Source organism: Melanotaenia boesemani, chromosome 17 (genome assembly GCF_017639745.1).
Source record: "Melanotaenia boesemani isolate fMelBoe1 chromosome 17, fMelBoe1.pri, whole genome shotgun sequence".
Lineage (NCBI taxonomy): Eukaryota > Metazoa > Chordata > Actinopteri > Atheriniformes > Melanotaeniidae > Melanotaenia > Melanotaenia boesemani.
Genome location: NC_055698.1, coordinates 16,303,901 through 16,375,989, shown reverse-complemented (window position 1 = coordinate 16,375,989; position 72,089 = coordinate 16,303,901). Strand labels below are relative to the sequence as shown.

The following is a 72,089-nucleotide window of genomic DNA, read 5'->3' as shown; positions in this document are numbered from 1 at the left end:
TATACAGGATTATTTAATATGTTGCAAAAGAAACAGCAAAAGCAGTCAAAATATGAGGAAGTATATTTTTTTTATTATAAGAACAATAAAATATACAAAAATATGAGGAAGTATATTTTTTTTATTATAAGAACAATAAAATATACAAAAACCTTTACTAAATCTGATGGCAGATCCTACTCCTTAAAATCCAAAACATGGTCAGCCAGACCCACATCACCTGGAAAAGTTTCTGTTGGAGTCTTCTGTTCTCTGGGATGTGTTTATCCAACGTATTCACTGCACCAGGACAGAAATGGAGGATTAAAATTCACTGATTAATTTCCTTTTTGTGTGTTGATCACGAAACGTCTGCTGCAGCCAAGTACGCAACTTGGTTTAAGAAAATGGTAGGATGAAATACTCGTCAGAATATCACAGGGATTAAAGAGGAGAGTTGCTGCTAAACTGATGTAAATAGATGGCAGATACACCCAAAGTGGCAAATTTGTGTGTTGATGACGTTGGTTTACATTCTTTATATTAAACCAGGGGTGCCCAAAGTTGGTCCTCAAATGCCGCTGTCCTGCAGATTTTCCAATATTTCCTGCTTCAACACACCTGACTCAAATGAAATAGATCCAAAAGTCTATTGAGTTTTACATAATGACTCATCAATTTGAGTCAGATGGTTTTGGAGCAGGGACACATCAAAAACCTGCAGGATTGTGGTCCTTGAAGACCGGAGCTGGGCACCCCCGTATTAAACATTGTGAGCAAAAGTGTCCCTTTAAAGCAAAGTTGTCATTTTTAAGATATTTCTGCATTTATTTACTCATTGTACCAGTTAAAATATTTGAAAAATGTAAACATGTGCTGATTACTATTTTATATTGTATAGGGATGTCCATCTACTGTATAGTTTACAGCAGATTGCTTTGCACGTACAGTAACTGCTGATATGGTCTTAAGTATTATTTCTTTCTCTAGGCAGAGCTAATAAACATATACTTTACATCATACTTACTGTGGAAATTCTCTGTTGTGTCTCTGGTGTAGCAGTTGATTTTCTTGTGTTAGGTTGGATTGAAGTGATGTTGCCTTTACCTACAGTATCTTTGTCTCCTCTTCCATTTTCCCACTTTCCTTTTTACTTCTTTCCAATACTGTCCTTTATTTTCTGTCCCCTCTAGTTAGGTCGAACAAGATTACTTAAATCCCATAATTCCAAAATAATAAGATAAAACAGTATATTTAAATAAATAAAGAAGTAAAAAATTTGATTATCAAGAGGAGCCTCATACCCATAAAGCTGGTCTTGGCAAAGAAAATTTGTTTGTCACAACACAGCAGCCAGACCATCATTCTGTCTGCTACAATGCTGGACAGGACAGGTAAAAAAAATAAAAACATTATATACTTTAATTTATTTTGATTAAAACAAAGTATTACATCAAAAACTGAACTCAGCTGTAGGAATGGAGGTGGGTTTGTTTAACTTAGTTAACTAAAACAACTAACTTAGTAGAGTTAGCAATGATCCAACCAGAGCAATAATCCTCTGCCACAATGGTTCAAAAAATAAAGAAAAACTAATCAAACACAAAGTAAAAAGTCAGTGGAAAGTCAAAAACGCACTTTCATTTTCCAGGACAAATGAGTAATGTTAGGTAGTTAATTACTTTCTTAGCAGACAAGGAATTTAATCAGTTAAATTTCAGTGTATACACGTGTTGCCAATACCAAAAAACTTGAAGTGAATGGATTGTGTGGAAACGAGACAACTTTGCCATTATAAACAGTGTACAAGATCTTGCTAACACACAACTAATTAGCACAAACATGGCTGGAAAGAAACAGGAGGATCATCAAGCCACTACTGAATAAGAAAAACCTTAACTCGTCACTTGTGAGCCAATATCAAACTTCCCCTTTCTTAGTAAGATTATATTTCAACAGCTACACAATTTCCTGACGCTAAATAATAGTTTTAATGTCTACCAATTTGATTTTTGGCCACACCACAGCACTGAGACTGCTCTAGTTAAGGTTAGTTAGTTTAATGACATCCACTTGAGCACAGATAACAGAAACATTTCTGTCCTGGTACTACTAGATCTCAGTGCTGCATTTGAAACAGTCGACCAGAACATCCTACTAGACCGGCTGAAAAACTGGGTAGGACTTCATGACACTGCAATTAATTGGTTTGAGTCTTATTTAAAAGACAGGGACTACTTTGTGTCTATAGATAACTATACATCTGAGTGAACCAAAATAACCCGTGGGGTTCCCCAAGGCTCCATCCTGGGGCCACTGCTGTTCAACATCTACATGCTGCCACTCACTCAAATTATGAAATAAAAAAAAACTAAATATGTTAACACAGTTATGCTGATGACACACAAATCTACAAAACCATCTCACCAGGAGACTACAGTCCGATCCAAACTCAATCATATTAAAGATTGAATGTGCCAGAACTTCCCTCAGGTAAATGAAGACACAACTGAAATAATTTTGGAGGCAAGGAGAAAAGATTAAAAGTCAGCACTCAGCTTCAAATATCTAAGTTCAAAACCAACTACCAAACCAGAAATCTGGGAGTTGTCATGGACTCAGACATGAATTTTAGTAGTTTTATTAAGACAGTTGTGAAGTCAGCCTATTATCATATGAGGACTCAGCAGGATTAAGAAAAACCTGTCCATGCAGTTATATTTAGTAGACTGGACTACTGTAAAGCTGTCCTCACAGGTCTCCCTAAAACGTCCATCAGACAAGTGCAGTTAGTCCAGAACGCTGCTGCTCGAATCCTCACTACCAAGAAAGTAGATCATATAAGTCCAGTCCTCAGATCTTTACATTGGCTTCCTGTCTGTCAAAGAATTAACTTCAAAATCCTGCTGTTAGTTTAAAAAGCACTGAATGGTTTAGGATCAAAATACATTCAGGATCTTCTGGTTCATCATGAACCAACCAGATCCCTCAGGTCATCAGGGTGAAGTCTACTTTCTGTTCCCAGAGTCAGAACTAAATATGGAGAGGCGGCGTTCAGCTTTTATGCTCCTAACATGCAGAACAAACTCCCAGAAAACTGCAGGTCTGCTGAAAGTCTCAGCAGTTTTAAATCAGGGTTAAAAACTTTTCTGTTTGCTGCCTTTCATTAAAACAACTGTTAATTCCTCACACTGGAACCTTATTTCTTGCATTTTATCTATTTTATTTTAGCCTTTTTTCTTTCTGTTTTTATTTAATTTATTTCTTTTTAATTTCTTTTAATGTGCTTGTTATTGCTTCCTTCCACCCTGCTGTAATACTTTTAATGATATATATAAAGCACTTTAAAATTTCTTGTACATAAAATGTAATATACAAATAAATTTGCCTTGCCTTGTTTTATTAATTCTACAGTAGCCATGTATTTACAGTTTTTTTTCAGAGACATAGCACATTTAATATCCCAGTTGTATGTTAACTATCTACCTTGTTAATATGCCCACGCTAGAAGATCTGCTGCCAAGGTCTCACTGACTGAGCGCATTTATAAAAAACATTGACCTATCTAGGCAAATTAATTCACTCCATCATCCTGTGTGCAAAAGCAGGCCTCAGCTTTCAGAAAGTTGTGTTCCCTTAAAAAATAGGCTTTCTGTCATTCCACTAGATGAAGAAAGAAAGAGAACATTTCTTGCATCTTGCATCTCTTCTTTTTATCTGCCAACTCCTCTTTTTTCCCCTCTACAACCAGAGGGAGCACGAAGTGATGAGCAGGAGAGATGATAGATGTACAGACAGCAATGGTGGTACACTGGCAGGAAAACGGGCATGAAATCTGTTCATGAGTTCAGATCAAACGTATGTCTAAAACTACTACACCAAAGGATTATGGGAAATCCTCCAGGCCCCAGCAAGAGTGCAATGATAAACATATGCATTTGCCATTATAGGATTTGATGTGCACCGAGACAAAACTGAGAATCTTCCTATTTTTCTACATACTTAGTAGAAATACCACTACATCATACTAAAGCACTATGTATTGCCTAAGATGTCAACCTATACATTTGCATGTTATACTTAGAGTTTGAGTTGTACTATGACACAGTAGCGTATCATTATCTGCTGTGTGTTACTGTCTTCCAGGTTTGCATGCTGTCAGGATATTTGGACAGGAATCTGTGGATGTAGGAAAAGCTCATTTTCATTCTCGTGAAATAAGGTGAGGTTGTCAGTTTTCGCCCACTTGCTTCTCCTTTGCTATGAGCCAGAAGGTGGGCTGAATTCTGTAATACCCCAGTGAGTGAATGTGATCCTTTCAGACACTGTACCTGTCTAAGATGCTGCACTGCAGCTGTTATACTTGTATTGTGCATCTCAGTCTGTTTTTTTTCCCTCTCACCCACACTTCCTTTCTGAGGGTTAGAAATTTGGTTTAAATTGCTAGATTTAATATAGAATTTTCCCTTTTTTGAAAAAAGAACAACATTTGGCATCTCTTTTCTAAATATTTAATTACTTAGTGAATAGAAATTGAATGGCATTTTATCCAGTATTGTATGTGTGTGTGTGCAGGTTAAACAAAATATCCCAAAAAATAATTCATCCCCAATTCATTCATGTGAGCGATTAACCCTGCCAGGGCATTCACCAAAAGTCAGGGTGTTTGCCTTGACAGACTGGCCCTCCCTAACTCCATAAATGCTGGTTTTCTTTCTTTTGTATCACAGATTCATCAAATATTCATTCCCTGTCTGAATCAATTGAGGACACCCACAAAAGTTGATGGACCTTGCTCTTCAGAACTGCATTCAGATGAAGGTCTTCTATTATTATTTCTTCTTCTGTACAGACTCTTATGTTTCATTCATAGCAACAACCCAATAACAGAGAGTCTATTGACACTTCAGCTCACTCTTGCAGTTGATGCTTAAACTTACAATACTCAATTTTTGCTGTATCTACTGTCAACACAGCAGCTACCCTTTCACTATTTTTTTTCTTTTTTTTTATTAGGTTTATATTAAACTTTTGAACATTTATAGATCATGTACCAACAAGTACCAACGAGTATAGAGCATGTTAGCCTACCTCTGTGTGTGCTGAAATCCCAGCCTCTTTGTTCAGTGGTGTGCACACATCTCATATGTGAATCTGGCATGTCAGATTTATGATGGACATTGTGGTTGCTGTTTAATTGTTTAAGTTGTAAGCATCAACAACATATGAGAGTTTTGATTCAGTGTCATTAAATAAAAACTGAAAATATTAGATGTTAAATTTGAAACATGATTGATCATTTTTGGATTGCTGTTAATTATCCCTTCGATTGTTTAGGTTTTTAATGTATGATGATAACTTAAGTGTTAAAGTACTGATTTGGGTGATGCTATTATGACAGTCATAGCTTTGAACATTTAAAAGAATCGGGTCAACATCAGCCTTTTTTAAATTTGGCATTTTAGTTTAAGCCAGCTTTGTTTTTTTAAAGTAGGTGGTGACCAGTGATTTGCTGGTCTGACAGCCTGATGGCACAATGTTTTTCTGTGTGACTGGAACATTTTAAAATAAACTAGTTCAGTTTATAGTTCATAATTCAACATTTTAAACTAAGTTCACAGTTCTAAAAATGAACTAGTTCATAGTTTTTTTTTTCTAATATGTTGCTGTGAGTTATTACCCTCAGAATACTGGCATTTTCCTATTGTTGCCATCCATTCAATCCATGCCCGTAGCCAGCTGCAGCTTCCACCCCTACAGTATAAAAACATGAGGAAAAACTTGCTTGAATGTTTTTTTTTTGTTTGTTTGTTTTTTGTTTTTTTTTATGAGGAATTATTAAACTATCAAAGGTAGGAACCAGGCTGAGGTAGGAAAAAAGGATGTACCACAATGTGCAAAACATTTAAACATTATTCATCTTTTCATTAAGTCACTTTTCAGTCTTTTGTGAATATATTTTTTTCTGACTTGTTTGTCCAAAGAAAAGTTCTAGGACTTAGGTCATAAAAGTGCAATATTCAGCCTAAATGCATAAGTAAAGAACAAATAAAAAAAAGACATGCAAGACCATGTCTTGCATTTATCAAGTTCATGAAAGCTGCTCTTTCCTCAAAGGCTGCAGGTCTCCGACAATATACTGCAAAAGGTTTTCCAGCTGTGGCTGGAGATGAAGACAACAGAGCTGCTGCTACTGTACACTGTTATTTAGTTTTGGGTGGTGGAGGATCTGCTTTAGCACGCCGTTGCCAAGTCTTTAGATTGATTTTAGTGACATTTAGTTCACATACCTTGGAAGGCTAGTCAGGTGCTTTATTTCAATCTGCCGTTTCAGGTTTGCTGTTGATGTTGTTGGTGTCAGAAGTTGCTTCTTGACACTCGGAGGACAAAGTTTACACAAAAGGCAAGATTCCTCCCTCCTGGATCATCACTGACCTTTTAAAAAAATATTTTAAGTGATCATATGAAGATGCTGTAGTGATCACTAAGCCAGAGGAGGTGCTGCTGCCTTCATTGGATTTTGCCTCCATGTTTTACAATTTGATGACATATACGCGGTGCGACTCTGTGGTGGCTGGTGTTGCCAGATTTCGTGTTTTTGACCTATATATTAAGGCCTGTTTACAATATGTTTTAGCTGGAGTTTTCCCTGGAAGGCTCCATGGAAATCTGGCACTCTACTGAACAAAGTATAACTGTGAGAGAACAATGTTCACAAACGCAGAATGAGCGTGCTCACAAATATGAACGAGTTCATGAACAGGCACAACACTGCTAATAACTTTAACAAAAGAAGACAAATGCATGTATTGTGATCTTTAAGCTTTCAAATGTTTTATTTATTAGGGCAAAAAAACAACAAGAGGGAAGCATTCAAACAGAATCTTTTCATGATCATGGTAAACACCATTTTTAAATTTTTCTTTAACATTTTGCTTTGTTCAGTTTTTAACTTAAATCCCCGCATACACAGGAAGAACACACAAACTCCACACAGAAAGGCCCCTGTTCAGTCCCCTCCCCAGTCAAGGCTTGAACCAGTGACCTTTTGTGAGGCTGCGGTGCTAACCACCACACCACAGTATAATGCTCAGTATTATGAGATAAAACATAAAAGATCTGAAAAAACATATCCCCTAAAAATCTAAACTGACATCACAAAAAATAATAGTCTCAGAGCCCAGTATTACCAATCTTTTTTTATTGATTGTGCAATTCTGGCTTTATTTAGTCAACGAGAGACCATCATACACATCATCAGTCATGACTATAGGCTCAGTTTTTTGTTGTGTGCGATTAAATATTTAAATTGTTTTTTAATAATTGTACTGAATTACTTTAATTAGACAGTCAAGTATTGATTACATGCAGATGCTGAAACACATACTAGGCTACTTAAATATATTTCACACGAAGTATTTAGACATTTTGATCATTCAAACTTTTGCTTCGAGAAATTTTCTCTTACTGGACCTCCTTAAATTTTAGGTAAATACTCCTGATTTAAGATCATTAAACTGATGTGAAGAACCAATGCCTGCAAGAGACCCCTGCTGAGTCTCCTTGTATCTATAGTTTGTAAAAAAAAAAAAAAAAAAAAAAAAAAAACAGGATGACCAGGATGCATAATCTACAGAAGGGGTAGAAGAACCAACTTGTCAAGGTTATTATTTGGTCTTTAGTTTTTCACTCATTTTGAAAGTGTTGCCTGTTTAGGAGAAATGAAGATGACACGTGAAAAGAGTTTGTGTATGACATCTGAAATTAGCCTTTAGCTTTCTGTTGTCACTGCACTGTCCTGCGCTCAGTTCTCTATGTAAAACAAGCAGAAAGCCGTCTAAGCTCTCTCGCTGATGAACAAGATGCTGGCTCTAAAAACTAAAACACAGAGGCCGACGGAAAACCAACACTGCGATGAAACAAACAGACATTAACTGAAATTCCAGACGTGTCCAACGGTCAGTTGTAGGCTTGGTGTATAAATAGCTTGAGGGCGAAGGATGAGCTTGTGGGTAGAATCAAACCTAGCCTAGATGCGCAATCATTTCCCTTACTTTCACATCCTTTACAGATGTAGAAAACTACACAGGGGTTACGACGCAGGGTTTACCCAACACAAAACAGCTACCTACAAAAACAAGAATTTTTAGGGCTGGATTATAAAATTACTACATATTGCATTTTCTCGAGACTGGGCTCATGTTACTCCTACAAAGCCTAATGTAGTATAGTATAGTGCAGAATGATACAGAGTAGTATGGTACAGCATCACTGCATACAGTGTTTTACAAAGATGACAAAAAATGACATGTTTCTTAATTTAGAAAGTAATTATTCCGATTTAAATAATTTGGAATTAAAATATTCTCCTTTATGTTTAGATGGAAATATAAATTCCAAATTGAGGTTACATGGAAAACATGTTCAATCTCCTTTATTCAATTTCACTTTAGATCGGGGGCTTGGGAAAGGTTCTGATTGGACTGGGGGTGGATATATTTACGTCTACCGAAAAAACAAACTCCAGTACCTGCTTCTTTTCTTTCAGCTACAGCAGGGAAGACCACATAATAAGAACTACTTCACTCCCATCAGCTCAGGAGGAGAAGGGAGGTAGAGGACCATCATCTTGACAAGACAAGGGAACAAGCATGTGCAATATGATCGGAATTAATTTAAAACGAAAAAATGTAAACGTGATCAGGGAATTATTCAGTTCGGATTTAAAATCAGAATAAACCAGCCACTTTCTTCGAATTTCAGTTTTTCATTTGGAATTAGGTGTTTACAAGGTAATTTTTAATCTTTTTAAAAAGGATTTAATTTTTATTCTTAAGTTAAAGGGGAATTAAAACTCTCATGTAAACAATGAGTTTGGATTTTCCTCTTTCTTGTTAGTCACCAGTCATTTCAGTAATATCACCCCAGAGCAGAGTTCCCTCTCTTGGAGTCATGATCTTGACATGAGCATCAGTTGTTATCAGTAAAACTACACAAACACTGGCTTCTTGAAGACAACTGTAACTACTAATGTATAAACATATAACTATATATCTACATCCCCTCCTTTATTTATCATTTTGACTTGACAAATGGTCATGTTCATGTGTTCATTAAGGTTTTTTACTCATACTGTCTTCACGAAACAAAAACTTTCCGGGCCTTTGCAAATGAGTCATCATTTACTCTAAATGGTCAGCTTCTTGATGTACACAGAATTGTTTTTACTTGAAAAGCATCAAATGGCCGTTTAACATCCCTTGCTCACCCGTGACCTTTTTAATGTCAATATTCCTCGTAGATCAGAAATACAACACTATGTAAGCTACTTTAAATGTTTCTCTTCCTCTTAACCTCTTGCTTTTGTCAGCATTAGTGATGATGTTGATGGTATGGTGCTTGGCCTCAAGCAATGTTGGTCAAATGACAAATAATTACAGGGATTTGAAAGCCATTTGTTTACTGTCAACTCTCAACTTGTATTTGCTTCTTTCTGTGTCTTTGTCCTGCTGCTTATCGTGTGTGTATGTGTTCGTGAGACTGTGTGTTACAGGTGGACGCCCAGTAGGTGGGAAAATGCAGGAAGTCTGCTTGTCTGTGTCCACATGTATCAGACACAGCATGTTTTTCCCTTTTAGAGGCGAGGTATCCTGTATGTGTGTGTGTATGTATGTATGCATGTCGCTGATCACACTGGCCGGCTGACTTCCAGGAACCCCTGCAGCAAAAACAGGCACTGTGTGTTTCCTCCTCTCACACACCATTATCACAGGACACACACATACACACACGCACACATACACGGATCATTGCCCTGTTCTCTTTTCCCTTGCAGGTTTCCTCAACGCCTATCCTTGCACCTCCGGCTGTCAAGATGTTTTGCTGTGATTGTCATGAGAGAAGTTGTTCTGCGGGAGCAGAGTAGAGGACACAAACAGGCGAGGAGTGACGGCATCCTCGCTGCTCTGCTGCTTTTCAGACCACAGGGTTGCTCGCTTTGAGTGGGCACATTACTTCTGCACCTTTTCCAACCTCTCGCGTTATACTCAGAGGCCATTTTTCCCCACATATGCTCATTTCATCATGTGTCAAGTCTAATTTTCTTTTCTACTCAGCTTATTGTTACATTTTCCATCCCCCTTCTGTTCTTAACCTGCTCTCAGTATATCTATTCACACATCCCACCACTCATCTTGTAGCCCATTGCCTTTGTCAGAGACTGACAAAAGGAGCCAGACAAGAAAATGTAAGTAGAGTCCAAGTGTCAGAGACTATGTCTAACCATATTGCCTTGGAGAAAACAATGTAACCTACTGCTTGAAGCACTCTAGATGATAAGGGAGAGATGAAGGAGAAAGAAAGATAAGAAAGAAAGAAACACACAATGGCACTGTTGCAAACAATTGCCATTAATGGCATCATCTATTCCCCACAGAGACTGCACTGAGGGAACAATGAGCCCCACGTTGATAGTACGCTAAAAGTTACTGAATGTTTTTTACATAAAGCACACAGCAGGAAAAAGTATTGCTTTAGCTGTGAAAATTCTCCATAAGCCAAGAAGGTTACATGTTTTATTAATGTTTACAGACAAACACCCACTAAGAACCACAGATCCGTCTTTTATTTATTTTTTTTATACATATAATTTTTGTTAAAAACTATTAAACTCTTTGTAGCTTGTAAATTTCAACAAAAAATGTTATTAAATCAGTCAGACTCATTGCAGTATAAGTGTTGTTTTTAACATAATGTTCATATTTTAGCCAAAAGGACTATCGGTATAAGAACAATGAAAATTATTGCAGAATGGAAATGAATACAATAGATGTTTTATGAGATGTTACGAACAGGCAATGGTGCATGACTTGTTCAGCCATGCAGTTCAAGTGGACCGGTTGTTATCACCGAGTTGTAAACGTAGCTTCTGCTCTCTGCTTTCACTGGCTCTGCGGGTGAGATGATTTCCAGATGGTCCGGAGAAAGTGTTTGCCTTAGGTTACTGCAGGCCAGGCCGCCTGTGCCTTTTTCAGCTCAGGGACCCATAGAGATTCTGTGTGGGTCTGTGTGTGTGTGTCTGTGTGCGTAAAGTGCAGACATGCGTCACATAGTCCTGTTTTTTTTTTTTTTTTTTTTCTTCTTTGCACACACACCCACACAAAACAGTGAACCAGCTCATCATGTAATCAGCTGACTCCAAGTAGGGATCAAGGACTACCAGAGGAGAGAAAACTTAAATAGCAATATTTTCAAACAATCTTTAAAGTAAAATTCATATAAGATTATGTTCCTATTAAGTTATTAAGTAAGTAAATGTTTAATTATATAGCACCTTTCAAGATAAAAATCACAGTGCTTAACAATGAAACACAAAAGAACACAATAACAGTAGAAATATTAGCGACACTATTGCATATAGAATTTGACTTTTTATTATTCCATCAACTTTTCTTCCTCCATGAACACAAACTGTCTTGACATTGACTTTTTTTCTTCCAAGTTTTATTGCAGTGAGGGAACTGATGACCTGTCTAGGATGTCCCCTACCTTTCATCTTTAGCAGCTGTGAAAGATTCCAGGAATAGATGAGAATAGATAATGGATGGGGGAAGGTAAATAGAAAATAAATTACAATGAACTCTGACATACTAAACATAAAGTTTTAAACTGAAATCCTTTCAGAAACCTGTTTGATTTGTCCAACTTCTAAAGCCTAAAAACCATAAAGCCAAAACAAATTTATGATTGTTACAGCTTTAAAATCTCACTAAGACGGTGGCAGCACCTAATATGAAGTGACATGCTAGCATCATAAAAACATGAAGATTAGCCCATCCATGGTGCTAGAAGTGACCATATTTATCATTATAAATAAAACCTAATGGCAAGTTTCTCAGATAAAGTGGTGCTGTCGTTAATCCCCCTGGGTGCCAATTCTTACTCTGGTAATGAGAACATTAAGAGAGAAGTTTGTTGGTTTCAGTGAGGTCAAATTGTATAGCAGCAGATAGGCGTGTAGCCCCTGCAACCATGGAGGTTTCTGCATCTGTACTGAACTCCCACAAATACAATTAAATACACAAAACAGGAACAAATAGATAATTGGTTTACACAGAACAGGAATGACTTTGCATGAGAACAAATTGTGTAGGCAAGCTGAGATATTTTAGAACTTTTCCAGATTGAGTCACAAGTCACTCAACATTTAGTTTTGCTCAATAAGTTTGGTTATTTTCATGTGGGCTGATAGCCTGTCTTAATGTCTAGCAGTCAGCTACAATACAATGCCCTGGTTTTGTAAAAAATAAATAAATAAATAAATAAACAAAACAATGGAATGATACTATCGCTAACTAACCAATGCTGTGGAATTTACAGAAAAATTCAAGGTTGCGGGACACCATGTTTGCTGGCCACAAGGTTTAAACAAAGTTATTTGAATTCAGATAATGTTAAAACTCTGAGGTCACAAAGGTTTTAATGATGTCATGTGGAGCTGTTAATTACGCAGTTAATTGTAAAGGAATTTAACATTATATGAAAAGTGTATAGCCTACTGTATCTGTAGCGTGGTATGCTCTTTTGAATAGAATCAGAATCTCCCTCTGAGACTTAACATGAAAAAGCTTCAGAGACCACAGGTATAAAAGAAAACATATCGACTTGCCCCAACCGGGCTTTTTCCAACCTGTTTTAGGACACACAGATGCTGGCTGCTACCCAGTCGCCTCCCCCTCCTCCTCCTCCTCCTCCTCAGCAGCTCCTCAGTCCCGCCCATCGCCACCTGGCTCTGCTGCGCACCGCCGACTGGAGGCAGAGTGCCGCTACTCCTCTTCCCCACGCCAGCGGAGAAGCAGAATACAAGGACCCCAGTAGCTAGGCTGTGTGATTAATTCTTATATATACCTATATTAAAAAATAATTTTAAAAAAGGAAAATTTTCTCAGCCGAAACTAACGTTTAAGGGATTTTGTAAGAAAGTGCGAGGAAGGGCTTCAACAGAAAAAGAAAGCAGGCGGGTGCCCCTGCGCAGCAGCCTACAGCATCCTCCCTTTGCATCTCGTTCTCATCTCTCCTCCTTCTTTGCCTCTGCGCTTTTACAAGACTCCTGGCTCTCCCACTCCGATCCCCTGTGACTGTTAAGTTGGCGCGAGCCGCGGCGTGTCCGTTTTTCTCTTGTTGGAGCTTGAACCCCATTTCTGAGCTGCTGGAAGTGTACCACCACAGCCCCCGAGAGCTGGCTGGACTCTGTAGTTTTCGTCTTCCCGACACAGGCGGATCATCGCGGGGACCTTGCGCGGAGTCAAAGGGACTGGAAATTATTTATCCCTCTCACATTGACGTAACGCATGGTGGGAATTTCTGCCTCTTTTCAGTGTAAGTCCTCAGAATGTCAGTTGTTTTATATACATAGGATTTTTCATAAATATGATTATTTCATTTATTATGTTTTTATTGCGCCCTGGTGGATTCATGTGGACATATGTGCCAAATGTTCCTGCTGACCCACCAAACAAAACAAATTAACATTTTCACTTCATATCATAACCGACTTTGTTTTCTTTTTTCTTTTTTTTACAGTCTATGTAGGCTCTGCATTAAGGGTGACATTAATGTCATTATTTAAGTTAACTTGTCATATAGAAATAATTGCATCTTTTTTTCTTTTTTTTTTCTTTTTTTTTATTTGCTTTTGAACAACCGAACAATGTTTCTGTCCTGTGTGCAATACTGTAGCCGATGTTTTGGTTGGAAACCCCATTTCATCTTAACGAGGGGGTAAACTGAGGATTCGTTTTTCTTTGAAAAATGGCTGATAATAAATAAATATGCAGGGCAAGAGATTTAAAATAGATTATTCCACTTGAGACTGGACGGCTGCTCTCCACAAAAACCCATAACTGCAGAAGACTATATGCTTTTCATAATTTATAGTTTGTTTAAATATTGACACCAGCATGCAGCTGTGCGTGTCTCCATAAAAGGCAGATGTCAGTTGATGGGAGTTGAGACCCAGAACGCGCAGTTGTTCGTGGGCAACAGGCAACTTAAGTTTAGGAATTAAATTTGGTGATCTCTTTCAATTAAAGCGGAATATCCACCCTTAAAAATTCTACACTTCTTTATAGGAATAAATACTATATACCTATTCCTGAATTATGAGACAAATATTTAACATAATCATTGAGGAAACATATTTAAACCTTCCAAAAAGATTTTTAAAATGTGAGCTGGTAGCCACTTTGCCATATTTCTTTGGTTGGTGGAGTCTCCTATGTGTCTGCCTCGCCTGCCCCCTCTGCTCATCTCTGCTCGGGAATCCTGGAGAGCGTTAAGACAGATTTTGCATTTCAGAGTTTGCAGTTGCTGAAAACATCCCACGGAGCGCTGACACAACTGTCAAACGCATCTTCACCAAGCCACGAAGTTTCCATCTTCACCCGCTGCGACTTTGTCATCATAACCAAAAAGCGCAGAGAAAAAAAAAAAACTAAAACAAAATGAAGTGGCGTAGGGTTGAAATTAAAGGCTTTGGGCTATATTTTACTCCAGTGGGAATGTTTTTGACCCGGCTGAGAAAAAGAGGAGACTCGGGAGGGAGGCTGCTATAGCACAACCTGTCTTTGATGGCAGACTGTTCTCACAGCATAGGGAAAGGAAAATATACCTCCTGGAGAACCACATGGGCTCTGGGTGTTAATTTATTATTTGTTAACGCATGTCATACTGTAAGCAAAGCTTTTGCAGGGATCTCTTAATAAGCACGATCCACTGCAGAGGAGTTAAAAAGTGTGTGATGAGGAAAAGATTTTTTAATTAGTAATTTATATTGACAGCAAATGAAGCAAATCAAAACATAAAAGGAAGCGAAAAGAGTTTTACTAGTTTCTATTAACTATTGTTATGTCTCATATGGTTGATTTGGGCCCAAAATATTATTATTATTTATTTATTTTAAGGGGGCGGCTTCACTGAATACCAGTAATCATTATTTGTCATTAATTTATATTAGTTGCAATAATGAGTAACATCAATAGCTGCCATATACTATTTTTTATCATTCTTTTACCAATGGTATTTCTATTATAGTAGTGACATGACTGAAACGGCCATTACCTGGAGTGTGTGTTTTTTTTATGGAGATAAAAGAGTGCAAGAGACAGGGAGAAAGAAAGAGTAAATGAAAGGTAAACAAAGCTGGTGATGACGGGAGAGCAAACAATAAGTGCTGTTTGCAGGTTATGGCTGTGTTTGTATGTGCACATGATTGCTCATGTGAATGTGTGTGTGTGCACTGTATAAACAGGCTCGTATTAACGATGGCAGCTCTGTGGTCCAGGCTCTACAGCATCCGCTAGCACTTCCAGGGTCCATCTGCCCAGCCACCAGCCTGCCTCACACCTGTTTTCCCTCCCTCCTCCTCTCCCACCTCCTCCTCCCAGCTCTGAGGCTATGGGGTCAAATGCATCAGACCGCTGCTCACACACATGGACGGCCTTGCAAAAATGATGGCAGCCATTTTATTCTCGCCTTCACACACAGGCTGAGAATAACAAAAACACACAGGTAGCTATATATATATATAGATAGATAGATATAGATATACCCCTGGCTTTCAGTTTGAACAAGTGATGCTGAAAAGGACTGTGTGTTGCCCGCACACTCACTCAATCTGGTGTACAGATGACACACTGACACATGCTGGTTGGCCCCCACCCACCTCCCCTCCCGCTTAGCCCTTTTCTGATGTTAACCACAGCTAATAGAGTTCTAGTGGTTTACAGTGCATCCAAACAGCTTTCAGATCACAGCAACAAACAATGAATTACTCGTATTTCTAGGGGGCAGCAACACACATTTTCCCTCCAGCACAGAGTCACGTTGAGGCTCCAGTGCTGTGATGTAATTACAAAGCATTTCTTTTAAGTGTGACACACAGACATTTGGAGTCAGTCCAGGTTTGATATATACGGTGAATAAACAATGTTGACTCAGTTAATCTGGAAGCCTGTGCGTATTTCTGCTTTAGCTGTAAGGCTTTACTGCATCACATGTGTTGTTTATATGCATGGTGTCAACAGCTTGTGTGATCAGATCAGATATGGAGAAACATGAGGTCCCTATGTAGAAAAAATGCTAAATGCCAAATATATATGTTCTTGAAACCTGTTGGTTGTTTGAGTATCATATAAGTCTGTGTTTTAAATATTTGGGCTTTCTGGCTACTGCTTGGGAATTTTGCTGTGCTCACCTTCAGGAAAATCAGATCTGTTTACAAAATGTATTACTCTTTTATTCTTACAGCGCTAAAACTAAAGCTGAAATAGGGTGAATGGTGATATTTACTATTACTGGGGTACCTTTCTTTGGTACTTTAATGTAATTTAAGTAGTAAAAAGTAAGTCCAAGCTTGTGATTGTAAACATGTTCCTTTGATATGGGATGTCTACAGAGTACCATTTAGGTATAGACTTCTGCATTTAAAATGGAGAATGCGCCATGAAGTTTTAAAGTCTTTGACAAGCAAAACCATGTATATTTCAAAATTTACAAGGTGTACCAAAACATATATATTTTTTTTAATTAGACTCCCACTTAAAGTTGGCTCTTTTAGAAGACATGTATTTTCCTAATCAGCCCTTTAGAGTTAAAGTTTTTTCCTGGCAACAACTTAAACTGTGTTTCTTAATGATTTTGGTTGTATTTACTTCTAAAATAACTTCACAGACTGAGTGATAGAGAAAGTTAGTGTACATGCAGACTTTGCAGCTGCTGTCAGGCTGCAGCTGTTCTGCAGAGGTGTGGGAAGAAAAGTAAGTGCTTGTGTTCTTCTGACAACCTGTCTTAATAGAAAAGTAGCCAAACGTATGTAGACAAAGTCGCTAAGTCGTAACGTTGAGGATAACTTGTATGCAACTCACCATCTCTCACAAACACAGAGGGAAAGGGCGTGGCTGTATTGTGAATAAGGAGAAGTATAGTCACTGGCTTAGCTTTACATATGGTTTTGATGCATTGTATAATTAGGTCTATTTAAATGCTCTTGTCTGATTTTGTATCTTGTTTGATGAATAAATGTATGAATGAAAAAACTGATGTACCCGATAGAGGATCAAGGTTGTACAGTGTTTTTAATACAGGTTTGTATCAGTCAGGGGCCAAAGACTGATATAATCTGGGGCCAGCTGCTGAACTGGATCCCAAAACCACTGTTCCATGAAGTCCTTCAAGATGTACAGATCTGTTCTGATTATTCAGAGCCATATGGTTAAGTCCCTGAGTGAATTACAGATGGAATCAGGGTGTGTGTGTGTGAACATACACACCCGTGTCACTGTAGATCGATAATCCCATTGATGGTTATCAGCGAGAGGGCAGTTCTTCTCACTGCTTATTGAATTTCATCACCCATGAAAGAGCAGCAGTGGTATAAAAAGGAGTTGCGGGTAGGTGTGTGTGTGTGTGTGTCTGTGAATGCATGTTTAGACCAGAATGCGTGTGTGCGTGCGTGCATGTTCTTGTACTCACTAAAGCAAGAGGTCTTTGTTTTACTGTGGTTGTGAGTTGGCCTTTTACAGGAGCTTATTTAATGTCAAAGTCAACAGTGAGCACTACAAACCGATTTTATTGGCCTTGTTCGTGTTTTTACTTCAGATAAAACGAGACTTATAGGGCAAGTGAAGAAGAGGTCAGAAGGGCAGAGTCAGACAAAATGTCAGATTTCATGGTGGTTTTTAAAGCTCAGTCAATGAGGAAAAAAGAAAGAAGATTGATAACTGATTGATTTCTGAACATGACCAAATCCATTTTTTCTTTCTCCTTCTCTTAACATTAACACAGAGACAGCTGCACAAGCACTGTCATTAAAGATAGACAGCTGGGAGATGTAGTTTTTCAGGTGTTTAGCCACACCGCTAACCGTATCTACCACAGTCAGGGCTAAATACACACTGATGGACGTGTGCAGGACAGTAAAAACACAAATGCTGTCTAACATTTGCAGCTCGCTCAGTCCTCTCCATATAGAGTGGGATTGAGTCGCTAATTAACTTTACTTTCTCTAACTGTATCACACACAAGCAGGGTGTCGCACACACACACACACACAAACAAACACGCACGCAGAATCTCTCTTTTAGCCTTCCTCTCACGATGTCTGTCCCCTAGCTCTCTCTCTCTCTCTCTCTCTCTCTCTCTCTCTCTCTCTCTCTCTCTCGCTCTCATCCACTGTTTATTTTCCTGCCTCCATCTGGAGTCGGCTGATATTGTAATCGCCCTAATGCACATTGCCTTCCTTACACACACACATACACACACACACTTGCACACAAACACGCACCCATACAATGTGCTATCCTGACAAGCCCCTTTTCTTATTCCAAAAGATAAGCCACTGGATGTGATTGTATGTGTGTGTGTGAGTGTGTGATGTAAGTGTGCATGCAGGTGTCTATACAGTATGTCTTATGAATACAAAAGGGCACACAGACACACACGTGTGTTTCTCTCTGCTCTTTGCCAAAGGTAATGATATTGAATAGGCGCTCTGAAGTGATGTGGACCGCCGATAATGCGGTCGAGTGAAGATGTTACCCGTTATCGCTCACGTCCTCAATATTCACCTGTCACCCAATTTACATTTAAAGATTAGACAGAGGAAAGGAGAAGAATTCAGGGGTGGTAGGATGAGTCTGTCTGTCTGCTTGTGTGATTGCGTATGCTAATGTGTGTGTTTACTTCTGCATCTTTTTGAGGAGATTGGTTTGCAAAGAAAAGGACACTATGTATGTATGTGTGTGTGCAGGGAGATTTTTGTGTTGTGAGTTGTCGTCTCTAATAGCTTTTGTTTTATGATTCAGCAGAGGTCTAAGAGGTTGGAAGGAGGGAGTGTGAATGTTCACACAAATGCAGATGAAACACAAACATGTTTGATTGATGGGAGGCGTGAGCTGTGAAACTGTGTGATTAAGGACCTCTTTTTTTCATTTAACTCGTTCACGAAAAATAGACATTCCTGCTGCGGCACCAGTCCATAAAATCTGACCATTAAAGTAATTTTTGTTCTTTTTTGTGTTAATCTGTGAGAGGAGTGGGGACAGACAGACAGCTATTGGAAGAAACACACAAGCAGAAAACCAGGCAAAATGACAAAGAGAGACACAAAGAAAGAGGAAGTCAGAAGGAAGGAGAAGGAAGGTGGTGGGGGGGCTCACCTCAGCCCGTCATGCTTTAGCAGTTTTAATCACCTAAGCTAAGGTTGCTTCCTCCATAAAACCTCTACATTGTTCAGGGTTGACCTGCAAGAACATGTGAAAATAATCATCTTTAAAATCCCTTTCTTTCATTTTTTATGAAAAGGACATCATTTGCAATCAACATTGTAGCTTATTAGCTTGGATATTTGATTTCCGGCTCAGATCCCGCTCATTCATTTTGATGTATGGATTTGGATGGACAGTAGACTTTATGAAAAGGGCAGCCGCCCAGGCCAGCCTGGTAAAAAGGAGTGTAATTAAGATCAGCAGACAGGGAGTGGGAGAAAGAAGAGCAGTGTGGATCAATAGATGCAGACAGTGGACTCTCTGTTTTTTTCCCCTCCGAGTATTGACATGTTCAGTCAATTACATCGAGAGAGAAGGAGGAGAAGAAAGAAGAGATGTGAGAAGCTGTGTTCAAAAATGTGTGTTAAGAAATGGAGCATGTCTTTGTTCACATTTTGTGAATGTCCTCACTCCTATTTGCACATATGAGCAGATGCAAACAGCCAGCACTTACCAGAGTTTACAGTTTCTTTAACATACATTAAATTCCATTTGATTTACTGCAGATCAGACACAGCTGCTGTTTTAGGACCTTCAGTTGCTTCAAGCCTTTTTACTACCATCAGCAGACCCAATTAAATAATTGTTTCCTTCTCTTGCTGGTTAAAATCACACCACCACAGCCAAACAATAAGTTCCCTTTCTTTTGTGCTTGAATTTGAATTGCATGATGTTTATTGTAGGAAGAGAGGGCTTCCAGCTGTTGTCAGTGTCACAGACAAACAGGGAGGTGGGACAATAGAAAGACGGCCGCTTGCTCCATCTGATTGTCTTGTTGTCAAACCAGCAGCAGGTGCCTCAAGATGATAAACGCGGAGTGTCAATTATTTCGAGGAAGAGCCATTTTGGAAATTGGTTCAAAGAGAAAGAAGGAGAGAGGGAGATGGGGGGACAGTGGGTGTTACATAAAGAAATGAAAGAAGATGCTCCATTTTCTCAAAATGGGGCCAAGTAAAAGCCTTATTTTGTTTAACTCATGCTGCATCCTGTCCCTACATGCACCCCCGTCATTCCTATCCACTTTCTGTTTGCATGAATCATTGTTAGCCGCCCTGCTAAGTGTTTGTTCGCTCACAGTCATTGGTGTCAAAATTACAGTCCATTTTTTTCTGAATAATATTGATATTTGATGGCATTTCCACCTTTGAAAATGAATAAATAAACAAGATGTTTTAAACCACCAGACCCACTGTTAATTATTAATTTATTTTATTCCATTTTATTTCCGCTCATGTGATAGAAGGCCCAGATTTTTCTATGTGGAAAGGAAGATGTTGCTGTTCTGCTGGACAGAAGATTAAGTGTGAGGCTGTAGCTATATATCAATGAATAGATAGAGATCTCAAGAGCTGCCGCTTCAGAGATGTGAATGTCTGAATGCGTTTATTTAACAGATAACCAAATCTATCTGTATCTATCAGTGCATAAACAGATGTAATTTTTTTTGGATCCGAATCTCTACTATGATCTCCTATACATTATACTGTACATTCATGCCTCAAGCTGCTTTCATGGACAACCCTTTATCAACTGCAGAACTCTGACCACACGGCCATATTTTCCTCAACTGGTAAAAGCTCCACTTTTGGAAATGGCATATGGGTTATGTCTGCATTGTATGTATTGTCATATACCTTTACATTCATCATGCTTCATATCCAGTTAAGCTGCACGATTGTAGATTTGTGTTGACTTGATCCTGCCGCACCCTCTGAAGTTTTATGGCTCCTGGAGAGTATAGCCATGTTTGTCTTCTCTGTGCAATTTAGCCATTTGTGGAAGAATCCCACTTTTTCCAAGAGTTAAACAGCTCCAGATTGTGGCATAACTCTTTAGTCCTGTTCACACTAGGGCAGGCGCAGTACAGATGAGCGGGAGAGGCTCTCACGGAGCAATGAAAATCCACGCGCAGGAGAGAACATAAATCCATCTTTCCTTGTAAGGTCTGAGATTTTTTTGCAGATGTTTCAAGATGTTTGGCCCAAGAGATGGTAATTTCTTGCCCATCTGTCCTCTCTCCGCCCCTATGTCTCTTTATCAACATCTGGTTTTCGGTGCGGCAGGGAAACAAGTATCCTTTATAAGCCAAGGGTTCCCAGTTCCCCCTCTGCTTGTGCTATTAGCTTAACCTCAACTACTGCACTCTCTCTGTGCACACATATTCACATATGCTAACCATTAGGAAGTCATACCATTCAGAAAATGTAATAACTTTCAGTTAGAGGCAGAGATAAAGTATTTTGGCTTTTTTGTTCACTCTTCACTTTTTCCATAACTGTAAAGAATTTGGGGTTCTGGTTTTTATGCCTCCCCCGCGGGTGGACAAATTACTACCTAGATGTTAGTTTGAGGATGCTTTAGTGAAAGGAAAGCCCCCTCCTCTGAAGCATTTCAGAAGAAACCCTGGGTTTCTTACTGCTACATATTTAAAAGTGAAAAGGTGACACGAATCCATAATCAGCAGTTCAGTTTGCAGGATTTTTATGGATGCACACAAACATTTTCCTGCACACTTTAGCATCACAAAGATGCTCTTAATTTACCATTTCCTCTGTGGCAGTATTAAATTGTCCACAAAATAATTCACAGCTGTGAAGGTATCATGTGTTGCGGTGCAGCTGCGACTTTATGTTTGCAAATGTAACCCTCTCACACATAAGCCTAAACTATGATTCATATGCACACACATCTGCAGATTCACAGTTGCACATTCACTAAATTGGTCTCTCGCAAGCTCAAAAACAGAAGTTGGATATGCAAACAAAGCTTTGCAGCTCAGCACCATATGGCAGGGTTGTCAATCTAGAATGAAGGCATGCCGAGCATGCTTTGAGTGTGCCATGTAAGGTGGTGCACAACGCTGTGTGTTTGATGGGCTGAGCAGTATTATGAGAATTATATGAAATGTCATAGTCACAGACAGATAAACAAACACACAAACCAACTCACCAATTACACATTTTTGCTGCTGTTTTATGTATGCATGAACACAACATGCAAACACTATTATTCCTCCATATACCCATGTTCTACATATTATTTAGTCACTTTAAAAAAAAGCAGGCTAAGCTTATTGCTACTGCCAATTATGTTCTAAATCAGTGTTGCGCCTGTAACACAACAGTCTAAAAGAATCATCAAACACATTTTACAGCCATACCATGTAACATTCTGACCACTTCATCAGAGTGAAAGACTTGTCTAAATATTTAAGCAAGTAATGGTTTAGTTTTCGAAGGCTATATGCAATGAAAATCAGCTCCTACACAAAATAGATATAAGGCAGTTAGGGTTGTCATTGTGCCTGAAACCTGGCGTAACAGAACTAGAGACTCTATGCATCAACACCAACATTTCCTACTGTATTTAGCTAAAATAAGCATTTATATTTGCCATTTCGCCCACGGCCCCAAAATGCATTCAAAGGAAAACATGTACGAATTCATGACAGATGCCCCCTTAACTGCTAAAGAGATAATACATTAGTCATGCATCGCCCCGGGCTTTGCCTTGAAAATAATGAAATCAAGTCACCAGCTGATTAGGGTGGAGGACACACACATTCACACACATACAATTACATGTCTTTATCCTGATCCTATGTTTATTTATCACTATACTATTAAAAAAAAAAGGATTAAAGCTTAATTAAGTCAGTATCTTGCAAGAATGTACCCTATCAGACCTTTACCTGTTGCCTGTGGTCTTTGATCTCCACCATATATCAACTTGAAACTGAATATGCTTTTTATTTATCTGGTTTTAGTTCAAGTGAGTGGTTCATGTTCACAGTGTGTTTGATCCAGCCAAATAGATGATTAAGCCCACATGTTGTTTAGCTGCTGTGTCCTGTAGACCTCTGCTTAAATGTTTGTGTGCTGTTTGTGAAGGCAGGCGGTATCTTCATGGGGAACTGATTGCAGAGGATTAGATTGTGATTACCGAAGGGGTGGGGAGCAGAGGCAGGGATTGAGGAGAGAAAAAGGTGACAGTGTAGCAAGGTGAAATGTAGAGAGGAGACTGCAGAAATACAATATCATCATGCTGGGAAATACGGTGCAGTTTGTGCTGAAATCATGGCCAGCATGAAGGATTAAAACCATCATCTTTTTTGGAGAAGTAAATATTTGTGTGTTAATTAATTTAGAAGGAGGTGTTCAGGATCTGCTTCTGATTTAATACAGTTATGTGGATTTGGTGAGAAACCTAAGGCACCAGTGCCCAGTTAGACCAGTGGAAGAAATCCAAAATAGTTGTGTTTTTGACTGAAAACCACATTATTACACAGGGTGAGTGAGGTCTGTGGCTCTGATGTCAGCCTGTCTGCCTGTGCCAGCTGGAGAACGTGACCCTGAAAATAGAAAAAGTGGGAAACAGAGAAAAGCTGGAACATTTGTTAGTGACTCTAAGCTGGAGACTTATGCCAGGAGCCACAGAGTGGAGGAGCCAGGAGAGATGGAGGTAGCGACAGACAATAGAAAGAGAGGCAGAAAGAAATAGCTCTTATATGATGCTGAGTAACATTTATGAGTTTCTAAATTGCTGAGTTCACAAGCTTCTGCTTTTTTGGGGATTCTACTTTTAGACAGCCAGTAGAGCTTAAGTGCTTCTGCTCAGGGAAAAAAATAACATATGAGCTCAATCTTCCCAAATTCAACTAGTCCCTGTGAAGAAGGCTATATAAACTGCACACAGCCATATGAACCACCAAGGAGAGTAGTTTGGAATTTGCTGCATCTTATCATTTTTAAGGACTTTTTTTTTAATTCCCACTCTGTAAATTGCATCACAAGGGTAATACATCTGCCACAGACATATCCAGATACTGTATATACTCTGACGTCCCTCCATCCTATGAAAACCATCAGCTTCACTTTGTCTCTTTGTCTCTACCATATTGTGTGTGATAGCAACAGTTGTGGTGCACTTTTTAGAGAATAATAGTTGACCCAGTGTTGTATTTTATCAACGAGACAGATGGTTTGTGAGGCAGGCAAGATGCATAACATAAGTTACTGAGAAAGTCATATCAAAGTTATAGGTTTAGTTATGTTTTAAATCAGTAATGTGAACTGATGGAAACTGTTATCATTACAAGTAAAAAATCAGCCGATTCCAATTTGACTTCATAATTCAGAATTGTCTTGCTCTGCCAAAATGTGTTAAATATGATTATAATAATAACTGTGGACTTTTTTTTTCCTTTTTATCTCCTTACTTTTCAGTGTATTTCTTTTCCTGTTATCCTGTAAAAAAGGTCTTTGCACTGCTTGTGTATAGTCCATACTCAATGTGTGTGCATGCATGTCCTTTGACACTATCTCCTACACTTGTTGCTATGGAAACAGTCAGTGCCTGCCTGTATGTGTGTGTATTTCACAAGAAGACCTCAAAATAGAGCCTGTAGCAGGTCTGGTCAGGGGGAGTGGGACTTCATTCTGACCTCTTCCAAGCTCTCATATAATTCACTTCTTCATGCCCAGCTTCCATCGTTGACACACTGTTTGATGCTCCAGGCAGTGTCTGAGGAAGCCAGATAGGACAGTTGGCTTACCCAGGGCAGGAGCCAGGACAAATGGGGTCAGGTCCAAGGCCATCGGTCCCACCACCCGGCAATCCTGCTTCCCTCCTCCATCACTTATCCACTGTCTGCCTTTCATGCCACAGTCACTGTTCCAGCTTTAATTACCTGAAAGCAAGTAAAAACATCCTGACTCTAGAGAGAGGACTTGTGAATGAGTCTTTAGTGTGTGTGTGCTGCTGTGTGTGCTTGTGTGAACAAGTTGGAACATGTTCTTGCATGGGAACAAGACATTTATCTGAACAGCTCAATACTCTCTTTCACACAGACACATCCCCTTCACACACATCCTGACCCCAAGCAGCCAACCATCCCCACCCACCTCTCCCTTGTTGCCTGAGTTCTCATCCTCTGGGCTCCCATCCCCCTCTACAAGCACATCAGGTTCCTTCTGGTTCCCTTTCTGGTTCCTGACCAGCGGGGCTATCTCTGGATGGCCGGCGGTTCCTCTCATTCTGCCGACCCATTGTGTACTGAGTTGGGCAGGGCCCTGGGCCCCGGTGGCCGGGAGGGGAGCCAGGAATGGCCGGGTTCCTGTTGCTGTACTAGTTAAAGGAACTGTGGCACCATTTCCATTAGTCCTGCATAACTGCTGTGAAACGGATTTTAGGGCTATTTTTGTGGAAAATGTGAGCTGCTTCCTTCGTTTTGGGAAAGCTGTGGCTTCGATAAGGCGAATTGGTAGTTTAATTGGTCGCCTTGAGTGTTTAAATAACTTAATAAAACAATTTGTTCCACAACTATTACAGGAGAAATGTGTGTTTTGCATGTAGAAAATGAGTGACTTTTCTCTGGATAAGGATTTAGCAGGAGAAAGACATACAGTTGTGAATGAGAAGCAAAAAGATTTATAAGTGAATATAAGAAATGGCAGATTAATGAAAATTATTTTAAAGAAAACTGTTTCTTTTATCAATATATTTCTAAGTCAATTCAAATTTCAAAGTTTAAAAATCATTCTGTTTTACTGAGAAAAAGACAACAATATTTTATTTGATCCCAACACGCTTAATACCTCAACAAGCTGTGATGTCAATCGTCAGGGGGAAAAGTAGCCTAAAAAAATTCCCTTCTTGTCTCTTCCTCCTTATAACTGAGTCAAAGTGAAGCATACTCACCCTGTATTATCTATGTTGTCAGTAAAGAGACATTTGAATAACTGTACACAAATTAGCATTTGCTTCAAAGGGACATTAGTTTAAAGAAACACACACATTATTTATCACACATGCACAGCCGTGACCATCATGCCTGGCGGCAGCTCTCCCTGTAAGCAGTCCACTCTGTGCTTGGCTCACTGTGGAGAGAAACGCTAGCTAGTGCACTTGGTTAATTATGACTGCCAAGCCAGGCTGTCACAATGATTCACTGTGGAAAGAGAAATAATTGGAGGATCAAGGAAGGAAGCGAGTTGGCAGGTGTACAGATGTATCGTTAGCGCCACCTACTGACACAGAGAAAGCTGAGTGGCAAACCCTCCTCAGGAGAGGATTTGATTTTGACAAAGTAGCTGTTATTCCTTATGTATTCTCATCTGCTGTTTTCAAATGTTTCCTCTCTCTCTCTCTGTAACTCCTCAGTCTTTCAGCACCCTGGCTCTCCTCCTTCTCGCCTGCTTTTCTTTTTTTCTATTATTGTTTTCTGCCTGTCACCACTTTCTCTTTCCAGTAACAGTTGTGATATCTTGTGTACAGTCATGACAAATCAAGTGATCCATTCATCTCATGTCATCTCTGTTTCTGAGAGCTGTAATTGTGCATGCTTCCCTCTCCTCTTCCCTGTCTCATGTCTACTTTGTCATCACAAAGCTGATCTGATTGGATCTGGGCCAAATCACCCAGTGATGGACAAATAGATGATGGATGAGTGTGAGGATTTAACGCCCTGACAAGGGTTGCCTAAGCTGAGATAAAATAGGGTTATATGCTTTTGTTTTCATGATGTAGATACTTGAAATACACTTTTTGGTTTTAAAAAGGTTACTGAAAGAGTTTACTGTGTTTGCTACAACAGAAATCAAGCCCCAGATCTAACAAAATGTTTTCTATATAAAAATGAACAACTAATCAGAGGTAGCAAATGCTTTAGAAAGCTGGGAATTCAACAGCACACCCACTCACTTACTGACAAGCATATTCACCAAAAGGTCTGCACACATGTATACACCCGTAACAAAAAATTAAATAAATAAAAAAAGTCATTTGTTCTACCTCATTAGCATGTATTGTGCCGAACGGGTGTAACACACGGTGAAAGGTGAAATGGGTCCACCAAGAATAGCACACCAGTCAGGCAGAGAAGAGGAGAGGAAAAGAAGAACAGGGGAGGAGGGGGATGGAGGAGGAGGGGAGGAGAGTGTCCAGATGGCTGGGGACCTGCTGCACACATAGGGAGTCTCTTGCTTGCTTATATATATATATATATATATATATAAATATATATATATATATATATATATTTATCATACACTGCTGATTGCATCTTTTCGATTATACTCATTTTTGCTGTCTTTCTGCAGCCCTTTTTCTTGCTCATCAACATGCATAAAGGCCAAGTCTGTGTGTCCTCCCCTCCTCCAGAATTGTTGCTCACTTGCAGCTATTGTGCACATGCACACACACACGCACACACATATGTTCTCAGAGGTAACGTGCTACCAGGAGGCAGTGTGCAGTTCAGTGCAGCCCAGTGAAGCTCCTGCTGAAGCTCACTGCTCTTCCAGACAAGCCAGTCACCTTCCCTCCTCCTTTGTCTCTCTTTCAGTTATCTCCTCCTTTTTACGTCACCCTTTCTCCCTCATCATTGACTTCTGTTTCTCTATAAGTGCCTCACCTGTCTTATTAAAATGTACATTTAACAGAGTGAGTCATGGCTGCTGATGGACTCTTAAGTAGCAGCTTGCAGTGGACACATTATTTTTTCATTTTGGACAGCTTTCACATATCTTCCTTCTCCATCTTTATAACTGGGGTAGGACTATGTGTGATACAGAGGATTGAGATTGTTTCTGGTTAGTTGCATCATATAAAAAAAAAAAAATCCAAGGCCATTTTTGGTCACAGGGAGGAAGAGTACTGTCGTTTTCCCTGATGTTCCCTTCCCTTTCTCTCAGTGTTACACTATGTACCACTGCCAGACTATCTGCTCATTTATCTTTCCATCTGTGTGTGTGTGTGTCTGTGTATCAGTGTGCCAGTCTGTCACTGACTGTCTCTCTCTCTTATCTGTCTTGCCTTGATTCCATCCCTCCCCCCTTCTCCATCCCTTTTCTCTACACTTTTGCCTCTTTGCCGGCATATCTCCTAGACTATGTCTTCCTAGAGTGTCTGCTTGGGAATGACTAATGGTCTCCACTGGGGTGTAAACTCTGTGAGGTTCAGTGTATTCTTTAGGCTGTCCACACACACACATGCACTCTTAGAAGGCACATAAAGATGGAGTGGAGGCAGACATGTCTGGGTGTGTGCGATTATGTGGTGTAAATCCATGTGGTCCAAATGTAACCCTGCATTTATCTACATCCGTTTGCTTTGACTCTTTTTTTCTGCACATCCCTCTGTGATATTTAATCTGCACATGCATAGTGACCAGAGGTCCCCACGGGTCTTCAGCATGTGTCTCTGTAAGAGCGAGAAAGCATTTTCTGAGTGTGTTTCACTCCATCACCCTGCTATTCAAGTGCAGCTCATTGACTCGTCATTGAGTTGGCCGTCTAAAGGCCCTTTGAGTTTACCAAGTCTTCCACAAAAAAGTCACTCCCACTGGTTCTTATAAAACTGTCAGCCCCCACCCCCACCCACCTACACCCCCCTTACATGCACACACTGGATGATACACTCATGATGTCTCAATCCCACACAAAATAGTCTTGATGCTCCATTGAAATCCCCTTAGCAAAACGTTTTTTTCCTCATCAACATTGTGTAAGTATTCAGTCTGTTAATGTGCCTGTCTGCTCTGAATTAAATCACATACATCAGACTTTCATAGGTTGTATGGTGGGCATTGTAGTAAAAACACAAAAAGAGGGAGATCTATGTGTGATGTGCTGCAAGCTTTCTCAAAGTTGGTGTTGCACCTTCCTGAAAAAAACTGGCTTGTTTAATTCTTGAATAAAGCTTCTTGATGCTCTTTCGCATGCTTTCAGAAACAGAGAATGATTTAACCCAGCACGACTCATATCCCATACAGTTGCAAATGTGGTATTTGAAATGCTTGTGCCTCCAGTGCGTTTGTCCCTTTTTTACAAAAGTGTGCAAATAGCAAGGGGTGCTATTGTTGCAAACAGGTGAAATTACAGGTATTACAAAATGTAGACCAATGCAAACAACTATCCACTGTTTGGCTGTGCAGGTTTGCAAAGCTTTTGTAGCTGTCGGTTGGATTATGTGTTTTGGCAAGCTTTGTGATTAAGTATTTGTTTTGTTGCCTGCGTCTGCTGCTGTTATTGTGTGTTTTTGTTGTGGATGAGATGCTGAAAGTGGGACTGAGTCCACACAATCTGGGACAGAGGAGTTTAGATAAATGATTTGAAAAGAGGCATAAAGACCCTGCAACAGCACGCTTTCACACATTCGAGGTAATGTCCTTGCTTCTACCTGTGAGCCAGTGAAACCAGATCAGATAAAAAAAGGAAAGAAAGCTCAGCTTCACTGACAGATCATGTTGTCTGACTGGCTTCGGTTGGCACAGTGTAGCAAGGCAGGTCTTCCTGGCACCACTGTTGGATATAATCAATAACAGATCTCCAATTACTATAGCTTAACTGCTTATTGAATAAACAAAATCCATGACATCAATGTCCGCTTATGAAGGAACTGGAAGCTTTAAAAGAAAGTCTTCATTTATGTGGACTTGAGTAATTTTAGGGGTGTTAATATCAGGAGAGTTTGTGAAGCTATTGCTGTTGTTTATAAGCACACACACACGCAAACACATATTCTCACTCTCATCTGTCTTATTGTATTTCTTTTCCCTTCCTTTCCCTCCTCCATTACTGGCATTTTAAGCAGCACACCAGGGATCATGAGTGTTGTCGTCTTGCAGTAATGTTGAGATGCTTTGTCTCTTATCCTCACTGCTGTGAGCAGACACACACACATACACACTCAGAGGGGATGTAAATGCAGTTAAAAGGAGGATCAGGGGAATTTTTTTTTTTGTCCTTTACACTCCTGAACCTGAGACAAGAGATTGTGTGTAAGTGTGGGCGCCTGTGTGGGTTTGCATGTGTGCAGATGCCTGCAAGCTGACAGGGAGTGAAAGCACAGACATATGTTAATCAGATGTTGCAATGATGGCAGAGCAGAAGGAGAGAGAGGGGGAGAAAGCATTGAAAGGAGAAATAAAGAAGTAAAAAGAAACAAGATTTTTGCAGATGGGGTGAGAGGAGAGAGAAAAGCGTGAGGCTTGGTGGAGGGTGAGAGATGCAGAGAGGAGAAATGAGACTTACAACAGTGGAAATACAAGAAATTCAGTTTATAAGCACAAAACCGAATGAAGAAAAGCAATACATCCGTCAGTTTATTTGGACTTAATGTTAAATATTAACAACAGTCATATGCACTGATTTGTTTGTTAGTTTAGTTTATTTCAGCCCTGCACCATCATCTGATAACTGCCTTAAAAAGTTCATGAATAAACCCAGTCTGAACTGTAATTCAATAGATAAAATTACTTTGTGTTTAAGTACATAAGTACAAGTGTGTTCACAATGGCAGGTACAGCTACACTACCGTTCAAAAGTTTGGGGTCACTTCCCTTTTGAATCCCATGGCAAAGTGACCCCAAACTTTTGAACGGTAGTGTGCATGCATCTCAGAGAGCTCTTTGTGTGTTTGGTGTTAAACCATTTTCTTCACTGCAGTATCAGATGTGCAGCTAGAGGCTTGACAATGTGGCAGATTGTGTGACAATCAAGGTTAAATGATGCAGTTGTCTTTTCCTGGAAGTGTGAAACTTACCATGTTTAACATGAGACAACTTCACTCTGTCAAACTTGATGTTCTGCATACTGAATACAGTATACTGTCAGAATGCGGTGAAAGTGAGGACCCAAATCCAGACAGTAAAGGCAGGAAGCAGAATGATGCTGTAGACTAAGATTTAATCCGGAACTCAAAACAGGAACTGAGACATGACATGGATGAACATAAGGACCTGACAAAGACAACTGAAAATCAAGGGGTATGTACATATATACACAGAGGGAGTAAAGAGGAACAGGTGAAGTGAATGAGAAATCAGACCAGGTGATCTAACAAGCCAGGAACAGAAAACACAGAGCACATAAGGGAAAACTACAAACTCAACTAAACATGACCAAACCAAAGAACCAAACCATGATCTAAACAGAAACTAAACATGACAAACACCAGACTACAAACCAAGATCATGAAACATGACAGTATACAGTAGAACATGCTCATACAGCACCTGAAATGAGATGCATGAGATGTGAAAAGGGTTATTTTTTTGTGTTGAATGCACAGGGGGTTATCCAAACTCTGCACAGAACGGTTCCTCTCAGCAGCCTTAAAGGATCTTTCCACACAATCTTTTGCTTTCACAGTCTATAATGTTATGGTTTTACTTTAATATAAAAGTAATGATTTGGTACTGTGAGCTTTCTATTTTTTTTTTTTAGTGTGTGTGTGTGTCATCAAAGATACATTGATTAAATAGATTGATATATTGATTATTTTTCCAAAAATAGGAAGGCTTCTTAAAAATAGTGTCAGCTATTTATATAGCTGCTTACAGTGTATTTATGCACATTGTTGTTATGCAAGCAGGTCTAACATGAACACGTACTTAGGTCCTGTGTCCATAGCTTGTAAATAGCTTTATTCCAGGATTTTCTCTCAGTGTTCTCAGAAACTTTTTTTTCCTGTGGGTACTCTGTACTGGGTATTTTCTTACCCATTTCTATTTAGATTTTTTTTCTGATTTCCAACAATAACTGGCAAAGTTTTAGTGAGGTTTGGTTGCATATCATTGTGGAGAAATTAGAAGGGGTGTTGCGATCTGCAAACTGGAAAACAGTTATTTCCATTTAAAAGTGATTATTACTTAAGTTAATCTACATTCACTGAATTATTCACTGTTTATGTCATGTAATGAAAGCCTGCTTTGTTTTTGATTTCTTCACTGTTTTAGCTCTGATAGTTAGCTATAATCCATCAAGTTGTTGCTTTTCAGTATCATTTTAACATTAGAAGAACATAGAACATTATAACGTTCTTGGTGCTGGAAGAAGGTGGATGCTTTTCAGGAGAAACCATCTATTAAAATTACTACATTTTGTAGTCAATTTAGGCATTTTAACATATTGGTATATATATACAAAGCCAGAAGAAACATATTTTATTCATATTGTCCATACTGACACATAAAGTCTTAATTCAAAGCTTTTTGGTCTGATAATATAGAACCCTGACCTGGTGTGAACAAACACAGAGAGCAAATATGTTTGCAAAGAGGAGAGGAAAAAAAATACCTCATGAAACAGATATAACAGAGAAATAGAAAAAAAACATTATTGAAAGGGAGAATCCAAGTGGAAGAAATGAAAGAAGAGGCGAGATGTGGGCCATTTCCACTCAAGAGAGTTCAGAGGGGGTTGCAGAAGCAGCAGACTACTGCTCCAAATGGATTTTCCTTGTTTGTAATGAGGCTACCTCTTGCAGAGCATGTGGTATCTTTAAGGGGTGTTGGGTGGAGAGAATTACAGGAGAGGGAAACAGAGATAGAGTAGTAGCGAAATGGTTGTAAGTTGTAAGAAGAAGGTACCAGTGAGAGAAGAAATCAAGAAAAAGAATATGAACATGGTTGGAAAAATGATGTCATAGACGTTTCTGTTGGTGCAAAGCCAGAGGAAGGAAGAAGGTAGGGGAAGAAAGGTGGTGGCCAGTGAAGGAAAATGTATGAAACACAGAGTAGAAAGGAGAAGGGAGATTTGTGATTCAAAGGTATTACTAATGTTGTTCTGTTGAGTGGGAAAATAATCCCTTTGTGGTTTTCCAAAATCCAAGCTGTTAAAGAGTGAAATGCACATAAAAAATATTAAGATAAACAGAATAACATCTGGAGAAATATTTTTTTTTTTTACTGTTTTGATCAAGTAATCTAGTCACCTGAGGCGCATATGAGCCAATCCAGCAGCAAGAGAGCATAAGCTGCATGCAGGAAACTTGTTTTTTTTCCTTGGCCTTCATTTTCAAACAGTGGTTCAGAGCATTTAAATGAGAAACATATGAGAGAGAGCTTCACCCAAGGAAATACTCTGTAAAGACAGTGACCTGTTTTAGCTTTTCTTTGATGTGAATTCCACAGTTCTGCACTCATGTTACCTTCCCACTTCTCTTCTTCGTTCTTATTTTACCCTTCTGTCCTTTTTACTATCATCAGTTTAAAGTGCTCTTGGCACCAATTCTTCTCCTGCATTGGTTTTTACTCTTTTTCAATTCCATGCACTTTCCTCTGAAGAGGAACACTGTGTAATAAAACTGAGATTGATATGTATATATGTAAATATGTATATAGTTTGTCCCCACAACCTTACTTTAACTTTTTTTATGCATTGGGGTTAATAGAGGAACAGGGGTTGCTGTCTTGTTCCATTTAACCTAAAAAAAAATACACATGAAGCCTCAATGCGCAGGTGGTCATGAAATAATGCAGTGATCTGTGGCTTGAAAATTCATCCAAAAAGAGAGAGGGGACAATGGGAAGGGACAGTTTAAGGAAACTTAGGAAAAGGACGGAGTTTTTATGAGAACGAAAACAAGGGCAGAGAATGAAGCACAGGGAGAAGTCAGAGGCAGCGCACAGATGGTGAGCTGTCAGCGGCCGGCTGTGCGTGTGCATGTGTGCGTGTCTGTGTGTAAGTGTGCAGTGCTCATACCATACATATTTGGGGATGCTACATGAATGTAGAGTGCATGTCTGCCCTTGCTTTCTTGTGTGCATCCATGCATGCATGTGTCTGTGTGCCCTCTGAGCTGAGGAGAGGTACAGTATGTGCGCAGAGCTGTTCTACCCAGATGGCATTGGCAAACAGACACTACAAGGCTGGCAGAGTTGGCACAGATACCCAGTGCACAGTTGGCACTGCCAGCCACCATACTTTCCCCTATGTACTGGGGCAAGAGTACCTGCTGCCAGCATCCTGAGCTCATTGACTGACTGTCTAGCTGCTGACTTACTCTACTGTTAAACTTTCACCGTTTTTGATCTCACTTTGACCCTGCATGAATACTAAACCTCCCATTTTCAAGGTCTCATTGTGCTGGAGCAGCCCTTTTTAAATCAACAGATGCATTTACTGAAAAGGAAACACACTCAAGCCGTGAAGCATTATCAAATTGCCTGTCACAAGAATTCACATCACACCTTATGCATTTCAAATGGCTTCAGCAGTACACAGCTGCTTTGTAATCAATTCTGTTGCTTCTATTGTTCCACCAAGAGCCTTCATGTCTTAATTTCACTGTCAAATAACCAAACAGTGATGTGTCTTAACAGACTCCTATGATCATGCTGATCTATAGGCCTCTGCTGGCAGTTTGCCAGCACCGGAGGCTTTCCAGCTGAATGCCTTGATGTTTTCCTTGTGTGCATGGAGAAAACAAGCAGAAACATACAGTGCTGAATAGCTACTGAGAATAAAGGGCTGTATTAGTGTGTGTGCTAATGTATGTTTGTGTGGCAGAAGCACAGGAATGCAGAGGTCTATCTACATCTGGGCTTTATTCACATGGCAAAACCAGGAAGTGTAAATTAACCATGGATATACGCATGTGTTTGTGAGTCTATAAGTATGCAGCCTCTAAATAAGCAGCTGTGTAAGCTGGAGTGTGTGCCAGGTCAGGAACACTTAAGCAGAACCAAGACACTATGGCAGCGTGCATGTGTTTGTGTCTGCATGTGTGTCTCTATTCTGGAGCATATGTAAGCGTGTGTGTCAAAGTGTGCTTGTGTTTGTGTTCTTGTGTGTATGGACGAGGGAGAGCTGGGAGTGGGGAATTTGGCCACCCATCTGTGCTAGGCTATTTTGCTACTGTTTCTGCGGGCACACACAAACACACACACGCACTCACACACACATCGACACACTCACACATGCAGAGCACTGTGCCAGGCAAGCTGTTCACTAGCTGGCGCTGGCAACGCTCCAGAGAGAGTGGTGGCATCCATCTGTAGCACCGGAGAGCGCTTGTGTGCGGATGTGTGCCTGAGCCTCTGTGTGTGTGTTTGTGTTTATGCTGCAGAAAAACAAAACAATGGATCTGTGATGAGGCTATTAGTAGTTTCAGTAATGGGTATGAGGATAGAGTTGAAATTTGTGTAGCATGAAAAGGTGCTGTTATTTGATGGAACGGTGATCTGAAGCAGCTCCTGCAGATTACAGCCTGCAAAATGCAATGAGACTACTACCTATGCACTTCTTTTCTTTTTTCTTACTTTTTCCATTCAACTAAGATTATAATGTTTGGATATTTACATGATATGTCACCACAAGCTGTCCAGGCACAGCATGCCTGCAAATTCAACCTGTAGTTGGCAAATGTATGTGCACATTCACACTACAACAGTCTACTGTGTAAACTAACTTTTTATTTTATAGACGTTTAATGTTGGCTTACTACAGCATAAAAATAACAGACGGTGCAGAGAGATATACAAAGCTGTTTGAGCTGCGTTACCTTTGGTATTTCCTGACAGCAGAAGTTTTCCACTTGCATTTCCCTCTTGCACAACAATAGACAAGTGCATATATATATATATATATATATATATATATATATATATATATATATAATTTAAAGCTTGTGACTGAACGCAAGCATTTCTAACACAAGTCATGAGTGTAATATTTACAGACCAGAGATTTGTGTTGTATTCTTTGTTTCTGCAGATGTTTGGATCTGATTTAGACTCAAATATGTTCTGCTGGATTAGCACAAATATCATTTCTCATGAAAAGTTGGAAAACATGTTACTTAGTAGGCTGACAGTTTCTTTTCAGAGCTCTGTCAGGCAAGATGATGATGAGTTCATAAGCTGCCCCTCCCTCTGCAGGCTTCTAGAATCTGGCCAGTCAAAACTAAGCATGTGTTCATATATAATAGCTTTAATATGATTAAAACAAAGTCAAAAGAAATTGTGCTGTTAGTGAGATTATTTAAACAAATCTAAAGGCTGTCTTCTGAGCTTTGGTATGCACCAGACATGTGGGCTGAGACCTCTGTTTTCAGGCAGACTGAGGTGTTCTCCCATTAAAACATACAGGCAATGCAGATAAAGGGTCCAGACATACATCACTTACATCTGTCGTGATGTTTCTGACATTATTGTGTATCAAATTTTGTTTCAGAATGTTTTCTTGCTCATGTTTATCTCACTTTTTGTGAGTGGACTCAGACAACTGCGGGCTGACCGGGAAGTGAGACAGTGAGAGGAGAAATGATGAGAGAAAAAAAAGCCAAAGAAGTATGTAATGGTTAGATGAAAGGGGACAAAGATGCATCTCTGACCTGGAATGGGTTGCCGTGGTACTGAATGTGTGTGTCAGTGTGTAGTAAAAGCCATTCCTCTGCTACCATCGCCTTCAGTCATACTTTACTCTCAGCCACTCAGAGCCATTAGCAAACCACTGTCACCATGTTATACACACATGCACACACACTCACACACAGTCTGTAAGCTTGGAAATGCGCTGATCCAAGGTCTCACCAGCCACCACTCTGGTGCTCTGCTCACCAGATGTGACTAAGAACCTGTTTTTGAACATCTTCACCTGCGGGGCAAAGGAGAGCGCGGTGGGGGAGAAGAAGAGGGAGTACAAAATGAAAAGGGAGAGGCGTTTTTTTAGAGAAGGGGGGTGAAGGGTAAAGGTTTTTTCTCTGTTTAACAAATCTGGTTTTACTTAACAGGGCCCTGGAACACATTTCATAAATTGCAGACATATTTTTTCAGAGCGGTTTTGGGAAAGATAGTTAACCGGCAGTAATTTCCAACACATGGCAGCCGTCATGTGATATTTTCAAAACACCAGAGAGATGAGCTTGTTCCCTCCTTTACTGCCGCCCCAGGAACCTTCCCTCTCTTACTGTTACCCTCTGCTCTCTTTTATTTTTCTGAGCTCGTCCTCAGCCTCTCACATTTGATTTCCCCATCTGTCTCTCATCAGCACTTAATGCTATCTCTTGATTTCAAACCCCTTCTTCGGCATCTTGGCTTCCCTTTTCCCAGTTCTTCAAGAACTGTTTTCCACATCTGTTTCAAACCTTCGTCCTCTCTTCTGTCTGTTTTCTTCTACTTGACACACAATAACTGCACTCTCAGTTAGCACCCACCCACCCCCCACCCCACCCCCATCAATCCTTCCTGCTGCTCTAAACTTCCATCTTTCTCCAAATAAAAGAAGAAAGCTTTTATGTAAAACATAAGTGTCTTTACTGTCTGTTGAAAATCGATTTTGCTTCTGCAGACAAGAATACGATGCTTTTAGCACGGACACACACATTTAAAGCTTGTAGCAGCCTAACAGCAGAAGTTTGAAGCTGACACTTGGTGTGTATCAATAAATAAAAGTGCACGTACTGTAGCAGCGATTTTGAATTGAAGAAAAGGCCCAAACTGTGGAACTTGCGCATATAAATTATTGCATTATTATTAGCTCTGACAAAGGGAAAGTGTTGCATTTATAGATATTAAAATGTTTTCCTCTAAGAAGGAGATTTTCATTCTGGACTATAGGATTTTTGTAGATACTGCCACTTTACTATTTACTACAGCAAAAAGCCAACCAATAAGCTAACACAATAGCTGTGTGTGAAGCCAAAGAAAGTAAAGCCATGTGCCATCTGCATCAGGAGGTGTGTTGAGATTTTTGTGTGGTGTAAATTCCTGACAGGGAAAATACCCTGATCCATTTGTGCTCACTTTGCATCAGAAATTAACTAAACTGTACACAGAAAGCCAAACATGGTTCACCAAGACTTACTCTATATTTCTTCTATATCATTCTATGTTTCCAAACAGCTCCATTTATATTAATATTATTATTATTACATCATTAGCTTCTGTAAAGGTTGAGCCCTGCTTAGCTCTGGAAAAATGTTCCACTAGTCCTGTGAAAATGGTAAATCATTCTGCCCCGCTCTTTGCCACACTTTACCTCCAGTTTCCTTTACCTCTCCCTGACCCCTTTCTTCCCTTCCTCCACCATCTTTTAGTGTCTGTATTTTTCTGTCACCCATTACCATAGCCCGTCTTTTCTTTTACAAGACCCTATAGTTCAATTTTGACTGGCAACAAGAAGTGGCAGGAGTGTGTTCGATTTGAGAGGATGCGTAACGGGTACTGTGAATCATTTTTATTGTGGCTTAAACACTTGCTTCCTCTCTTTCTGCAAGAGAGACTTTATTTCAACAGATGGGTAAAACAGACATTACTATAAATCTGTTTTTAACAGTTTTTTTTTAGCAGTAAGGGCTTCTGATGTTATATAACACATATGTTTCATTGTCCAGCATGTGTATGTGTGAACATGTTTGCAGCGTTTTGCAGGGTGTATTTAGTTCGTGAATTTCAGTATATGTGTGTTGATGTTTGTGCAACTGAACAGATGGTGTTCAGACCTTTGAGTGCAACTGAGAAATCTCCTTATGTTACCCTGAGAGAAAAAATGCAGATATGGTGCAAAATTCAAAGGACTGTCAGCATTGATCAGGAACAGGTCTGTTTGCATTGTGCCACAACTCTTTCACTATTACTCTCAGTCTATCAACGCAATCTCTGTATCGGTGTAATTAAGTTGGGATATTCAAAATCTAATCAAAATAATATATAGTCTGATCATTTTATAAAAAAAACCTTCATTCTGCATACTGCAGTTTCTCATGCCCTTATATTATTGTTTTATGTGCAACTTACTATGCAGCATTGTTTGCCCTAATATGGAATTCAGGATCCTCTTTCCTCAGGGTACAAAAGTCTTTCCACTAAAACTGAAACAAGCAAACCTTTTTGTCCTGATGTTACAGCTGGTCTCAGTTAACAACTTCAGCCTTGGTTGTGTTTTATGTTCATTTAGTACAAAACAACACCATATTGAATAAACATCTGGCCCCCAAGTTGAATAAAGTAAGTGCATGGTGATGTTTAACATTATATTTAGCTTTATTATCATTACCTAGTTACCATGACCCAGAATTCCTTCAAATAATCCATGGAAACACAATTTACATTTATTTATAACAATTTAGAAATATTTCATAATTTACATTCAAATATCTACAGAGAGGTTCGAACCAATAAACTATTCTGTGTAGTTTACTGTAAAACCGTCACCTCATTAAGTGTTTTTTTGTTTTGTTTTGTTTTGGTTTTTGCTTGATGAATATCACTAAGTACCAAGTTGACCACTTAAACTTTTACACATGAATGTTACTCTTGGACAATAATAGTATTTTGACATATTGGTGGAAACTACCCCCTCCTGTGGCTTTATGGGCGTTTTTGTACATGTTACTCCTCCATTGTACCCACAATGGTACGCATCACTGTGAGACAGCATTACGGAGTTTCATTTATAAGAAATGTAGAAAATCATGTAAAGTAATAAAGATATGAACTTATTTAAGTTACTTCTCATAAAGTGTGTTAATTTCAGTGCAAACGTAAAGTACGCTGTGCTCAACATCCCTGCATCATTCACTGCAATGCTGCTGGAGAGACAAGTGAAAGCACCAGCCATCAATGAACTTTACGGAACAATGTGTGATCATCACTTCTTCACAGATGGAAAAAGAAGAATATGTGGAAAAAAAGAGGACAGGGAATGGGGAAAAATGAGAGGAGAAGGAAGAAAAGGATGCATAGAAAGAGGAAGGGAAGAGCACTGACGCTTGTGCTTCTCCTTTCTGCATCCTGCATTTGCTGGGGAGGGGAATAAATAAGAGGATGGCAATTAGATGTGTGTGTATGAGGGAGAAAGAGAGTTGTGTCTTTTAGCGAGGAATGTGAATTCTTGCAGCTGTGTGTCTGTGTATGTGTTTGTGTTTTTGTGGGCTTGTGGTAGGGCGTTACATCCATACATCTTCTTGACAAGCGGGTGGAGTTTGATGGGACATGCTCTGCATACTGCTCCATCTGGCTGTGTGTATGTGTGTGTGTGTGTGTGTTGCTACTCTTGCATACAGATAGATTTCTCCTCGCTCTCTGTGTACTCAGTCTGAATCTCAAACACCCCACCTGTCCCTCAGCAGTGCTCTTTACCACATCTGGCCTTTCACTCTCTCTACTGTTATCTGTCTCTTGTGTCTGATCGCTGGTCCCCCTCTTCACGTCTGCACCCGACTCACTGGGCAACCACCACAAGCCACTATCAAGCCATCTCAGTATCACTTTATTGCCATTAGCTGCTCCCACTCTTCACAGATTATCGTATAATGTGTGTTGCTATCGCACACCCGGAGGCTTCATTCTGCACAGACATTGGCATGTTGTGGACATTAGTGCTCAATTTGCAGATTCCCTGCAGCTTCAGTGCTTCACGGTTTTCACTTCACCACCTACATATCAATGTGTGCGCATGAGATATTATACATATACAGAATATATGGTTTCCTATGCCTTTGCAGCAGAAGTGCGTCAGTCTAAATGCGCTTTTCCATTTAACTCCATAATGACAATAACTTATGTCTGACTAATACAACCTTGTGCTCAAACAGGCGCCAGTGCACCATAAATTGTTTATGTCACAGCCACCAGCTCTCAAAAATTCCCCAAGTGCCATTGAAATTCATTGTCATTTTATTGAAGAATGGGATTTGCTTGTGTGAAGTACTTCTAAGTGGCATATTACATTCCACTATTGTCACATTATTTCCTAGATCTCCAACAGTACATATGCAAAAACAGAGATGCATGCAAAGACAAGTATATGAAGAGTGTAATGGAGATGATTTGATTTTATCTCCTCATGACAAACTTTGAAGTCATTGTAGCCTCAACGGGTAATCTGAAACATCAAGCTCAATGTTGTCTTCATTTCATGAGGTGATTTGAATACAAAATGACCTCCTGGTTTTGTGTGTGATGATGAAATGTATAAGGGTTTGATACAACATTGTATTTTTGCTGTGAGCCGTGGGTTAGAAAAGTCCTCTCTGTAACACAGTGAACCGTTTCTCAGGGACCACGCTCCTCCTAGATATCATTCATTGCAACAACCTTGTTTTAGGCAAGTGATGTAACTTGCATGTAACCTTAGAAAAAGGCATGTATCTCAAGTCAGCGGGGGGATAAAATCTCCTTTCTTTGAGCTCGGCTGAAAGAGAGTATGAGCAACGGGGAGTGAACAGGGAAGAAAGGGAGAAAAAAGAAAGAGTGAGAGATTTTGCAAACAGTGAGGATCACGTAACCATGGACGATGCAAACGGGTGATGTAAGTGTGAAGACATACTTGTGAGTGGCAGATGGTTGTCCAGGGTCCTGCTCCGTTTCTGGGATTGATTAAAGAAGTTACAAACCGGAGTCAGTCAACTTTTGTGCCATTCTGAGTGTTTGGAGAGATTGGAGGCAGGTTAGCATTATTCAAATAGCTAATATTTTAAAATGACAGCAGAAAGTGAAGCTCAAAATACTGTTATGGTGGCTGGGGATTCTTCAGATGAGTCAAATGACAAACTTAATGGTTGTCTGTCAGTATGTGACAGAGTAGGCACTGCTTGGTCATGAAGGGTCACAGGCAAAATGTTCCTGACATTATGTAGACAAAGATTCAATTTGATGTCTATGTAATTACCTCTGACATATTCGATATGATGGCTGGGTAACAAAATGCAATGAGGCACCTCAACGGCAGGTATTCCCATGGGTTCAACTCTATCAAGCCAACTCTTCTACAAATATTTGCACTAAGAGCTCCTTTATGAAGTTATAGACAAAAGCATGCATGAAGTGGCTGCTGTGAGTCATTAATCATTGTCATCCACAAGCATGATCAATAGTTTTGGCACCTCTGCCTGCACAGATTGAATCAGCACACTCTGAAGAGGCTCTTCTATTCCCTCATATCTAATTGCTTCCTCTTCAACAACTGTTCTCATCCTCGTCAATCCATTAAGTGCCGGACAACAGCACTTCTGAGAAGTCGTAATGTGAGTTAGGTAAAGTCAAAGCACTCAAACAGTCCCTTTCCATTAAGGCTCCGCTGATCTATACCCATCCAGTCCTGGAGTACCATCGACTGGCTACAGATCTGATCCTTTCCCTATGATTTTGCGCAGACAGGACAGTAACAGGGCTAATAAATCGACAATAGATGTGCATTCAGCCATTAAATTTTAACAGATGTATTAGACTGAAGGAGATGCCCTACATTTCAAGGTTGTTTAAGGGTCCTTTTTCACCTGACTTATGCATGAGGAAGCAACTGCTTGATACTTCTCAGCCCTGCTCTATTGCTATAATAAAATGAGAGCTTGTCTGATTGTTTGTCTAGCTCTTTTTTATAGATGTGCTTTTTAAAATATTTTTTATTTTAACATATACATGCCTTATTTGCTCTTGAAAATGTGTAGCAAACAGGCATACAATGTGAGTTGTTTTCAATCATCTGCTTGAGTTGTAAGACATTTTTTTTTCACCCAAAACCAAGTGAATTGCTTTGTAGAGGGAGAATTGCCATTGATTCAAGCTGTTGCAGAGCAAATGGATGGATGCAGCCCATGTTGGTTCGTATGAAGCCATTGATTTTATTGCACTTATGTGCTGCACGGCCCCCTCAATCAAATCAGAGGCAGAGACGATGCTGTTTATAAGTCACACAAGGGTATACATGTGGGTTTGTGTGCAGGAACACATTATTGTTTAGATGCATGTCTGCACGGGTTTCAGACTAATTCATTCTTTATCTTTTATATTCTTTACCTGGGGGACTGCAGATGAGTTTCAAATGCTTTCTGGGTTTGTTTCTCTCATCTCCATCCAATCATAATGCGGACCCAGGTGTTATTCCCCAATTACAAGCCTGTAACCAAACTCATCTTCTCATACAAACCGCAGGGCTCCACACAAGAGTTCAGATGGATTTAAAGTGGTCATTCTGCTCCAAATATTCTTCCAAAAGTACTTGAAAATTATGCCCAACACTCCTGTTTATATAACCTGATGTGAACAAATAAAAGGAGACACTTACTTGTGCTTTCAGTAATTTTGTCTATCTATTTCTATATCTACTCAAAAAGATCCAAGTAATTACAGTATAATTCAGATCCTATTTTATGTCCGATGTAACAATTATAGATTATGCCAGAAATAACCACACAATTAAAAAAGGCAATATACAAATCAATGGAACGCATGACCTAAAAAATCCATTGAAACACAATAAGCACAACCATGTGTGAAATGGTGATTTTACTCCATTTAATTTAGGCTTGTTGAATAAGGTCTTGACTGGAAAATGATAAATTACCTTGGGTCCTGTCACTCGGCCATCTCTTTTAATGACCTTATATTTTCACAGATCATATTGTAGGCAGGCATACAGGATATGATAGCTGGCAGACAGAGGTAACACTATATATTTCCACAAGCTATTCCGCTATGTCCTGAGTTTGTAAAATAAATAGTCCGTACTTTTGTACGGTGGTGAAGCCAAAGTTGTAAACCTCTCACAGCCTGGCCAAAGTTGGTAGGGGGAGAAAAAAGGTTGTATGTTTGGGTGCATGTAGAAAAGGGTAGAGGAAGAAAGAAAAGACTTGGATAGTACCTCTTTTTTTTTGCCTGCTTTTTCTTTTGACTCCTCTTTCACCTCTTCAGCTTTCTGTTTTCCAAATCACATCTTTCCACTAATCTCTAATCTGTATCCATTCATTTTGCTCTTTGCAATTCATCTATTCTTTCCCCACATTTCATCACAATTCTCCATTGCCAAGCTAAAACTGAGTGTATGAATTATTTTTAACTGGATAACACATGAACAAATAATGTCCCAGTGACCCTAGATGATCTTAAACTCTGGTTTTCCGTTGTGGTAGAAGTCTTGCATATCACAGCAAGAGTAAAAAAGGGACACCTCCATGGTTAGAAGGCAGGACTTGGCCTGGAGAAGAAACACTCTATTACCTTCTCCTCTCTGGCTATATGGATTGGCATCTCGGGGAATCGTGGGAAATCCTGGAGAGTCGCTATATTTGCAGTTTGTCATTGTTCTTCATCGCAAAACAAAACAATAAAACTAGATCGTCTCAGGCTTCCTGTGCCAGACAATTTGTTCTAGTTATTCATGTGTGATGAGATGTATAGAGCTACTGAGAGCAGCTGCATCTGTTTAGAAACTATTTTCAATTTATTACTCCCCAGTCACATTAACCACAGTGAACTTTTAAAACCCAGAGAAGGTAATCATTAGTGTTCCTGAACAAGCAGGACATTTTATGTCATGCCGGTCATGACACAGTTTAGTTGGTTAGGATTTATATTGCATATCAGTTGTTTTACTATCTTGATTGTTTCACAGAGTTACACCATTCACCCTCTGCCTTCTTCTCAAAGGGTCAGCATCTACGTGAGAATAAACAAAGCTGCAGCAAATGTTCAGTCAAAAGCAGAGTTATGGAGCATTATTTAGAATTTCAATGACATCTCCATCCCTTACTCTCCCGCGAAGGCCAAGTTACTGTGACTAAAATCCTTAGTCATGGAGTACCTAGGCTGCTCCAGCAGGCCTAGCTAACAGGCTTAGACTATCCTGTCTCTTTCATTTTTAACTAATATTTACAGTATGCCACCCTGGATCTGAACAATCTAATGTTAAAATGCACTTTCTCTGTTCTTGGTATATTAAAGTAGGCAATAAAATAATGTCAAATATAAAAGGCAGCTTGCATATGTAACAGACATGAAATTTGCACACTCACAAACACACTTCAAAAATCTACAAAAGGGGCCCATCCTGTTTGTGGAACATGTATCGTTGAAACCCAGATTATAGAGGGATCATGCTTTTACTGTATATGTGTTTGCACATGCATCCACTACATGATTCCACCAAAGTCCTCATTGTCACAGACTGAACTTTTGTTTTCCTTGCAGCTCCTCCTTTCCCTCCTGTCTGTCCTTTGTCTTTTTTCCCCTCCACCCTTCTTCCTCTGTGCTCAATTTTTATATAATCTCCTTTTCACAATGTGCCACATTATGTGATAACAGTCTGTTGACTCAGTGATAGGCTTGTTACTGCTTTTGCCAAGAGATGTTGTGTATCTCCTCTTGCACAGTGAGGGCTCTGCCCTTGTGCCACTGCAGGACTCTGATAAAACCTTGTGGTTGTTCCCATATATTCTATATGATTTGTTATCTGTGGAGCACAAAGCAAATGAATTAGGTGAAAACAGGCATATCATCAGAGAAAATATTTTGATAAAAGTGTTATCTTGGAAATGTCTCCTTGCTGAGCAGATGTGAATAGTATCCAGAGATATAAGCATTAATGTGAGAGACGGACTGTGTTTACTAGTTTGAGTGTAATGAGCGCTGCGGTCATTAACTGGGGAGACTGTGTGGCCCTTCTGGGTGGCACAGATGGTGAGTGGAATGACTTGCAATGGATTTACCCTCCTCTCTCAAGTGTCTATGTGTGTGTCTGTGAATCCCTCCGTTTTCCCTTTCATTTATCACAGAACACATGAATCAGTGTCACTGAGGCACAACAGGCATGTATCAAGTGTACATGATGTAGTGAGCCATCTATTTCCAGATTCAGTCTGTCTGGTGCTCCTCACACTCTCTCATATCGAATTCAACCCTGCATACTTTTCTTTAACTGTTTTGTTAAGCTATGGTGTTATAATCCATTTTTGTCTTTGTCTTTTTATCAGATCGCACTGGGAAGCTCTCCACCATGCCCGACTCACCTGCGGACGTTAAAACACAGTCCAGGTTGACCCCCCCTACCATGCCACCCCCACCCAGTACACAAGGAGCACCTCGTAACAGCTCCTACACACCCACCACATGTGAGTAAAGCACAATGGTGATTGGCTGGGCAATGGGTGCTCATTAACTAGGATAATTTATTAATCGAACAAGTGTCCACTTCCGTTAGTCTCCATAAAGTTTCTAATACTGGTGGAGACAGGTGGAGGTAACACAGTAGTATTTTCCTTGTCTGTAATTAAAGCCCTTTTATTGCTGTGTTGCAAAGTGAATGAAAGAATGTATGGAGCACATCCTCTTTCAGGATTAATTAATTGTTTTAATTAAAGCGACCAAAAGTAAATGTCTCCTTTGGATGCATTCCACCCCTTCACACATAAAAGTTGTATTGGTGAACCAGACCACGATGTACCACATTTATGAAAATTTCAACATAAAGCAGCATTTAGTAGCATCCCTGTTTCCCTGCATAGAAGTATTACAGCATCGTTTAGATCCTTTAAAGGAGAGCAAATAAGTAGACTGAGCTAAATAACCTTAAATGTAAAGACATGACAGCAGCACATCAAAATGAGCTCACACATGAGAAGACAGTCACAAAATGTTTATGATAAAGGGAAAAAAAACTTAAGCGGGAGCATCAGCATAACAAGACCCTCTTAACAAGTTGCACTGAGCCTTTCCAAATTGCAAACAACTCCCCCAACAAGTTCATTAACGCCCCTGCCTACAAACTGTTGGAGTCTTGCCATGGAGGGCACATTGCTTGTGATGAGCAAATTACACCCTAGTATTCTCTCAGAAGTAGATGCTTAACCACTTGCGTGAAGAGCACTAGAATCAAGGAATCAGAAGCCCTGTTGCTCAAAATGCTTTAAGTACTAAGGGCTGTCTTAGTGGTCCATTATTTTGTTCTTTTTCAGCTGCATACTTTCCCTTTTTTGCATCTCTAGTAGTTCCTTTTTCCCGTTATATCTGTCTGTCTCTTTTCGCTGCAAATGCTCACACTCCACAATTAACGTCGGGGCTTCTGTGCAATGAAGGAGGAAAGGCCCAGCTCTCTCATTACACATGCCAAAGGTCTTAACAAAGCAGTAGGCTTTGATTTCCATCCGACGTAATTGTTACCAGATGCAGTTTGAGTATCTCGTTTCTCTCCTCTCTTTACAGTGGCGGCTTTGGACGGCCGCCAGAGGGGGAGTGAGTGGATCGCTAGTCAAAACCTAATCTCATTAAAGAGAGAGCTTTATACCGCCTTGTATCTCTTTGTACACCAACTCCCCCAGCACACACATAGACACAAACAGAATATAACCGCTCCGGCACAACGGGGGGTCCCACTGTCCCTGCTTGTTTAGACTGCCGAGGAGAAAGGGAAGGGAGATGGAGGTGGAGGAAAGCAACATGTCTCCAAACACAGAAATGTGTTTTTTTTTTTTATGAAAGGATGCTGCAAGGGATCAAGCGAGGCGCAACAATTGGAAACAAATGTGAAGGATTGCGCATCATTTCAAATCAGTCCATGGGTCTCTATAAATCTGACTAATGCTACTTCCTTTGTTGTCTGTGACAGTTTAAGTTATGCGTTAGTTTTGCTACAATTCAGCAGAAAAAAAACATAAAATGAATCTAAATTCTATCAAAATTAATCACCTATGTCCTTGTCTTACACAGTAACCAATGGCAGTAGCCACTCCCCAACAGCCCTCAATGGTGCTCCATCTCCTCCAAATGGCTACAGCAATGGTCCTAGTTCATCCTCCTCATCCTCTCTGGCCAACCAGCAGCTGCCGCCAGCCTGTGGTGCTCGGCAGCTCAGCAAGCTGAAGCGCTTCCTCACAACTCTTCAGCAGTTTGGGAACGACATCTCTCCTGAAATTGGTGAACGAGTCCGCACGTTAGTGCTGGGACTGGTGGTAAGTAGCTACTGTGTATGTGAGGGGTAAAGGTGTGAAAGGGCTTCCTGAGTAACTCTATTAGCAGGATATCTGAGAGCAGTTCATAGGATTTGTTTGGAATTCCTAAAGGACCAGATGGAAGGAAAGAAGGTTCATTGCTGTCATTTTACTTGTCAGTCACAGAGAAAAATGTTTGATTTACTGTGAGGTAATTATTTCTGATAGTAACAGGGGATATTTATTCACCTACTTACACATTAAAGTTTGAGTAAACAAACTGTATATAACTGTAAATGTCTTTCTACCCAAGTATTTACTAAAGTATAACCCACGTAGGAACAATTTTGAGGAACTTTACTGGGGTATTTCTGTTTCATGCTACTTTATCCTTCCACACCGCTGCATTTCAGAGAGAAATATTGTGCTTTCTGCTCTGCTACATTTATTGAACAGCTTACGTTACCAGTTACAATGAAAATATAAAGCATAGTGTAGTTGGAATCACATCTCAGATGTCTCAAAGTTGTTAACATATCGATTGAACAGTGTTTTTTTTTTTGTTTTTTTACCTTAACAATTCTCGTACACAAATGATACAATATCCCAACCTAATGTGTGGACATAATGTGTTGTAGTTGTACTGATTCACGATGCAAACCCTTTTCATTTGAAGATGAGGGTTGAAAATTTTAAAAATTACATTCAGTACAGAAAGCGATGTTTCACCTCACTGTTTTAGTGTTGTGCTTTGTTATGATGTTTAAGCTTGATATCTTGCTACATCATCTCATCACCTTTCCAAGTAACACTTAAAAGGAGGAAGGAGGGGCTGGTGGACAATGCAAACTGGCTGATTTCCATTACAGACTAAAGCATTTTGGGCTCTATCCTGAAAAATGTTTCACTCACAAATGACTAGTGTTAGAAGTACATATTTATGACTTACACCTTAACTGGTGTAACTGGTAACTGGTCTGACCGTCTCACTGTAAATAAACAATCACAAAAGAAACAGCAGTGCAGTAGAACCTTAATTTTTCTTATTTTTTGCCATCACCCCTCAGATTTATTTGCTGTTGTAAAAACAACATAAAATAGTTCAAACTGGGGCCACCAATATTCTTACATTGTTGTATTTGTACCTTGCCTTAAGTGGAGAATCTGAGTTTTTCCCTCAGATGGAGTCTATTAATTGCTCCACATTCAATTCCAGTGAACTAATACAACATAAAAATCATACACTTGTGTCTGTAACATCTAACCACTGTTGACACAAAGGTTGTGTGTGTTTGACAGCCAATAATTACGCATCTTATTGCATATTAAATCTTATTTGTTTATCAAGTAAATACAGATGTAACTGCAATAAAATGATAACTGTAGCTTTAAGCTTTATTGTTCATAATCACACTTTAAATGTAAATTACAATAAAGGAAAATGCATTTCTTTATTTTCCGCATGATAAGCAACATTCAAATTACAGTTATGACCAAAGCAAACCTCTGTTGGTGCTATGAACTTATTTATCTAATTCAGAAGCATTTTGTTCAGCAGAAATGTTTAATGTTGCTTGACTGAAGCCACAAACATAAAAAAAATCTTTCATCCAACAGATTTGAGACAGATGTGTTCTCTGGTTTAGTTGACATGTTTATATCAAGGCTGCAAGATTTTGGTTTGTAATCTGAAGATTTAGTACGTCTGTGTGATCAGAGAAAATACGGTCTTAATGAACAGGGGGATACAGAAATAGTGACTGAATGCTGCACAGAAAGGGAGGAGGAGGAGGCGGAGGAGATGGAGGAAGGAATATTTTTTTAATTAGTCACACAGAGCATAACCTGCTTTTGGCTTTACTATGCTTATTTTTCTCATCGTCTGCATATGCACACGCCTCTCCTGTGTCCTTTTGGCTTGCACACCTCCCCACCATATCTCTCTGCTTCTCCCCCCTTCTTCCTCACTTCTCTCTGTCCCTCCTCCTGCCTTATTGAAAAGAGTGACACTGTTAATTAGATGGTTGTGTGCAGGGGAGAGGGAGAGCAGGAGACTCAGGAGGTTTCACTAGCTGTCAAGAACAGCCCCAACGCAATCTGGGCGAACAGATGTAAGACTGAATGTAACAAAATTCAGGTCTGGGAAATAACTCTTCGAGTGTGGATAGGAAAAATAATATCTGCTGCTTTTTTATTTCTCTGTCTTGCTCAATTTTGTCCTTTTTTTCCATCTAAAGTGTGCTCTCCACTTCATGTTGAACATTAAATATAGCATCACTGCTAACTTCTCACTGATTGTTGGAATAGACAGAACTCAGACTGTGTTTTAATCTGTGTTTGGTTGCACGATGGAGAGAGGTAAAACATGATGAGCTCATGTACAGTGTTCTGTGTTGATAAATCCTAGATTTAAAAGCATGTAAACATACAAGAGTGATAATATAGCAATGGAAACAAAGAAAATGTCAATTAAGAGGGAAACAAATTGCATTCCCTTTTGACTTTACAAGGCTGTATTTAAAAAAATCCTGCACAAATCTGCAAGCTATGTTCTGTTTTGTTGGACATGCATTAGGGAATGTGCTGCATAAATTAACCCGCAGATGTCTTCAGATACAGAATATGTGCATTTTCAAGCAGAGCTGTGCTAATATGAAAACAGATTGAAAAGCCAAACAGCATGGCTTTAATGTGGAGAAAAGTGTGAGATTAAACAAGTGATTGTACAAGAATAACGCCAGTCCCTTTACACTCTTTATGCTACGTAAAAGTGACTGAATAAATAATCTAGTTTTACATATAAAGGGATTTTTGTGGTGGACTGCAAAAGATAAAATGTTTAGCCTGAAGAAAGCTATAAATGGTGAGATTTTATGAGCCACTTACTCCTAAGTGTGACGCTTATATTAAAATAATTATTTGTTGCATATTTTTTTAAGATGAGGCTCCTGCATGCGTGTTGATTTCGTTAATTAAAGGAGATGTGTGTGTCTATGTTTTGTGAGGCTCATTTCACTGTGGCCTGCTCCATATGCTTCCTATTAGAAAAGCCTAAACACTCACTCCAGGCCAGGATATAGCTTAGTTTCCAATAAGTAATATTATCACTTAATGCCTTCCACATGGATTTATGTGTTTTTTTCTGTCTCTTCTTCTCCAGAATTCCACGCTAACCATCGAGGAATTTCACTCCAAGCTCCAAGAAGCAACCAACTTCCCCCTGCGACCTTTTGTCATACCCTTTCTGAAGGTAGATATTACAATACAGTTGCTACGAGTGGGTCTCCAGTTTTTCCATCCAATCAATAAAATCTGGACAACATTTAGCCAACACAAATCCAGATGTTCATACTTATTTCCATCATTTCCTCCTTTTTCATTTGCCTCTCCTTTCTTTGCAGCTTTATCTCTTACATCTATCCATTTTGTTCCTGCATCTCGCCCTATTTTCTGTTGTTGTGTTCAACAAAACACCATTTAAACTGTCTGTTGTTCCCACTTTTTACTAAATCGGTCTGTTTCTCCCTTCCAGTTGTGCATCAGTCATTTCAGTACCAAAGCTGGGACCATTCTTGAAAACTAACAGCTCTGTTCAAATCATGTTTTTTCTCTGTACAACACTTCAACTAGAAAAAGGCAGTTTTTTTTTCTTGTTTTTTTAAAGAAAAAGAACCGAGCACAACAACTGTGGTTTATTTTAAATTCTTCTTCCATCCTCCTTTTCCTTTTCCTCTTGGCTTGTTTTGTCATTGATTATTCATCTCCACCAAGTCACATTTTCAGCAAATACATCCCATTTTTAGCCATTAGCCAGCTATATTACCTTAGGAAGTAGCCCTCTATTACTCATCCAGCCCTGCCTTTGCTTCAACCCATTTGTCACTGGTCGCCTTGTTTCAGTCATGATAGCGACAGCATGCCTCCATTCTTACCATCTTTATTCCGGTCATGAAAATGGAGAGAAATGGCGATACTTGAAGTCATATATGTGCATTTTGTGTCAGATACTGCATATGCTGTATGTCTTCAGTTTACAGAGCTGCAGGCAAGACTGGTGTTGCTACTGTGAGTTGTTTTGGTAGTCAAAGATGACAAATGGCACTGACAGATGTAATATGGAAGGAGTTACTGTGCAGGTACAGTTCAAGTAATGTATAGGCGGAGCTGAGATCAATATCCGAGCGGTACTAAGAGTGTAGAGACGAGCATAACACTTAACATATGGTTCATTTGTTTCTTACACACACATCTGCAAAGGCTGTTTAGTTTTCTCACTTTCTTTACTCACCTTTTGCTGTTTTACCTCAATACTGTTCTTTATGTATCACACGACCTCTTCTTTGTCTGATGGTGTCCCAGTGAAAGGGGGGATGAGGTTATTTAAAAGAGTACAATATTGTTTGTTTTGATTTTTCATTTTCTTCTCTCTTTGCACTCGCAAGTCCGCATTCGCAGATGTGTGTATGTGCTGACATTAACGATTCACGATTCAAGACCTGGCAGCAGAAATAAGTCCCATATGAGCTGCCAAGACCAGTATCATCCCTATTTCCTTCTTTTTCACCAGCTTATCCCTAAATTTGCTTAATCTTTCTTTCTTGTCACTCCCCCTTCTGACTTTATACCTCTCTCTCTTTCTTTGTGTCCTCACTCTATTGCATCTATCTCCATCCTTCCATCCATCCTCACAGTTCCCCTCTCCTTGCCAGATGGTTAGTGTATCACTGGGATGGCTGCGGAATCAAAGATGCAACTCTGCCTCTCTCTCCCCAGTCTAATTTTAGTGTCTTCCCACTGCAGGGCCTTTAATGCCAGCTACCATATGGTAGCAGAGAGCAGTTGGAGATGTGGGGGAGCTTTTATAGATGCGTTGAAGCACAGCTGCAACAATGCACGTCAGGGCTCGGGGTTTTTCATTACGCTAATGTTATACTGAGCCGACCCCACCAACGCCCACACCCCCTTCTCAAATCAACTGGACTCTTTTTCCCTTTTCTTAATGCTAAACCACAAATTGGTTAGAAGGCTTTACTGGAAGGAGGCGAGCACAAACCACACAATGCCTGTGATGAGATGTGCTGGCTGGATGCCTGCCAGTTGGGGCTTTGCAACATGTTTCTATGTTTTCAGGTCAAAGTTGTGCATTTTGCTCTCAAACTGTTTAGCTTTACTGTGTTTAAGGAAACGCTATGAGGTGAAACAGAGGAGTAAACTCATATGGCAGAGACAATAAGTTGTATTGATAAATAATTAAATGAGATAACAAAGATGTGAAAAAACTGAGTCACTCTTCTCCTGCAACGGCAAATTACACAGAAACAGAAAGCTGATAAAGTGCAGCATATCCTGACTGTGGCATATTCTGAATAGGTTTTGGCACCAATTGATAAAATGACAAAATCAGGATTTGAACAATACATCATCCTGAGCAGATTTTAGCTGTGGCCACTGGACACTATTTGAAAATCTTTCCTTTTTTTCCTCTTCTTTTTTGGTGTGCAGTTGCAGATGTTGGGTAGCTTCACAGAAGCAAATCACTGTACTCTATCATATGAAAAATGATTTAGCCTCTTCTGTGGCCTGCGTTTCTCAACTCAGTCTTTTTGTCAATGCCTCCCACATCTCGCTGGCAATTAGGATGACCTCCAATTAATAAAAGATGAGTTCACCAGGGTTAAAGCAATCAATTTTAGGCTCCCTTTTTTCAGAGGGTAATTATGATCATAAACTATTAACGGACCATTAACTCAGACAGGTAAAGTGAAGGCCAGCACATGCATTTCTTTAACCTGAGCCAATTACTGGAGGGAGATTCTCAAATGATTATAGCATTAATACCACTAAACAAATCATGACAGGGCTCTGTATTTCTCCTTGATTTCTCTTGGCAAAGATGATCCTAAATTGTGAAGAGAAATTAAAGCAAAATGGCTTGAAGATTCTCAACTGTAATACAAGAAGGGGAAAATGGAAAATCAGGAGACTTTGAGAGAGATTATGTTTTTGAGGACAAAGGAAAAATTAATAGACCTTAAACATGCAAAGATGGCCTCTCCAAAAGCACTGGAGACTCACCTCGCCAAAATAACCCCCACTCTCAGTCTGAGCCTTCCTGATGCAACACTTTCATCTTCTTGCTCTGAAATACACCCCATCAGATGTCTTTGAAGTGGATGCTCACATACCTACATGTCCCTGAAATGCAACACAAGAAAGCAGACCCTCTTGTTCCAGGTGTGTCAAAGAGAATGAAAATAGATGCTATTTTAAAAATGCATAAGACTTTGAGAAACATTATGGGTGTTATTGCACTCTGGGTCACAGGAAGCAGTGGTGGTTCGGCTGTAATGCAAAGCAAAGAGGGAGAAAATGAAATGGGAGAAATGGATGTCTTGTTACCTTGAATCTGTGTTTTGGCTGAAAAAACTGCAAAAATCTGCATTACATCACATTAAAAAAGTGAAACATCAGGGGTATAGTATACTTTAATCAAAGTCACAAGAACAGCTATTACATTCCAGCTGCATATATCAGCTTCTTAAAGAGCCTTAGATGACTTTAATTCCTTTAACCGTAATTTATCACCTCCAAATTTTAATTCTTGTGTTTTCAACTCAGGATATAAGATGTTATAAACACAGCCAAGCTCAGTTTTTAACTGATTATTGTTACGGTTTCCAAAATTAGCCACAATATTATAAAGAAGTTTTTCAAAAGAGGAGTAAGTCTCTGAATGAGTGGCTTTTACAGATTTGTTACGGAACAAGAGGGCACTATTTTGCTTCCCTTCCCAACGCCCAGTATAACATCTCCTCCTGTTTCCTCCTGCAGGCGAACCTGCCACTCCTTCAGAGGGAGCTGCTGCACTGTGCCAGGCTAGCTAAGCAGAACCCAGCTCAGTACCTAGCCCAGCATGAGCAGCTACTCCTGGACACCAGCACCACATCCCCGGTGGACTCTTCTGAACTCCTGATGGACGTCAATGAGAACGGCAAGAGAAGGACGCCAGACAGGTGGGTGAATCACAAAACTGCAACATCACTTTGGGTAATTTGGTTTTCATTTGATCCTGATTTATTTGAAAGCTGTTTTACAATAACTACAGGGTCAGAATGTAGAGTTTATGCCAGAGAAAATATATATACATATATATATATATATATATATATATATATTCTTTGTTATTTGAGCTCATGCATAAATTCCTTTGAGGCTGCCCGCATCCCCATGGGCCATTACATTGCTACACAAACACAAGCTGAGCCAATACAAGGCAATAGAAGTGTAAATGTATGTATGGGAAGTATGTGTCAGTGTGCCACTGGGCCTTCTGATGTGCTCCGCTGGATGTTTCAGCTCCTGGCTCTTGCTCTTAATGGGCCAGAACTGAGGAGTAGAAGAGATGGGAAAAGTAAATCTGGCTACACCCAAACACACACACACATACACATATGTTACATGGATTTGATATAAACCTGCTCATTTCTGTTATGCACGCTTGGGTATGTAAATACAAAGTGTACGCGTCTCTCCAAGGATCACTACAACCGGCTCATCTCAGTCACATCATTACGTCCACTTGTGGTCACGGACTTTTATGACGAGTCAGTGTTCTCTGCTCTTCTGGATAAGCACTAAAATGATACATCGAGGAACTACTGACAGTGAAAAAGTGCATTCCTCTCTTTATCAGTTTCCTTCTACGAAGCAGAAAACACAGAAAAAGAACTACTAAATTAATTAAGACCAATGATGTGTGTGTGACACTGTATGCATATGATTTTGACTGTAAAAGCAAACACATACAATAAATGACACTTAATAACCTAATACTCATCAGAATAACAAATCAGAGACCAGAACCTGTACTACTCTATTCTTTGACTGAACATTGTAGCACTTTTTAAAAGTTCTTTTGCATAACTTAGAGAACTTTTGTGTTTTGTTGTGCATTTTTTTTACCAGAGCCACAAGTACAATGTAAGCATTGTCTTTTGAATTAAAGTCCCACTGGTCTGAGATTTTTAATAGGGGGGGAGGAAAATGTACATTTCATATTTGCTGAGGACCAAAAATGCTGAATGCGTTATTAATAATTCTCTCCTCTCTTTTCCCCCAACTGTGAGATAGGCAGAGTTTTTCTGTAATACCTGCAGATTTGCAGGCCGTCTGGTGCATAGGGGAGTGGGCTTAGGGGAAAAGGTGTGTGTGTAAATGCGAGGAGGGTAAAATATGGGGTGTGTAAAAGGTAAGTAGGCATCCGTATTCAGTAAGAAAATGCAGTGTGTGAATATGCGTGTGTATGGTTCTCTATTCAGTGTGAAAGTGTGAGTCTGCTGCATGTTTGTGAATCTGTATGTGTGTCAGTGTGCGTGTGTGTGTGTGTGTGTGTGTGTGTGTGCCCAGGGAGATGTGCTGATAACACATACAGATGAGGCTCTAGCACCAATATGGCTGGCTAAGCACCTCTTGTTTCTGCTTACCTCTGCTCTGCATTCCTACTTACTACAGTCTGTGTCAGAATATTGGAATTTGAATGGGAATCCTTAATTACAGACAACAATATACTATTATTGTCTCCTAATTAATACAATAGTCTGCACAAACCAAGCCAGGAGTATTAAGATGCAGCATGCATATTGTGACAATAAGCAAAACAAAACAAAACAAAAAAAAACATACTACTAGTGCGTGCCCCAAATTTTCTAGCAGAAAACAATAATTAGATAATGTAGAGTTTCTAGTATCTGTACTATAATCATTTCCATAGTAAATTCAATCAGCACACTTGAAGAATACTTATTCCATTGGGAGGATACAGCAAAATTAGACCAGAATTTACTATTCCTGTGACCATCTTCTTGTAACTAACGCTGTATCTAACTGATTGAATCAACAGCATCTTTAAAAATTAAAATGACTGTTCCCCACAAAAGAGGCTTATAAGTGACAGAAACGTTTTTTTTCATGTATCTGTTTCCTCAGTTTGCAATGTAGTTATAAAAATTACAATTAAGTTTGAAGTTATAAGACCAATAAAGGCAAAACAAAGTCCCAGTTTACCTTCAAGCATGGATTTGCATCTTCAGGATTGGTGGTTCACCATGATGATGTAGACAGGTCTTCATAAATTTGCCTGTTACCAGCAGAAACTATTTACTATTTGCCTGTTACCAGCAGAAACTATTTACTATTTGCCTGTTACCAGCAGAAAAGATGTCCAACATTAAACTAAAACATGTCAGAATTCATGATTAAATATCTAAATTTGTGAGATTAATATTTCCTGAGCATGTCCTGATTAAATTCAAATACAGTTTTTAGGGTGTATTGAGAAAAGGTACGATTGGAAGAAAAACTGAGAGTGCAATAACCATAATGTGGGACTGTGTCATAGTCAGTAGTATGAGAAGTATTTCACTAGTAATCGGAAAATTGATTTAAGTAGATACTAGCACAGAAGAGGGTGGGGTTAATAATTGGATAATAACCCCAAACACACACAAAAATATTTTTAGGACAACCTTTAGAAGTGTAAGCTTGTGGTATTGCTATGGCCCTCTTTGCGCCATGGCTTGAACATCATCAAAATACAATACATTCAAAGAATCTCACAGATTTAGTTGCCTTTTGCAGGAAGAATGGGTGAAAATCCCCAAACAAGAACAGAGGGACTCTTAGCTGCTACAGAAAGCTGTTTACAAGCTGTGATACTTGCCAAAGGGAGTGTTACTAAGTAATGACCATGCAGGGAGTCCAGAATTTGCTTCAGACCCTTAAATTTTTTTTTTCACTTTTTAAATCTGTAAAAGATTAATATTTAAGAATAAAAATAGTTATTGTGCATAGTATCTGAAATGTATTATTTTTAAGCATAGATGTAAGTTCTTCTATTATTAGTTATTTGCAGCGTAAGTATTGATTCCCAAACATGTGCGTGCCACTGTAATCACATTAACAGAGAAAATAAAAATCCATTTTCTAAATGCTTAATATATGCGCATATGTCCATGCAGTTTGCAGATTTATTTTTTATTCAAACAAAGTACATAGATAAAGGTACTGACATTTTCTGGTGTTAGTATGTGCATGTGAACTGGCATGTGCAGTATGTATCAGTTAACTGTGTGCATGCACATCAGTGCATTGCTGTGGTGAGTGTGAATGTGTGGGCATGTGGATACTCCAGTGCCTTTAGATATAAACATTGTTGCAGAAGGAAGACAGGGGAGATGAGAGTGGGAGGGGGAGGATGGATGAGTCGAGGGAGACGGAGAGATGGACGGATGGAAGAAAAGAGCATATGGAGAGCTGTGGATGAGCATTAGGAGCCCATAAAAACAGCTCATTAAGAAGTTCAATCTGTTCATCGGAGAGAGAGATGGGAAAGAAGAGGATCTAGACAGAGGGGGAGAGAGGAAACTGGGGGACTGCAGATAGCGGGGGAGGTTGGCAAGTTTTAACTGTGAACCGACAAAGCTGAGAACACACACAAACTGCAGGCATTCAGACACACAAGTGCAAGCATGCGCACACACAAACACACCTGGCCACATTAATCTTCGGAAGCAGGCTAACAAAAATCCACCTGATCCCCTTGAAACTACTTGTGTGAGTATGCATCTGTGTGTGTCTTATTTGTGTGAGCACACACATTCAAGCTTTAATTGTGTACATATAAATGGACCTGTTTTCAACTAAATAAAAACCCTTGATGATTCCAGGAAGGTCTCTCATAGCAATTACTTTATCTAGAAGGAGGTTGGATGCAGTCACCACAAGGTGGTGGACCACTTGTTGAGCTCTTGCATAGAATGACAAGGAAATGTTTTATCCCTCTTTTTTTACAAGTAGGTGTGATATAAACAGAATTTGTACTTGCATAGTTTGCTTTTCTCTCTTTTATTTCCCTTTTTTTGCCTCAAGATTTCTTTTGTTTTATGTGCAGCTGTCATATTTTAGCCACATATGGTCTCATATTCTGTCATGTTCTTTAAACTCATTTTACTGTAAGTGGAGATTTCTGCCAGTGAAATACTCACATTGATGTTCCAGTGCAGTAGCACTTCCTTCATGATCTTGCAATAAAGGAAATAGATATTCAAAACACATTTTTTTTGTGTTTCCGATCAGAACCAAAGAGAATGGCTTCGAGCGAGATGGTTCCCTGCATCCTGAAGTCCACCCCAGCAAACGACCCTGCACCATGAGCCCTGCCCAGCGTTTCAGTCCATCTAATGGTCTTTCCTACCAACCCAATGGCCTGCCACACCCGGGTCCACTTCCCCCGCAGCACTACAGATTAGATGACATGGCCATTGCCCATCATTACCGTGATACCTACAGGCACCCAGCCTCTAATCATCGGGAGATCCGGGAGAGAGCCAGACCCATTGGTGAGGATATTGTGGCTACATGAGTGTGCCAGGGTGTCTATTTACTGGAAGAAGAAAAAAAGACTCGATAACAAAGTGGACGCAATGCATCATTTCTGGAATACTGTTCTTTGTACAGAGAAATCCAAAGAAGAACGCTTTAGGAATGCAGTGGATAGATTTTCACACACAGGTGCCAAATGAGGTCCTGTTAAACATGTTGGTTTAATCATGCGGTCCCCAAAAGAACATTGAAAAGGAAAAGATAAACTATTTTAAACAGTTAAGATCAAATATGGCACTCAAAAGGATTTGAGCAAAGCAAAGAAAAACAGATGGAATAATAATGAAAGTGTGGCAGAAACTACCAGCAAACAGGAGAAGAAGTTTCTACAAAACCTTTCAAGTCTGTTTTTGTAGCCGAAGGTTTTGCAAACAAATAGTAGTGAAAGTACAGGATTGTAATTTCTCTTGTGCCTCAGCTCTCTTTGTAGCCCTGAGATGTGTAAAGATAAGATTAATAATCATCACTTCATTTCCAGTTCAGCCCTGTGGGTGCTTGCTGTAAAACAAAACACTAAAACCGAATTCACTGATAGAAGTTGAGCAATATTGTGTACGAGCCCCCGCGGATGAGCGTTTTGGCACGGTGTCGTGATATCAGATACATCTATTCTACCAAGACCAAGCTGTGATGAAGCTGTAATGAAGACTTTGGCTCTGCTCTAAATATAGGAGAGACATTTACCATGTCTCCGCCTGTGATGGATGTTTACTAGACTAAAAGTTCAGTCATTTGCCCTCAGGGTGGGGGGGGGGGAGATATGGAGACTGGGAAATAAAATGGGGAGTGACAGAGGGGTAAAAGAAATAGATGTAAAGAGGGTGTCAAATGTGGACCAGAGGAAAGAGTGAAAAGAGAGAGCTGGGGATTGATGGATTAGAAGCACATTGATCCTTCCTGTTTCATACTGATTTTCTCTTTGTTTATCTCTCTCTTTCCACCTGTTTGTCTGTTTTTCTATCTCTTTCTCCCTACAGGAATGCATGCAGGAACCAGGCAGGAGGAAGTCATCGACCACAGGCTGACAGACAGGGAATGGGCTGAGGAATGGAAGCACCTTGACCATGTAAGAAAAGTAATAACATTTTTTATTATTACTATACTCTAGTTATTTCCCCGTAACAGATTATAGTATAAAACAACATTAGACTATTGATTGTCAGCTATGTACAGTTTGTGAAAAGTAATGATCTTTTTATATCAAAGTATATAAAATTAAACAAGCAGACCCTTTATGTGAACTGTTTTCTTTAAAAATGTGTTTAATGATTAAACATGTTGAACACTGCATGCAATTAATTTTTTTTTCTTCATATAACTTGCAGACAGATAATATGTGCATGCTTGCATGGAAATCCCTAAAGTGTAAAACACAGTGTTTGTCAATTGCATATTTACACTCAGTGTTGTGTTTCCGGAGCGATCCATAACTTTCTCCTAATTCAAACTACTTGGAGTATTTCATCCTGTTTTTACATTTGTGATGCTGGTTCATCATGTTGTTGGTATGCAGTGATAATTCAATCAAACCACTGTCATAATGTGAATGCAAATATTGTACTGAAGTGGTTAAGCAAGATGTCGGCTGGGAAGGTGTAATCTGACAAACCTAATCAACATTCCAACTGTGAAAATTTGCCTCTGAAAAATTCACATATAACTCCACAGTTATGCACCACAATAACATGGAAGTTGTAAACTTTGATTTATAACTTACTGCAACTGCACTCTTGCTGAATTTAAAATAAACCATCCATCCTCTCTATGTGTAAACTCAGCGCAATGTCTGCCTCTTGTCACACCCAGCTGCTGAACTGTATCATGGACATGGTAGAGAAAACGAGGCGCTCACTGACGGTGCTGAGGCGGTGCCAGGAGGCCGACCGAGAGGAGCTCAACTACTGGATTAGGCGATACAGTGATGCAGAGGAGCTGAAGAAAGGTGCTGCTAGTGGGCAGTCAAGGCAGCAGAGCCCTGCTGCACAGGAAAACACAACATCAGGTAGGGGATCACGTGTGTAGCATGCATGTTTTAGAAAACAAAGGTGCCAAAAGGATTTGATGAGTCAAAAGCTTGTTTTTAGGCTTTTAGACAAAAAAAAAAAAAAAGACAGTGGAATCCTCCAAACACAAAAATTCTAGCTTTTTCTTTCTTTTTTTTTTTTTTTTTATAGTTTTATGTCAAGTTCTTCAGGCTTAATTTTCTAGACTTCACATTTATCAGTTTCGCTGATAACACAAGCCATATAATATTTTATTACAGCAGTAAGCAGTTTCTCTCCTCTTAAACCCTGAGCCATTTTCCAAAACACAAGTTTAATGCATTCATAACAAATGATGGTAAGCTTCAGCCTCTGGACGAACCAAACGATTTCTACAACATTCTGGTTGGTTTTGGTCTTTTGCATGTTGTCATGCAAAGCAGTGGTTGACCTCTGGCTACCATGGGTGTGTGTTTATGTCCCACAGAAATTCACAGGGAGCTCCTGCACCGGCCAATGTCCGGCTACGTCCCCGAAGAGATCTGGAAGAAAGCTGGTGAGCAGCACTTTCATGTCTCCGATCATCACATTTTTATCTCTGCAGTTTCTACAAAGACCTTGTGTTTTGTAGAATTCAAGGGCCTCTGTCACCTGGATAACTTGAGGAATATGAGGTGTTTCTTTGAAACCTCGAGTCCCACTAGACCTGCATAAACAGTCAGGCTGCTCATCATGTTTCTGATACAGTTACAGCTGCAGAGTTTAAACACCACATGTAGCACACTTCAAATTTGTCTGGCTTTTCAGGGATTTTACTCCACCAGTCAAATAATAGGTACGAATAGCTTTTTAAAGCTTTGTCTTGTGGTTCTGCTGTTAAAACACTACCAATATTTTTTTTTATTTTTTTTTATTTTGGCACTTTTGTTTTCTCCTTAATGAATGACATTGTGGGTTTTCTATTATCAAGAGCTACTTAGGAGCTTGTGTTGAAACTATTTTTTAACCACTGCATTACAATCAGCCATTTTTATTCACTGTTTTAATATATACACACTGCATCCTTTAAGCTCGTACCCACAGTAGTTGTACTTACTGTTATTCAGTAAGAATTTGCTCTGGGGCTTCAGTGCTTGAGGAATCCTTTTTGTATTCTCTATCACTGATAGAGTGTATCGGCCTTTTAAACCCATTTGAGAAAAGAAATTGTCCCTTTGCTTGACCAAGCATGATGTGTGAGATACTCTGAACAAGTAATATGCATTTAAATTGAATTGAGTATCACCATCAGGACTCTGCCTGTTCTCCAGTACTCTTCTTCCCCTCACCAGCTTTGATCGATCTTCCATCTGAGGCATTTGGTGTGTAATCACAATTCCATGCATAAGGCATATATCTCACACACCAGGGTAATTTCTATGACTTCAGTCAGCACAGTAGGTTAAAGACAAAACCACCCTGGCTTAAAAAATTTTGCTCCATCACAATGGAGAAATATGTCTTTGTCTTTCTAAACATATGCACTGATGCTGAAAACATATTTTTTGCATGTGGAATACAAGTCATTTTTTCTGCATTCCTTTTAGTATTATCCTTTTCTCTTCGGTCAGTGTGGAGAAACATATTTTAATGTGACTCAGGGAGGATTGTAAAAGAGAATTTTTTTAACACAATTAAGTGCAGCCATGCTTACATCTGTTTGAAATGGGCAAAATGTTTACAGTTGGTGATAAATATTCAAGCACTTTGCACAGTGGCCTACTGCTTTTTCACTTCCTCGCTCCACATGGACCTCTGGGATCACAATGGAAATGCATAATTTAAATGTAAATGGACTGATTTGCATACACAATTAGTCGATTTTACAAGCTTGATGCAAGCAAACAAAAGTCCTCGTTTTGCTTCAGTGTTTAGTCAGAATTCCACTGCTTAATTTTAACACACTAGGTCCATGAAAAGAAGTATAAAATAACACAATACTCCAGCTGAAAGGCACAGTTTATGAGTGATCATCTGTAATTAATTGGCTTCTGCTGTTTTCTTCTTGAGAATGTTTCCCTTAACTTAAATAAAACTTTTTGGTTGCTTTGGAAGAAAAAGGGTTAGCATTAGACTGTGAAACTTACATGACAGTGTTTAAAAGGGATGTATTTCCCTTTAATATGCACATATAGTAGCTATGATGTCCTAAACGACCAAAAACAAATTGATGACAAAAAAAGACGACGACAGGGTGACACAATGTATAGCATATTGCAGGTACAGGAGGCCTGACTTTCTCTCTCTCCACACTCTTTTCAGAAGAGGCAGTGAATGAAGTGAAGCGACAGGCCATGTCAGAGCTGCAGAAAGCCGTGTCAGAGGCCGAGAGAAAGGCTCACGAGATGATCAGCAGTGAGAGGGCAAAGATGGAGCGCACAGTAGCTGAGGCCAAGCGTCAGGCAGCTGAGGATGCACTCTCCATAATCAACCAACAGGAGGACTCCAGCGAGGTAAGAACATACACACACATCAAAACTTATGGCATTGTGTTAATTTTTTGTTTTTGTTTTTTTTTTTCTTATTTTATCAATCTTATTTTCAATACCAGTTGCTCAAAGGACACCCAAATGATGGTGCTGATGGCATTTTTTTCTTAATATGTTCTAGTGTAGGGCTGCACGGTGGTGTGGTTAGCATCTTTACTCACAGCCAGAAGATTCCAGTTAGTGTTTCTAAATTCTCCCTAAGATTGTATATTAGTGTGAGTGTGTTTTGTATTTATTTGTTGGACCCTTTGATAGACTGGCAACTTGTCCTGGGTGTACCATTTGTCTTACTTGAATGCAGCCGGGATAGGTTCCAGTCCCCCTCACAACCCTGCATTGGAATAAACAGTTAATGGATGGATAGATGAATAAAAATGATGATAAAAATGAAAAATCCTGCTAATTATTTACAGATTAAAACATCTCACTTTTCTAGTCAGGATATTGTGGGAAAACACTATAAAGTGAAACTCTCAGTTTCTGCTGTCATTTTTATTCCTGACACAGTAGCCAGAGTGTTAAGGAGGGTGTTAGCAACTGTGCTGAGAGAAAATAAGACCATCATCTCCTAATGAGCACTGGAGCCCAGGATGTTTAATCAGTTAAGTGAAAGGGAAATGTATGTCTTACATCAGACATTAATTGCAGGAGTGATGTTTATGAGAGAGGGACATCCCAGAGGACAACTTTCAGAGGGTGTTTATAACTTTGTTCTCCAGTTCAATGTGAATATGCAGCTGCACACTCTCCCTGTGGCTTCAAAGTTATACATGAGGTCCAAATTGTAATAAGATATAGTTTCTGATCTGTCTGTAGTATGTTTTAAGCAAGAATGCCAAATGTGTAAGAATGTATAATGTAAACTGGTCCTCATTACATTTGTCATATCTCTGTTTGATGTGTCATTTTGCTAATAGAAATTATATATTTGTGTTATAAAAGTTGCATCAGTAAACTGAACAATTATCTGATTATGAATGATTTGATTGTACTGTATGATTCATTGCTATATTTGACTTTGCTTCTATTTGTCTTATCAGAGCTGCTGGAACTGTGGTCGTAAGGCCAGTGAGACATGCAGTGGCTGCAACACAGCACGCTACTGTGGTTCCTTCTGCCAGCATAAGGATTGGGAGAAGCACCACCATGTCTGTGGTCAGACCCTCCAGGCCCAGCAGCAGCAATCCAGCCAGCAGCAGGGAGGTATCCCAGGATCAGAGACCCCTGCTCCCATCAGCTCCTCTGCCTGCACCCCAAGCAGCGGGACTGGGAGTCCAGCTGCAACCCCACCTGCTGCTACCCCACGTTCATCCACTCCCAGCACCCCATCCTCCGCTGCCCTTGATGGCACACCACGCTAAGAGACACACACAGGCAAAAGCTCTGAAGGTGTAACAGCCAGCCCTCAAACCTACAAACAGCATGACTGTTTACATAGCCTTGCAAAAACACTAATACTGTGGCTAACAGAAAGAGATGGCAAAGCTTCTGTCTATCTTGCAGCATAGTCAAAGAAGGAGAAAGACGAGGTCCATAATCAGGTCATATTGACTTGCCATGACTTTAAAGAAAACACAAAGATATTCTTTGTTTTGAATGAATGAATTTAAATATTGACATCCTTTTATGGTTACACTTTGGCTATTCTTGTCTTTTTGTCGTTGTACCTGTTATTGTTATTGTTGTTGTCATTGTAGCTTATCTTATTACTTTCTGTAAATATAAAGAGACTGACCAGAGATAACCGTGAACTCAAGACAAATATCTCTGACCTTCCCTTTTTCAGTGTTTTTATTTTTCATCCTTAGCTTAAGGCTTATTTTCTTCCTGTACCTGGGACATAAGCCTAATCAACTTCAAACATTTTACCAAACAACATACAAAGGCAACATTCCTAGCTAGCAGAACGATAGAACTTATTGTAAAGAAACAGATTAGATTAAACACCCCGAACGTTACATAAACAAGTTTCCTGCCTGCAGAGGGGAGAGGGATGGACTGAAACTCTGGCCCACAGACCGCCATGAAATGGGCAGATGTGCAGCAGATTGCAAGCAGAGCCAGCTGTTCTACCAATGTTATTACCCTCTCACTTGTAATAATATCCATGTCAGTGGGCTGGGAAATACAAATCTGCCCCCCCAGAAGGATGCAGAGGGAAGAAATCTTGGACAAGATGCAAAAACTTTGCCCACTGCACACGTAGAGGATATACGGAATGCAGTTCGCACATGCTTGCTCAGTGGGTCACAAAAGCTTTGAAACAAACAGGAGGTGAGGTCATCATCCTGCCAGCTAGACTGTCAAATCACCTGGACAGCAGCCACTGGGCCGCTCAGAGCTGGAAGCCTTCAATGTGGAGATTCACCCCAGCTGCTCCCCTCCTGTCTCATGATTGAAAAAGCATTATCATCGTTCTCCATGTTCTTATTAGTTTCTGTAGATGTCATGGTGTGTAAGACTTCTGTCCTGTGGTGTCAGCAATGGTTATTTATTGCATATGTGTTGGACAATTGTGACAATGCATAGTTCTTCAACCAGTCACAACTCCAAGTCCTTCATAACTCTCGTTCTAGCTGGTGCAAAAAAAAAAAAGATGAAAAAAAGGAGTGTTATCTTTTTTCAAGCTGCTTTTCTATTATGTGTGTAAGTAGTAGATTCCTCGTAGTTCTATAAGTTTATTCCTCCCCCCAGTTCTCAAAAAAAGAGACACGCTATATCTCAGAGCTGCTACTTGAGTCTGACCCAGATCTTTTCTGAGAACTAGCATGTTGCGCGGAATGCTAACCTAAATGTTTTGTACAAGGGACATACATAAATGTATTTGCACTGTCACGGAGGTTATTTCGGCATGCTTCTTTTCAGCATATTTGTGTTGTTGGTATAGAGCCATAATTCAACAACCATTTTGTCTGTAGGTTTAGCATTACTTGTTTTTATATTATTGGATGGATGGCATTGGGAAAAATGTTAACACACCAAATCCATCTATATATATATTTTTTTTCTACTCACCATTGATAAGAAAGGCAGCCATAAAGTCATGTTTTTGTTTGAATAGTTACAGACAGTGCATGCACATTACTGAAGGTTTGTTAAATATTTGTTATTTTTTAGAAAAACTGAAAAATTACCAAAAGAAAAAGGACAAAATACAAAAAAAAAAAAAAAAAAAAAAAAATCAACAAAGTAATTTTCCAAATGCAAAGGTGTAGACTCCGATTGACAGCTTTAACACTGCAAAGCACCAGGTAACACACACAGTATTAACACAAAAGTTAAACATGAAAACACCAAAAACAGCCAAAGACTGACACCAAGGACCAAAATCCTGACTTAAACAATTTCTGGAAAGGGGTTTGTCCACTCATGTTAGATATTTATTTCTCCAGTTTTCATCCACACTGTCACGAAAAAACTTTATTTAAATGATTTATGGAAAACAGAAGCACCTATCTTTCATTGTGAAGTGAGAAGGTGTCAATAAAACATGACGACCATTTACAGCAGTGATACGTTTGAACTGGAGCAATAATGTTTAATGAAATATCAAAACTTCTCTTAATATTTTTCAAGTAGAGTTAAAAATACTTTATTGTTCATTACAGCATTTTCTCATCAAACAAATGTCAGATAAAGTGTCCATTTCAGCTTTAAGCATTTTTTTTTTTCTTTTAATCCAACAAAGTGAATGTGAGACCGAATTTTCACACTAAGATCCTCTGCAGTTGTTTTCTATACATTCAAATGAAATTAAGGGATAAAAACATAGTTGTAGCTTTGATGGAAAACTTGAGTGTAAATCAAACAAACCTCTTATTTGCAGAAAGAGAGCACTTACCCTGACACAAACACAGGCTCCTCACCCCAAAAACCTTGGTGCTACACAGAAAAGCGCGTTACAAAAAATTCTGACCTCAAGGAACAGGTGAAGGCCCGGAAACGGCAGTTAGCTCCCTCTAGCCTTCATCATCTCTCCCTTCTTGTCTGAATAAAATACACACCTGAATTCTTGACTTTAAAGGGTTAAACAATCCAAATAGGTGTCTAACACCCTCGTAACAACTTCTCAGAAGCTGTGAAAAGACAGCCAAGCTGTCTTAACACTTGTGTATTTAGAATTATACAACAAATAAACTATGTGTTCATTATTATCAGGGCAAAATCTGGGTTTAAAAAAAAAACAAAACAAGGCAAACACGATCAGTCAACGGCTCTTTGAAAAACTTTTTTCCACTTCTACCCTCTTCTGTGTGTGTTTTGCTACAAATTCCTCAGTGGCAAACAAGTTTCACTCTACCTCTTACAGCACGAAAAGAGCATCAGTCGCGGCACTGATACTGGTCTAGTCGAAACCAAATGGGCACAAGAGAACAGGAAAATGATAAAAACCCAAAGTCGAAGCTCATACAGCTGCAAACCATATCACTACTTGGTAACAATGCAGACCTCATGAATAAATGAAACATAAATGAACAAAAATTTGAAAAAAAAAAAACAGAAAAAATAACTTTTATGTTCCTTTATGCCTGTGGCGTTTCAAGAGTCTGAATTGTTTGAACAGATCTTTTGAAAAAATGTGCTAATAAAAAAAAAGTGTTTTCAATTCCTATTTCAGTGACACAAGCTAAGGTTACAAATAAGAAATGGTTCTCTTGATCTGTTTTCTCCCCTTTTTTCTCCTCTTCTCTGTTGTGAAGACATGCTGATGTGCTTGTTGACTTGTCAGCTGGGGAATACACAAAATAAAATGAAGATCGAGGCTATGAATTTAGGCATGCCGGTTTTTGACAATAGGGGGAATGTTATTTAAATTTTCTACTTATTAGGAAACATTGGGGGAATTGTGGGGGCCAACAGTGAACAGCATAGCATTAATCATGGGGAATGAGTTGAACTTCAGGGGTGGGGTGGGGGGGGTTCTGTTCTCTTGAGAAAATTTATTATGGAAAAAAAAATGCTCAAATAATTTGAAGTTGTTGTGCAATACTTAATTGAGACAAGAAAACCACAGATTAGTGGTAGGCTGACAGTAAGTGGTCTTTACATCGCTTAGGGTCAGTGTCCTCTAGAGAGCTTTCCAGTCTACTATGTCAGAGCTGTGGTTTCTTGTTGAATTTTCTTTTTGTTTCTTAATTTTAGTTTTTCTCTTTTTTGGGGCTGTAAACTATGGTCTGTCAGTCTGTGAAACTTTGCAGTATAATTCTGGTATTGTTGTTCTATTCATGGTGTAATAAATATGTTAATTCTTGCCCAGAGACTTGAGACTTGTGTCCTTTGATTATGTAACAACAAATCAGCAACAGCAGTGATAAGCATCAGCTGAGCCAAGTTCCACTGATTCCACCACAAAGTTTAAGTTGCATGAAGTAGGCATTAAATTGGCAGCTATCTCAAATGCAAGATGCAACTAGAGGCACTCAAGAGAGCACAGACCTCTGCCAAGCCATTGTAAAGTATTATTTATTTCTTTATTTGCCAGTGACTGTGGGCATTCATTTTTAGTTAGAAACTGGCTAAATCATCCTTATTGCCCCACAGGAAAGAATCCTTTGAAAAAAATCCCTGCAAAATGCCTTTGCATGATCATGTAACATGAATTACCCCTAATATTTTGTACACTCACTCACACACACACACACACACACACACACACACACACACACACACACACACACACACACACACAGAAACCAATGCCACCAATTACACGACCTCAGCCATGACAGAGGTAATTAAGTTGTTGGGTATTAGCACCACTTTAAAGACTGACGCATACTACACTCAAGATGTGCGCTATTATCTTCCTATATAATTAATTATTGGTGTTTCTGAAAGTGGACACCAGAAATACTAGTCAGTTTAACTAATTTGTAACAGGCTGCTAATGCACAAGGCTAATCAAAGGTTGGATAAAATGTTACACAGCAACATCTTCTTTCTACAGCTTAAATCACCCAGATGGAGTCCTTGAAATTAATAAAACAGGGTTTACTTCACATGCTGTTAATCCTTTTGATACAAGCATTTTTATTTTTATTTTTATTTTTATTTTTTTGTTTTTTTTACATCTGGTTAATTAAATTTGACAAAATTTTCATACTAGTTCAATCTACCAGGATTATAATTAGTCTCCTACTAGAAATTAAAAGGCATTTTTACAAACAGAATCATATCAGAATCTGAACATTGTTTGTGGCTGCACTCTCATACATTTACTTTAAAGCAAGAGACAAAGAAATTGGATTAAATTGGATTATAATTGGAATGAACTGGACTGTGTCTTTAATATGGCCTAAAGATGACTTTCATTTTAAACTAGCAATATTTTCATAAAGTAAATTTAAGCCTACTCACATTTTGTACTCTCAATATTTTTTCTGATCAGATCAGTGTTTCCAGATCTGAATATACCATAAAATGACAAATCATGTATGATTTGTGAATTATTAAATGTGAAAGGAGGAGATCATTTTTCAAATTACTGTTGAAGTTACAGTAAAACATTTAAACCTCTAATGCTAATCTATCATACTTAATATGTGCAGTTTCTGTGACCTCTGCACCATTTACATGATCAAAATGTTTCCTTTAATCCCCATGTATATAAGTTTATTAAGGTATTCTGGACCCCAGTGACTTGATGTGTTACAATGAAAAGCAGCCCTAAAGGAGTCAATTTCTGCAATGAATCTGTAAATTGTTATTTACAAGATTAGATTTTACTTAAAGGTCCAACTACAAGATCAAATGATCAATTATGTTTTTCTGTATATTATTTTTCTAGATTATGTTTTATATTTCAGATTTTAAAGGGTTAAAATAAGCTGTTGTTGAATCCTGTATATCTAAAACCCAAAAATGACTGCTAAGTATATAAACAGCTTCTGTATTTTACCAGGGTGGTGGCCATTCTTTCTTTTTCCATAGTCAGACCTGTGTTTTTCTTTTATTTGTTTGTTAGTTTGTTTGTTTGTTTTTTTTAAGTAGTACTTTTCTTCTTCTAGTATGGTGCCTGTAGTGTAATGGCTTGTCCATTTATCAGGTAAAGACAGAACATAGTGTACATGCAAAAAACAGTCAATTTACCAAGAGGGTAGGCAAAGATCAGTGGATCAGAACAGGTGTCAATATCCAGTTAATCAAGACATGGAAAAGGTCTATTGAGGGGAAGGCAAAGCGAGGGTAATCCAGGGACGTAACTGGGCGCATTGTGCCTGCTTATACAGTTAACAATTTAGTTGCCTTTAGTACATAAGCTGTAACATCTCAGAAGCTGAAGAGACTAAACATCTGCTACACCATCACATTCATTAAAATGTCTACAAACAAGCGTAACTGAGCTGAATAAACCTAAACTCAAGGAAAGTGATACATTACAGCAAAGTGGTTAAGACATGAGCTTGTGATGGAACCAGTTATAAGCTGCTCTGACATCAGTAATTAATCCCTTAACTAACCTTTTTGCCTGACACGATTGTGCTAGATCTCAAAGAGCTGGAATCAGCAGCTCCCATTCAAAGCAAATGACAGTGAAGTCAAAAAGCAGCTCATCAGCTCTGGAAGGGCTGCCTTTTTTATGACCCCATCATCTACCCTTATCTCTGTGTTAAACCACTTTAGAGTTGATAAAGCACGGGGATGAGTTAGACTGCTGTGATATTCCTTCCACATTCTTCTACATAAAGTTCATTGTGACCAGAGCTCTTTTCGTCTTCTCCCCCACATCTTCCTCTTGTCTGCCCCTGTCTACTCTCGCTCCCTCTCTCTTATCAAGTCAGGCAGAAGGAGACGGTGACTTGAATTAAGCGTTAGTTGGAAGGGGGGGTGCTGCTCGGAGCTGATAACAATACAAAATGGATTTTCTCAAACAGAGAAAAACAGCTGTCTCCATTATTTGAATGCTTCACCTTTCCCCGCTTCATTAATTGGTTCTTTGATCACAGGCAGAGGTGCACAGAGACTGATAAGGACTAGGTTATTAGTAAAGTAGCCTGGAGGACCAAGAGGCGGCCGTCTGTGGCGGGCTGCAGAAGATGAGATAAAGCCGTGGTAATGCTGGTGTGACTGAGTGCTGGTGAGTGATAGGGCTGTGCCGTCTGGCCTTCTTGCTAACGCTGCCTGGCTCACGGGCAGTGGTAGAAAGGATAGCAGCAGGACAGACGCTGATATAACCACTAATGCAGAATTGTGATTGAGTTTGTGGAGAAAAGAGCATGTGATTTGATTCTATAACAGCTTGTTCCTTTAAGTTGTAAAGCTCTCTCTCTCTTTGCCTTCCAGTGTGTCTCTGCCTCTCTTCTCCGTTCTAAAACAATCAAACTGTGCGACAGGAAATTTCTTCTTAGTTAAATGTTAAGTCTATGATAGAAGTGAAACTAGAGGCAGAAAGAGAATTACATTACCCCATC

General features: G+C 39.4%; 1 protein-coding gene across 3 annotated transcripts; it reads left to right on the top strand.

Annotated features, from left to right (window-relative positions):
* The first annotated feature begins 12,808 nt into the window (after positions 1 to 12,808).
* Positions 12,809 to 68,938, top strand: runx1t1 (RUNX1 partner transcriptional co-repressor 1). Of its 3 annotated transcripts, none has more exons than XM_041967033.1 (11): positions 12,809 to 13,356; positions 45,777 to 45,914; positions 47,509 to 47,750; positions 50,890 to 50,979; positions 54,561 to 54,742; positions 58,863 to 59,125; positions 60,146 to 60,234; positions 60,975 to 61,170; positions 61,638 to 61,706; positions 63,452 to 63,642; positions 64,719 to 68,938. In XM_041967033.1, exons 1-11 carry the CDS (start codon positions 13,329 to 13,331, stop codon positions 65,037 to 65,039), a joined length of 1,809 nt encoding a protein of 602 aa, XP_041822967.1. In that variant the 5' UTR covers positions 12,809 to 13,328; the 3' UTR covers positions 65,040 to 68,938. The 3 variants fall into 3 exon arrangements, with proteins under 3 accessions (XP_041822967.1, XP_041822966.1, XP_041822968.1); XM_041967032.1 differs by having other exon boundaries at positions 60,146 to 60,243; XM_041967034.1 differs by lacking the exon at positions 61,638 to 61,706 and having other exon boundaries at positions 60,146 to 60,243.
* The last annotated feature ends 3,151 nt before the right edge of the window (positions 68,939 to 72,089 follow it).

What these genes read in the sequence shown, in the direction of transcription:
- runx1t1 (XM_041967032.1), top strand. Translation starts at nt 13,329, where the DNA reads ATGGTGGGAATTTCTGCCTCTTTTCAGT. An exon ending in AATTTCTGCCTCTTTTCAGT is followed by an intron (nt 13,357 to 45,776) that starts GTAAGTCCTCAG and finishes TCTTTTTATCAG; the next exon opens with ATCGCACTGGGAAGCTCTCC. An exon ending in ACAGGAAAACACAACATCAG is followed by an intron (nt 61,171 to 61,637) that starts GTAGGGGATCAC and finishes TATGTCCCACAG; the next exon opens with AAATTCACAGGGAGCTCCTG.